General features: G+C 33.5%; 3 protein-coding genes and 1 pseudogene across 4 annotated transcripts in view; 3 read left to right on the top strand and 1 right to left on the bottom strand.

Annotated features, from left to right (window-relative positions):
- The window catches only part of LOC100263953 (putative receptor-like protein kinase At3g47110), a 16,140-nt gene extending 11,454 nt beyond the window's left edge, over positions 1–4,686 (top strand). Inside the window, exons 2-3 of the mRNA XM_010656881.3 lie at positions 2,129–3,991; positions 4,346–4,686. Coding sequence (XP_010655183.3) covers positions 2,129–3,991; positions 4,346–4,686 — 2,204 coding nt within the window. The remainder of the gene's footprint in view (positions 1–2,128; positions 3,992–4,345) is intronic.
- Positions 4,687–22,038: 17,352 nt separating this feature from the next.
- On the top strand, positions 22,039–25,860 carry LOC100241676 (receptor kinase-like protein Xa21; annotated as a pseudogene).
- A 6,992-nt stretch (positions 25,861–32,852) lies between these two features.
- Positions 32,853–42,917, top strand: LOC100262087 (uncharacterized). 2 transcript variants are annotated; one of them, XM_002270574.5, is made up of 7 exons: positions 32,853–33,111; positions 33,546–33,765; positions 37,845–38,084; positions 39,589–39,700; positions 39,843–40,017; positions 40,870–41,110; positions 42,358–42,917. In XM_002270574.5, the coding sequence occupies exons 2-7, from the start codon at positions 33,582–33,584 to the stop codon at positions 42,645–42,647; spliced, it is 1,242 nt and encodes a 413-aa protein (XP_002270610.1). In that variant the 5' UTR covers positions 32,853–33,111; positions 33,546–33,581; the 3' UTR covers positions 42,648–42,917. The 2 variants fall into 2 exon arrangements, with proteins under 2 accessions (XP_002270610.1, XP_010655133.1); XM_010656831.3 differs by having other exon boundaries at positions 33,056–33,282.
- A 1,442-nt stretch (positions 42,918–44,359) lies between these two features.
- On the bottom strand, positions 44,360–65,951 carry LOC100267246 (ubiquitin receptor RAD23b). Its single transcript, XM_010656830.3, has 13 exons — positions 65,773–65,951; positions 64,303–64,464; positions 60,411–60,449; positions 60,157–60,317; positions 60,021–60,062; positions 52,812–52,989; positions 52,566–52,733; positions 52,421–52,486; positions 51,698–51,745; positions 51,503–51,612; positions 47,561–47,639; positions 47,346–47,465; positions 44,360–44,957 (listed from the first exon to the last, which is right to left on the bottom strand). The coding sequence occupies exons 1-12, from the start codon at positions 65,836–65,838 to the stop codon at positions 47,349–47,351; spliced, it is 1,236 nt and encodes a 411-aa protein (XP_010655132.1). The 5' UTR covers positions 65,839–65,951; the 3' UTR covers positions 44,360–44,957; positions 47,346–47,348.
- Between the last annotated feature and the right edge of the window lie 6,138 nt (positions 65,952–72,089).

Genomic DNA, 72,089 nt, shown 5'->3' with positions numbered 1-72,089 from the left:
ATGTGATAACTTTAAGATCTCATCCATAGGTCATATGTACTAGTAACTTTGGCACAAACTCAATATCCTTTCAAGGTTGAGAGACAACATAACATTGTAGCTAAGTGAAGTCATGACTAACGGATAGCCTTATTTCATGAAGTTTTGACACACTAGTGCATTCACTATGGAAAACCTATCCTAATAGCCAAGACCAATCATCTCTTCAATTAGGAGGAAATGCACCACAACCTCTAATGGGTTGCCTAGGACCACGAAATGGTTGTGAACAAGTCATCCACTTGCAAGGAACTCATGACTTAGATCTTGTCTCCAACTTCTAATGCACCTAAGTCATGTACAATGTAAGAGATACAAGTCAGAATGCTTATGAAGTACAATGCATGAAATAAGAATGACTAAAAGCGAAGTTAGAACTTTATTAATAAATAATAAATTCCAAATTTTGTTACATCAAATCATGTAGTTAAGGGCTCTATCCTAGCATTTTTTTCCCATATCAAATGTGGAATATCATAATCATTCCTCATGCAAACATGATGTCCTCGTCATATCCCATAGGATTACAAGGCCAAAGAGACAAAGACTTAGTACGGGACTAAACAAACTCCTACACCAAGGTTGAAGATCGGCTTTGATATAATTTGTAATGACTAGCTCCCCCAATTAGGAGCAAGTGTACTATAACCTCTAATAGGTTGCCTAGGCCCACGAACTGGTTGTGAATAAGTCATCCACTTACAAGGAGCTCAAGACTTCAATCTTCTCTTCAACTCCTAATGTACCCAAGTCATGTACAATGCAAGAGATGCAGATCAGAATGCTCATGAAGTACAATGCATGGAATAAGGATAGATAAAAGTGAGACTAGAACTTTATTAATAAATAATAAATTCCAAATTTTGTTACGTTAAGTCATGCTTTTAAGGGCTCTATCCTAACACTTTTCCCCATACTAGATGTGGAATATCATAATCATACCTCATGAAAACATGATGTCCTCATCATGTTCCATAGGATTACGAGGCCAAAGAGACAGACACCTATTACGGGACTAAACAAACTCCTACACTAAGGTTTGTAATGACAAGTTCTCTCTTTCTCTCTCTCTTGCCCCCCCTCTCTCCTCTCCTCTGGTGTAGATATCGATAGCTTTAAACCTCTCATAGCTTTAAATTGTTTCTACATGGTTAAGAAAAGCATCATGATTTTTTTTCCCTTATCTAATTTGGGATATCATAATCACCCCCATGCGGACATAATGTTTTCATTGTCTCCTATGGGATTGCAAGATCAAATATACAGAAACCCTTTGCAAAGCCAAGCAAACTCCTACATCCCTTCCAAGGCCAAACAAACTCCTACATCAAGGTCAAGGATTCACTCTAATACCATTTGTAATGACTCACTTCCAATCATGTAAATATTATCTGCTTCGAGTCAAATAAACCCTCATGGCTTTAAAATATAATATATATATTACTATGAACTTTTTCCCCTATTTGATATGACATATCTCACAATCTATTATGATTACAGAAGATCTAATGTATGTGTTGTACAATAAGTAAAAATGAAAATAAAAATATTTTTAATATATATATATAGTACTATGAACTTTTTCCCCTATTTGATATGACATATCTCACAATCTATTATGATTAGAGAAGTTCTAATGTGTGTGTTGTACAATAAGTAAAAATGAAAATAAAAATATTTTTAACACTTTTCCTTACTTTAATATAGAGAATAATTGTGTAATGTCCTATACTTTCGATCTTCCAACTTATTCTAACAAATAGATTCTATGGAAAGCTCCAAAGATAGTATACCTTCAAATTTTCGCTCAATGAAAGTTTGAAAGAAATCTCCATGGTTTAGTTAAACCATTTCTTCCATTATGGTTGATTTTGTTACATTCTATATAGTTTAGAACAAAGTAGTTATATGGAAAACTCATGAAATGTTTGTTCAATTATAGCAGGTGAGGTACCATGTGAAATTGGTAGCCTTTGTACTCTGAATGTGTTGAATATTGAGGACAACAGCCTAACCGGCCACATTCCTTTTCAAATCTTCAATATCTCATCAATGGTTTCAGGCTCACTGACAAGGAACAACTTATCAGGAAATCTTCCACCAAACTTTGGCTCGTATCTTCCCAATCTTGAAAACCTTATACTGGAAATTAATTGGCTTAGTGGTATTATTCCCAGCTCCATCGGCAATGCTTCTAAGCTTAGGAGTCTGGATTTTGGCTATAACATGCTCACCGGCTCTATACCTCATGCACTTGGGAGTTTAAGATTCCTTGAGAGACTCAATCTAGGAGTTAATAATTTGAAAGGTGAATCTTATATCCAAGAATTGAGTTTTCTCACTTCATTGACAAACTGCAAGCGGCTGAGAATTTTGTACTTATCATTCAATCCTCTAATTGGCATTCTTCCCATTTCTATTGGGAACCTCTCTACCTCTCTTCAACGTTTTGAAGCTAATACATGCAAACTCAAGGGCAACATTCCTACTGAAATTGGAAATTTAAGTAACCTTTATCTGTTATCCTTGAACAACAATGACTTAACTGGAACTATTCCTCCGTCAATTGGACAATTACAGAAGCTCCAAGGTTTGTATCTTCCTTCCAATAAACTACAAGGTTCTATCCCAAATGATATTTGTCAGCTGAGGAACTTAGGTGAGTTATTTTTGACAAATAATCAGCTCTCTGGATCTATACCAGCATGCTTGGGTGAACTTACTTTTCTAAGACATCTATACTTGGGGTCCAACAAACTGAATTCTACAATACCTTCGACTCTATGGAGCTTAATCCATATCTTGTCTTTGGACATGTCCTCAAATTTTCTAGTTGGCTATCTACCATCAGATATGGGAAATTTAAAGGTTCTGGTAAAAATAGATTTGTCAAGGAATCAATTGTCAGGTGAAATTCCAAGTAACATTGGAGGCCTCCAAGATTTAACTTCTCTCTCATTAGCTCATAATAGATTTGAAGGCCCCATATTGCACTCATTTAGCAATTTGAAGAGCTTGGAGTTCATGGATCTATCCGATAATGCTCTATTTGGAGAAATACCGAAATCGTTAGAGGGATTGGTGTATCTAAAATATCTTGATGTGTCTTTCAATGGATTATATGGAGAGATCCCCCCTGAAGGGCCTTTTGCAAACTTCTCAGCCGAATCTTTTATGATGAACAAGGCATTGTGTGGTTCACCAAGGCTGAAACTCCCACCCTGCAGAACCGGCACTCGTTGGTCTACCACAATTTCTTGGCTCCTACTAAAATACATCTTACCGGCAATTTTATCAACACTACTTTTCTTGGCCCTCATTTTTGTGTGGACGAGATGCAGAAAAAGGAATGCAGTCCTTCCAACTCAGTCAGAATCATTACTTACAGCAACATGGAGGAGAATTTCTTACCAAGAAATTTTCCAAGCTACAAATGGATTTAGTGCAGGCAATCTACTTGGTAGAGGAAGTTTGGGGTCGGTATATAGAGGAACTCTTTCAGATGGGAAGAATGCTGCCATCAAGGTTTTCAATTTGCAGGAAGAAGCAGCATTCAAGAGCTTTGATGCAGAATGTGAAGTAATGCACCATATTCGTCATCGAAATCTAATCAAAATTGTTAGCAGCTGCTCTAACTCTTACATTGATTTCAAAGCATTGGTACTGGAGTATGTACCCAATGGAAGTCTGGAGAGGTGGCTGTATTCTCATAACTATTGCTTGGATATCCTGCAGAGATTAAATATAATGATAGATGTTGCATTAGCTATGGAATATCTTCATCACGGTTGTTCAACACCTGTTGTTCACTGTGATTTGAAGCCAAGCAATATCCTGCTAGATGAAGATTTTGGTGGGCACGTTGGTGATTTTGGTATTGCAAAACTCCTACGCGAAGAAGAGTCCATTAGAGAAACACAGACCCTTGCAACCATAGGGTACATGGCACCAAGTACTTTTCCTAATACTTTATCTGTACTTCATGTTCATTTTTAGGTTATCTTTGGTTCCGAAAAGACTATGTCTGGTTTCACTATGAAAAATATGAAAGGAAAGTTAAGTATAATTAAAATAAGTAAAAATCTATACATTTTTTATTTATTTAATCTTTATATAATTAAAATAATTTATTGACTTTAAATTTATTTTCCCTCATTTATTCTTTTCTTCTACTTTTTCTCTTTATTTTCTTTTCTTCACATTTTCCCTCAAACTTTATGAAAACCAAACATAGCCTTAACACGTCTCTTTTCAAGTCATCGAAATTTTGGAGGATTGTTGATTGATTTAATATAATGTGTTGTAGAGTATGTTTCCAATGGAATAGTTACCACTAGTGGTGATGTCTATAGTTATGGTATCGTGTTAATGGAGACGTTTACAAGGAGAAGGCCTACAGATGAAATTTTTTCTGAAGAAATGAGCATGAAGAATTGGGTATGGGATTGGCTATGTGGTTCAATTACTGAAGTGGTGGACGCCAACTTGTTAAGAGGAGAGGATGAACAGTTCATGGCAAAGAAGCAATGTATATCATTAATCTTGGGATTGGCTATGGATTGTGTAGCAGATTCACCTGAGGAGAGGATCAAGATGAAAGATGTTGTAACTACACTCAAGAAAATTAAAACTCACATATCTAGCTAGCAGATATTGAAAGGACTCGAGGTAACTGAGCTTTCATGTTCAGTAGTACTTATATCCTAGTTTTATTTGAATGAGTTCTTTAAATTTCATATTCTAAGAACCCACTCAGAGATTAATGTTGTATTCTGATATAAGCGTGCCAGGCCCTTCAAATTTGTTAATTGTAGGATCAGACACACAAAACTTTAAAATGTTCGGTGGTTAGCATAATACAGGTCTCTCATGCACCCCTTGAAGCCTTATACAAGGCATATGATTTTAGAATTTTTTTCTAGCTCTCAAGCATGTTGGCTTGGGGCCTACTACCAAATATACTAAGGATGCATTTGATAATAATTGTAGAAAGTATTTTTATTCTTTTTAATATTTGAAAGATAAAAAAATTTCAAGCATTAAAAATATTATAAATACTCCCTAAAATCACTATCAAACACACTCTAAGAATCTATTTAGTAGTGATTCTTGGAAGCCATTTTAACATTTCTAACACTCAAAAACTTTTATCAAAAGAGTTGTTTTCAAGTGTTAAAAAGATTAGAAACATTTTGTATGTATATATATTTGTTATAAGATTGAGATAAACTTGTAAAGATAGATTTGTAAGGAAAAGTAAAAGATACTCGAAGGAGCAAGGTCTCACCATTCAAATTATAGATAAAATAGGTGGGAATATATGTATGAGAGGTTTCAAGGTTCAATAGTTGTATCAATTTTTCCAATTCTACATAATCTTCCCTATGGCATAGTAAAATTATTCTATTTCATTTATAAATGTAGATATAATTGGTCAAACCATATTAAAACCTCTTGTATCTTTGTACATGGATGATTTTATTCTTATACAATTGCACTATTAAGTGACATTTTAACCTTCATTAGTACAACCAATGGCTCCAAAGTTTTTCTAGTATAACAATGGTAAAATTTTCTTAAGGAAAAAAAAAGAAAAAGAAAAAGAAAAAGAAAAAGAAGAAGAATCCTAAAGTAGAGGGAACACATAAGAGTATTAGAAAATGAATTTTGAAAGGTGAAAATATGAATTGGCGAAATAGTTTGAATTTGCAGTGCATGAGGAGATCATGGTGCCTAGAAGGGACTATGGCCACGAGGAGATCATAGCATGTGGATAGTTGTGCATAGGGTAAGGATTCAATAAATCAAACATTGTAGGGATTGGAAATAATAGATGGTCATTTGGTATTCTTTTACTTCAAACTTCAATTTTTGGGAAGAATCTACTTAAATTTCTAGTAAATATATTTTAAATAAGTTTTTACATATAATACATTAGGCGACTATCTTAATTATGACTCATTAAAGGTGTCATATGCATCAAAGAAAGCATATGCTAAAAGGTAACGTATATATAAAAATAAGTTTCTTTGTTGAATTATGAAAGGGTTTAGGAATATTTCCATAAATATTCTAGATTGAGGGAAATTGACTTGGTCTTGTGAAAATTATACATGTGATAGATAGAAATATGAGAAATAGTGAGAGACATTCTATAGAGCGAGGGCTCATTGTGTAAGTTATGGATATAGGAAGCAAGAAAACATATATAGGATATTTCAACGCTCAATAGTTATATATGTTTTCCTTATCCTATGTAATATTATTTATAATATAGCCGAACAATTTGATCTCTTACATGATGCATGGTTGGTGAAATTGGATTCAAAATTTATATACCTTTGAGAGTGTGGATAAATTTATTATTTTTATTGCACTAACAAGTGAATATTTATCATTTGAAGATCGTTGAAGAAAGTAAATAACAAAGGTTTTTCATAACTAACTAAACTTACGATATTTTGGGCAAAATTTTCAAAAACATTTTAAGAATGTACAATTCTTTAAAAAAAAAATTCTCAATTGTTTTTATAAACAAAATTCTGCTTGAGAATTCAAATATGAACATTAATTTTCTCAAACTTACACTTCTTGAAAGTATTGTGCACTTATGTACAATATAAAAATTCCCAAGTATATATTCCTCATATTTTCAATTGTTTCTTAAAATACTCTATAAAAAAAATTTTAAAAAAATACCATCAAAATTGATTCTAAAAAATAAATGGTTTTCACAAAAATTGTCAAAAAATTATTGAGGCAAAATTTGCCAAGCAAGCCTTTATCTTCTGAAGAACAAAAAAACAAAATAAGTTTTCTCTCCTCTAAGAACTCTCCTAATTTTGTAACTTCTTGCCCAGAAATATGAATGCACTATAATTTTTCTTGGGGTCTTCTAATCCTAGGGTTACATCATCATCAAATTATCTAGAAATGGAAAAATCAATAAAAAATCACAATCACCGATCAATCAGCCATCATGGATCCAAATAAGTGATGACCAATTTTATAAATTGCTCAAATGAATTATTAATAGCAAAAGATCCAAATAAGTGATGAATTATTAATTGCCTCAAATAAGTGAGGCAATTAATTATGAACTTTGAGTTTAAGTAAGCTATCAATCACCTGACTTGCAGATAAATCGATTACCTTTAAAAATGTATTTTTAGCTAATTTGAGTTTCTTGATGATGTTTACTACTTAAAACAAAAGTTGGGTTGAGTGGTTTCCAGTGAAAATTATTCATACCACTAAAGGCATAATTACAATATTTGATACCTAAAATTCTTATGTTGATAATGTTACATTTGAGTCTTAGGAAGGCAGGTAGCATGGGAGATGCCCGTAAACACCTAATCAACCAATAGAACAAATGAGTTTTTACATTAGAAATGCCTACAAAATTTCTATGGTTTGGGTAATCCTGCATTTTGAACTTTGATACTAAAAAAGAGATGAGGATTCTAATGGGTTTATCATCCAAGTATATATATACAGAACTTAAGAAGATGATATTAAATTCATATGCAACAAACTCAAGTGACTCATCCCATCTTCAAGAACAGACTGATCAAGTTAAAATTCAAAATAGAAATGCCCCATGCAAAAAGCTTGAAAGACAGGGGAGTGTTTGGTAAACCTAATACTTATTACTTAATAATTTAAATTGACTTTAAGTTAAATTACACTTAAGTTGTTGACTTTAAACTTTAAACTTATAACTTAATTCTTACTTTAAGTATTAAGGTTATTTGATAAAATTAACTTAAAATTTATTTTAAATCATCATTAATATATTTATTCTCATAAATTATAATTAAGGCAAAAGAGGTCGAGTAATAATGGAAGTCATGGAGTAGCAAAAGATTTATGAAAGTAATTAGGATAAATGAAAAGAAAAAGGTAAAATAAAGATATGGACTTAAGAATAAATTTTTTTTTCTTACTTATTACTTAAACTTGTTTTTAACTTTAAGTCATATTATTAAGTTATTTTATCAAACATACTTAATTTACTTAATGAATTAAATTAAGTTATTAAGTCATTTTAAGTTTTTAAGTTGGTTTATCAAACACCTACAAAGTGACTTGAGTTGGCTGTTAATATGACATTAGAGAGAACAGAGATAATCATGTCAACAAATAGAATGGACAGAAAGCAAATAGGGAACCATGAAAGGAAGGATAGTATCCCATCAATTTTTAATATAAAAAAAATTATGATAGAATGGTTATTAAATATTTCATGTATTTTAACATTTACATTATTTTAAAAAGTTTTGTGACTAAACTAAGTGTGAGTTTGACAATGATTCCAGGAAACATTTCTAGTCTTTTTAATATTTAAAAGATAAAAATCTTCAAGTGCTAAAAAGGTTAGAAGCGCTTCCTATAATCACTACCAAACGGACTCTTAGGTTAAAAATGCTTCCTATAATCACTACCAAACAATCAGAATGCGTTTAGCAGTGATTCTAGGAAGTGTTTCTAGCCTTTTTTATGCTTGAAAGATAAAAAAAATAAAAAAAATTAAGTGTTAAAATGAGTAGAATGCATTATTGGCAGTGATTCTAGGAAGCACTTTTGGTCTAAAAAGGTTTTTGAAAAAAAATTAGGTATTTAACAAAATTTAGGAAACACTTTTAAAATTCTGAAAAATCACTTGTAGTATTAAACAATCACTTGCAACGTTTTCTAGAGAAATATTTGATAAGTGATTCTCCTAAAAATACTTTCAGATAAAACACTTTCACTAAGAGTGTGTTTGACAGTGATTCTAGAAAGTGATTTTAGGAAACATTTTTAACATCTTTAATGCTTAAAAAGATAAAAAAATTTATTAGAAATATTTTTTAAAATCATTGTCAAACACAATTTAAGTTATGAGTAACAATGTGGAATAATTTTTTGTAATTTATATTTTTTTATAATATAAACTTTAAAGACATTATAAACAAATTGGATAAGTCACAATTGATAAGAAAATTGTGACATGAAAGAACTACAACCACCATTCATCACTTCATTTTGGACACTATCCCTCCGTTTGATAGCTAAGAAAATGAAAACATAAAAAATAAATAAATAAATAGATAAAAACAATCTTTTTGGTTTTAGCTAAAAGAAAATGAAATCCGAGGGAAAAAAATCAAATATTAATTTTACAAAGAAAAGGGAATAGATCAAGACAAGCAATAGAAGGGAAGTTTTTGTAGCCACATAAATAAAATTTTCATTTTAAAGCTTGAACCAATAACATTATACCAAAATAACAATTTTACAAAAGTATTCAATCCTTGTTACTGCATATGCATGCACACAACAATCAAACACGAAAATCAAATTTAAAGCCACAGGCCATAATGTTCTCAACACTATTGAACAAATGCGATAGAATATGAAAATTACACATGAAGAAGAAGAGGGTACTAATTGAATAAGAGTGTGTTTGAATTGATAATGATTCTTGGAAACGTTTTTAGTCTTTTTAATATTTAAGAAATAAAAATTTTCAAGTGTTCGAAATATTAAAAATGCTTTCTAAAATCACTATAAAATGAACTCTAAATGTTTTTTAGTTTCTGAAAATAATAAATATATAATTTTCATTGATAAAGTGGTAAAATAATCACATGAAAAATATGGTAAAATTATTTCCATTAATTAATTGAAAAGATAGAAAATTAAAATACATTGTTAAAACCGTATTTCAAAATTGTTACCCAAGCCTTTGAAATTACAATTCGAAGGCGAGATTGTTTTCACAAGAGCTCAGAGGTGGTGTCGTTTTTTCTGGAGATGTTTACCTCACGTCCAAATCTTGTATGGTTGTTTTGCGGATCATGTTCTTATCGGTAGTAGAGCATCATTATCTGCAATGCTTCTTCCCGTTGTTGGTGGAGGGTTAGGGCTAGGGGTTTGTCTTTTAAGCTAGAGAACGGTTTTTATATTGTTCACTTTCTTTTGGGCCTGAGAGTGGTTTCAATGTTGTTCACTTTCCTTGAATTTTGTTCATAGGAGATTATTGATTGATTTAAATTTTGTTCACTCTCCTTTTTGTAGGTCTCGTGTATTTTTTAACCAGTTTAGTTTAGGTATCAGAGGGGCGTACTCAAGGGGCACTCTGATTACTCCTTTTTGTAGGTCTTGTGTATCAAGAGAAGTTTTTAACTTATTTTTTATGTTTTAAAAATAAATCATATATATTCCTATAATTATTTTTTAAAATAGTCATAATAAAATAATTGAAAATAACTTAAAATGTTATTTGAAAATAATATATATATATATATATATATATAGAAAATTATTTTATTTTTTTATTATTAAACATGTTTTTCTTTTTTCTTTTTTCGTCTTAGAAAACAATAAACTGTTTTAAAAAATAATTACCAAATAAAACTTTAATTTTTTTTCTTTTTTTCTTACTTTTTTTCACAATTTTCCACTCCTAAATCATTTCTAAATTCTTCTTAAATGTGTTTTCATTTATGTTTAAAACAATTTTTTTTAAAATCAAAATTTGCATAAAAAAAATAAGTCTTAAAACATAGATTCTCTTAAGTTTAGTTCTTTGAGAGTATTAAGAAAAGAAATGAAAAGTTAAATACGAAAGAAAATAAAATATAATTAAGATTGGTTATAAATTCACTTATTTTTAAATTATTGAATCTTTGTATAATTAAAGAGAATAAGTTAAATGTATTTGAAGAAACATATAAAAATAATTTATTTATTTTCAACGTATATTTTTTAATTTCCTTCTATTTTTCCTCATTATTTTATTTTCTTTGCATTTTTTTTTTAATTTTCTAGTAACCAAATATTGCTTGAGGGTTTGTTATTGAGAAGGAAAACTAAATCTGTTGAGTTTCTTACCATGTATTTTCTTTAGATGGAAAGGTTGTTAAGTTGAAGTTTGGGCCATTGAACTACAAAGAAGGTTTTGATGCCAAATGTAGAAACCTTAGCTTCATCTACCAGCAGATGATTCTGAATTTTCCAAAGTTTTCTGGTCATTATTTTAAATGAGCAGACCATGCATGCAATTTAAATTAAAATTGATTATAGAGACAATCATCTCAAAATATGTGAAATTCGACTAAAATAGTAAAAATTGTTCATAAAATATTGCAATATCCATGTCACACTCCCAAGGTATTCTCTTGTATTAAAAAAAGAAATACCTATTTAAAACATGGTTTTAGTCACCAAGGCTCTCTCAATAGAAAATGTTTTACTCCTCTCTTATCTTATTTCAGTGTTTATAGTGCAGTGTATCAGCGGTACGTGCAGCTGATATCTGAGAAATTTCTAGTGATCAATCTTCACTACTTGGCTTGAAAATCTGCCATTCTTAGAGTAACTGGTCAACCAAAACTGCCGGCCATCTAAGAGTTTCTTTTGGAGTGATTTGGAGAATTTGATTAGATTTTTCTAATCCTTAAAAGATTTTTCTTTACAAAGTCTTTTATGCATTTCATTATCAAAAATCACCTAGCAAACAATAATTTTGGGGTTGTTTGGCAACTATTTTCAAAAACAGTTTTCTGTTTTTCATAACAAAAAAATAAGAAAACATGTTTGACAACTAGAAACTATTTTTTGTTTTCTATTCTTAAAAACAAAAAACATGATGTTTTCAAAGAACATTTTTTAATTGTTTTATATTGTTTTCACTTGTTTTATGAGGGTTGTTTTAAAAAATAATTATACAAGTATGTAGAATGATTAAAAATAAAGCACTGATATAAAAAAAATTATTTTTAAAACATATTCAAAAATATTAAAAATATTTTAGGTTCCCAAACAGACTTTTGTTCTACAAAACATCAAAGAACAACTTTTAAAAATTGTTCTCAAAAACTATTTTTTGGAACCGTTTTCAAAAATAGTTACCAAACAGGCTCTTATGCACAGTGTTTCTCACACCCTAGGTTATGAAAATACTTTACACTCAATCACAAGCTTCTGAATTTACTATGGAACTTCTCAAACTTCCTAATAAGACACCTATCATTAGAGTAAACTTTCTTATGAAATTTTTTTTTGTTCTCTAGATTGCTTCATTTCAAGCCCTAGACAGTTGGGGTACATGAAAAACTATCTTAAGCATCTCTAGATCTATACATATAGCAATAAAGACCATTAATAACCATAGATTTAGAGATAAAAACCATGCTTGTGATCTAGATGTTCCCACATTTATTCCAGTTGATGGAGAAGCTGGTGAGGTTCTTAAAAACCAAGGGATCTTTCAACCAATGGCTCTCTTTCTTGGATTTAGGCACTTGAGGATGGTGAAATCCTCTCATAAGGGTGGAAGTCTCTCTGAATCCTCAGAAAATTGAAGAAGAAGACTAAAGCTCTAACCCCTAAGGAGGTTTACATAAGCTTCCTTGTGGGTTTATTATCCTAATCAGAGATAACATTCACAAACTCATGTGCAACCTTGCATTTGTACCACAACATGCACACATGTGAATAAATAACCTAACTAACCCTAAAAAACCATGCCACCTAGGAACATGAGCTAAGGCGAGGTGTTAGGATAAAGTCCTTAAAAGCATGACTTGATGTAACAAAATTTGAAAATTTTTATTTATTAATAAAGTTCCAGTTTCACTTTTATCTATCCTCATTCCATGCATTGTACTTTTGAGCCTTATGGCTTGCATCTCTTATATTGTACATGACTTAGGTGCATTAGGATTTCCATGGAAGATCCAAACCATGAGTTTATTGTAAGTGGGTGACATATTCACAATCAGTTCATGGGCCTAGGCAACTTATTAGAGATTGTAGTGCACTTCCTCCAAATTTGAAGGATGGTTGGTCTTAGCCATCGGAATAGGTTTCCCATGATGAGTGCATTAGTGTCTATAGTTACACATTAGATAGGACTTACGATGAGTCATGAAATAAGGCTAATGGGTAGCGATAGTTGTGACTTCACCAAGATGTTATATTGTGTTGTCTCTCAACCTTGAGAAAATATTAAGTTTGTGCCCAAGTTAGCAATAACTTTTACCTACAGATGAAATCATAAAGTGATCATATATTCCCTATGTATTGGATCATTATTAATGGAAGTCGGTAGCAATAGGTATTCTCAATAAAGCCACTTTGATGTCTTATGGATTGAGACAAAGTGTCTTCTTAGGTGATCTTAAGGAGGTGTGTTCATGTAAATATGGTTATAGAAGTTCTTTAAGTGGAACTTGACATAAGTCTTAGTGAGCTTACATATGTCAGTTGATCACACAATAGGAGGATTTGTAACTCAAGGGTAGTAAGGTAGTCCTAATAGACTGATAGCTTTTACCTCATTAGACTACTAACACTAGGTCACAGACACGAGCACTTTGTGTCTCATTATCATTATATAAGGTACTAGAGTGGAGTCAATTCTCTATACTAGGATATTGAATCAAGTTCATAATTGAATTTTGAGCAAGCCAATGCTATCTTATGGGTCCAAGTGGTCCTCACTTGAGCTCATACACCTTGTTAGCACGATTTATAATGGTTGGATCGACTCTTAGTTCACTAATGTGAATAAGGGCGTTTTGCTAATTATACAAGGTTGCATAGGAGTTAGTGAATTATATCTCTAAATTGGGCTAATTGATTAATTAGATAACCTTATTGAGTTAACTAATCAATCATAACCCATTTTGGCCTAGATTCGGCGACTTTAACCCTTGGTGGGCTCGAGTCACTTAAGCCTAGTAGAGAACCCTATAAATACCCTCTTAGGGGTTAGAGTTTCAAGCTTTGTCTTCTTCCACCATTCAAAGAGAGCCTTAGCCTCCACCCTTTCAAACTTCCCACTAGGAAAGTACACCTCATCCCAACTTACTCAATGCTCACAAAACACTAGCAAACATAAATGTGTTTTTCATTCAATAATAAATCAAGCACACAACAACATTCATCAGTGTGCAATTCTGTCATCAATAACTCAATGCACTCCCCTTTTAATAAAGCATCTTCTCTCCCATCAAGAAGCGCACCCCAAAGCTCATCTCACTACATTGTCTTAATTGCTCCACCTGTACACAAGCTACATCTTCCAAACATCACACCATCGTCAAGCTACACAACAAATAGCACCCTTGAAGCTCCTAAACACTCCATCATTTATCATCATGCTAACAAACTGACAAGACAAGAGGAGCGATTTCTATTTGCTTCACTAAGACATCTCTTAACTGATGTCTATGCTACTACACTATTGACATGGATATGAAGCATAGCTCAAAGGGAATAACTTTAGAGCAATGATGAGGAGAGAGATATTTCACCTATAAATATGAGAACTATAAATAGTAGAGACTCTCATGGAGGGGACTCTCTTAGAGGGGGCACACGACTCTCTTAGAGGGGGCACACTATCTCTTAGAAGAGAGATACACTCTTGTCCTCTCGAGTAGAGATGCTAGGGAAATAATTTAGTTTGTTGTTGTTGATTTTTTTTTCCTTTCTTGTAATTTATTTTTTTCAATAAAGTTTTATGTTTCAATGTTGCATATGTTTTTATCTTTATGTTTGTGTGTTTTCCTTGTTGTCTTTGTGTTTTTGCTTTTTAGTTTTTGAAAGGGGATAAGATCTCTTATCTTAGTTTGATTCACCATGGTTTAGCTATCTATGGTTGAAAAGGCCATACTAAGGTTTGTGGTCACAAAGACCAAAAGGAGTGTCCATATACTGGAGTTAGTGGTTACGAGAACCAAAAGAAGTAATAACAGTCATGAGTGTAATATACTAGAAACGAGTTTTTTGACATGAGAATAAACCCATCTAATTCATCTAATTGTAAGGACCAAAATGAGCAATTAGACTGAATTGAGTTTTTATTGAGGTGGTTAATTATCCTATTAATTGGAACCCTACTATTGGTGTAAACCCCCTATCCGATCCAAAAGCTACAAGCATTGGGTCAAGACCAAGCTTGTGAGTTAAGCTTGAGAAAGGAAATTTCAGTGACTTTCCTCCCTATAAGTTTTTTTTTTTTCCCATCAGTTTCTAAGTTTCCAATTGCACCTTAAAAATTACCAAAAATATGTTTCATCCTCCATAGTTACAACCAAGATTCCTACCTCTAGTGTTATCAATCTTAAGTTTCCTATAGAGACGACATAACCACTATATAGCTTTTATTTCTTTTTACGTCTTTGGTTCAAGAACTAAGAGTCTCAATGACTAAGCTAGTTTAAATTTTGCTTTTTGTTATTTTGTTTTTAGACTAGTGAGGATCTAAGTGACCTAAGAAATTATCGTTGTTGCTAGAGAAACTCCTTAGCATGATAGTGCCAAAAGTATTGTGGTCCCCAAAATGAACCATTCACCAAAAGGAATTGATTTAGGATCATCCAAATCATAGGTTAAGTTTTCTAACGCATTGATCTAGATCCTATTTATGTTAAAAATTGTATTTTTGCTTCTATTGCGTAGGATCTCAATCCCTAAGGAGATTTTATGTACCTAACCTATTCCTAGGAGAGGGAATGGAGTGATCCTAGATTCCCAACAACTAGTATCAAAGCCATAGGTTAGAACAAGTATGTTAGAACCTTTCTAAGGTGTGCTAACCTTTGCTTTGTAGGCTATGTTATTCATGCCATGGCCTCAAGGATGAATGTATGTGCAAGTCAATGTATAATTTTAATATGATGATTATAATTGTGATTATAAGCCAAAAGGCTTCCTTAACTGTTTAAGAAGCTGCAACATATTCGACTTCTATAGTGAAGTCAATAATGCAAGATTGTTTCACACTTCTCCAACTAATAGTCGTACCACGAAATATAAATACAAAACTATAGGTAGACCGATGAGAATCCTTATCATACTAAAAGTAGGAATCTATGTACTATTTAGGTATTAACTCCTCACTCTGGAATACAAGCATATTATCTATCATTCTCCTAAGACACTTGAGTATATGCTTGACAATCGCCCAATGCTCTGGTCCTGTTTTTTATTGATATCTACTCACCATGCCCACTACAAAGTAAATACCTAGTCTAGTACAAAGTACCACATACATAAGGTTACCCACAATAGAGGCATAAGGTACTGCTTGTATGCACTCATTCTCCTTAGGTGTTCTTAGGACACTAATACTGGGAAAGAGGAATTCCATGTTTGAAATGTAAGAAACCCTTCTTGGAATCCTATATCACATACTTGACTAAAACTTGCTAATGTAAGTGGCTTGAGGCAACGTCAATTTCCTATTCATGTAGTCTCTCAAGACCTTAATCCCAAGAATTGACTGCACTTCTCCTAAATCATTCATTTGAAACTAAGTACACAACCATATCTTGACTAATAACAATAACCTTATATCATTACCAATGAGTAGAATGTCATCAATGTACAAGACCATGAAGACCACCAAGCTTCCCTACCTCTTCTTATATACATATGGTTCATCCTCATTTTGATCAAAGTCAAAAGTCTTGACTACCTTATCAAAATGTTTATTCTATAAGTGAGATGTTTGTTTTAATCTATAAATGATTTATGCAACTTGCAGATCATATGCTCTTAGCCATTTGTTATGAAACTGTTTGGTTGCATCATATAGAGGCACTCATTAAGATTACCATTCAAGAATTCAATCTTGATATCCATTTGCCATATCTCATAGTCGAGATGTGTCGCAATGGATAGGAGTATTCTAATGGAGTTGAGCATGGCTACCAGCAAGTAGGTTTTCTCATAATCGAAAGCAAGTTTCCTCATAATCGAAACTAAGTTTCCTCATAATCGAAACTAGCTTTCTAACTATAATCTTTCGCTATAAGTCTAGCCTTAAAGATCTCAACCTTTCCATCTACTCCTCTCTTCCTCTTGTAAGCCCACTTGCATCCTATGGGTTTTATCCCTTTAGGCACTTCTACTAGTTCCTAAACTTGATAAGAATATATAGATTATGACTCTGCCTTCATAGCCTCTTTCCAAAGATGTGTAGTCACATCACTTATTGCTTCATCATAATCTATGGGATCAATCTCATGTTTCTCTTGAATGGCCTTAAAAAACTCTCCCAAATACATGAATCATTTTGGTTGTATAAGAACCCTCCCACTATGATGAGGCACCAGTGCACTAAAAATAGGAATGGTTGGTATTAGATCCATAGTATTCTGTGTTGTTATGGGAGTCTAATCTAGTGCTCTCAAATCAACCTCACTCCTTGTCTTATTACTCATCATATAGTCATCTTCTAGAAATATAGCATTTGTACTCACAAACACCTTTTAGTCAACTTAACTATAGAAGTAATAACCCCTTGTCCCTTTTGGATAGCCTATAAACTAGCAAACTTCTTATCTTGGCTCCAACTTATGTAATTTTGGTTTCAACACGTATGTTGAGCACCCTCATATGCGAACATGGAGTAAACCAAGTTTACGTCTATCCGTATCTCCATAAGAGTCAAAGGTGATTATTTAAATGGAACCATATTAAGAAGGTATCCTATAGTTTCTAAGGCATATCTCTAGAAGGATGTAGGAAGTGTTGAAAAACTCATCATGGATCTTACCATATCTTATAGAGTTCGATTTCTTCTTTCTGATACTCCATTTTGTTGTGGAGTTCCAAGGGCAATCAATTGGGATGTAATCTCATGCTCCTTAAGGAAATAATTAAGCTCACCAGACATGTATTTTCCACCTTGATCAGAAAAAAGTGCTTTGATTTGTTTACCTAACTAGTTCTCCAATTCCGCCTTAAATTCCTTGAACTTATCCAAGGCATCAGATTTCCTATGCATAAGGCAAACATAACCATATCTAGAGTAATTATCTGTGGAAGTGATTAAATACTCATACCCTCCATGTGCTTGGACATTGAAAGCTCCACACACATAAGTATACACAAATTACAAACATTCTTTGGCTCTAACCCCTTTAAAAATAAAGTGTCTCTTGGTGATTTTACCTTCTATACAGGATTTGCAGACCGAAAGGTTTTATGGAACTAATGAATGTAATGTTCCAAACTTAACTAGTCTTTGGATCCTAATTAGATTTATATGACCTAAGCATAGATGTTATAGATATGTTTTACTAGTCATAGGTACCTTCCTCTTACGTAAGACATGATTATTTTCAACAATAGATAATGTAGAAATAGAAGTGGTATGAAATAAATTATCTACCAATGCACCTGAGCAAATAAACGAATCATTCTTTCTAATTAAACCATTTTTATTGAAATAAATTGAGTAATTGGATTTATTTAAATTAGAAACTAAAATCATATTCTTTTTAAACTCAAGTACTAAAGGCAGTCATTGAGTGGTAGATGTTTCTTATTCTCTAGAACTAAGGTAATATCTCCTACTACTTGCACAACTATCCTTGTAGCAGATGCTAGAGTCAGGTGCATCTCTCCCTCATTCAACCTTCTACTTAGTTAAAACCCTTGTAAAGAGTTATAGATATGGTCAATGGCTTTAAAATCTATCCACCATGAATTGATGGAATCCACCACTAAACATGATTCAACTAAAAGTGAATATGACATACCTTCATTTTTCTTCAAGCTATCCTAAGTCATTGATTAACACAACTTTGTGTTCAACCTTTAGTTAGCACATGCAAGTAGAACCACTTTAGGTGATTCTACCACTTCATGTCTCAGTTAAGTGTATAACCAAGATCCTTCATATCAATGTTACCAAGTGAAGAGTTTCATCTTTAAGATTGGTCACTCCTACTACAAATATGTATAGTCTTTGTCCTTTCAGGATGGTTCATATCCCTTGATTCCTTGGATAACCCCATATTTCAGATGTTGATAGGCCCAAAATCAAGATGGGCTTGATCTTATAGGTTGTGGTTTTGCTTATGGTCCCCTCTCACTTGATATCTTGAATAAGAGGCTTTAAGATAATTCTAGTAACCTTCTTAAAATAAATTATTCATCATCAGATTTTCCAAATATTTATTTATCAGTTGAATTGGAGCTTTTGTGCATAGTAAAAATTGCATTTATATTCTTTATCCTTTAACTTTCCTTTCCCAATCATAGTTCTTCTTCTCTTAAGAGGAAAGCTTGAAAAACTTGGTGGTATCCTCTTCTTAGGTGTTGTTCTCCTTCTCTTAAGGTGGGAGAGCCTAGAGAATGTCCCACTTCCAAAAATAGGAAAGTCTTAAAGGGAATTGCAACTCAAAATAGCAACAACTAATTATTTAAATAAATAATATTGGAAAGAATCTTCATGAATATATATTCTTTTAAGAAGATCCGGAGTTACCAATATTTTAAATCATGCAAATATATTTCCTATCACATGAAATATATAAATAAAAGCATAAAAGAAATAAAGGAAATAAGATCCCATGGCCTTTGGAATCCTATTGCTTATATAGTAACCTAAATATTCGTATTTTTAAAATCCAAATATATCAAATGTACCTACAACAAAAATAAGGTTAACATCTTTTACAAAAGACCATAATGCCCTTTAAAACCTTAACTATACCATTAGAGTTGCTAGGAGCACTTGAAACAACTTTTGGTGCTCTTAAAACAACTTTTGGTGTGCTTGAAAAGCATTGAGAACTAGAAGTAGCTTCAAGTGCTTGAAAGAAATGCTTAACCCCTCGAGCGATAATCCAACTGCTCAAGCGCTTCTATAGAAACCCATATTTCGACTACTAGTTTCTACATCTTCAATCATTGTTTTTTCCATGGAAACTCCTTTTTACAATTGGGGACTATGCATGATCACCTCGTGATTGTCCAAATTGCTTCCAAATCCTCCATAGGTTACATAGATTGATAAAATTGCAAACCTTTTACATTAGGAAAAAAAAACCTATATATGCTTCTTTCAAATTAAAGCTTACAACCCAATCTAAACATTTAAATAAAATAAAATAAAATAAAGAATTTTTTACATTGAATAAAAATCTTATACCCCATTTATAAGGTTTACAACCCATCTAGAGAAAAATGAATACCAATCCAACAACAATAATCACAATTATAATCATCATATAAGATTACACATTTACATGCATATATATTCATCCCTAAAACCATAGGATGAATAACATATCCTAAAAACCAAAGGTAAGCACACCTTAGAAAGGTTCTAACATGTTTTTTCCATACCTATGGCCCTGATACTAGTTGCAGGGAATCTCGGAGCCGTTCCCTATCCCAAAACCAAGTTAGGTGCATAAAATCTCCCTAGGGCATCTAAATCTTATGCAATAAGAGCAAAAATACAATTTTTAACATAAAAAATATCTAGATCAATGCGTTAGAAAACATTATCTATGATTTGGATGTTCCCAAATCAATTCCTTTCGATGAAAATCAATCCTACAATCACCAAAAGTCTCATACACCTATGATCTTCCACTCAATGTCTCTCCCTTGTTTTTTAATTAGCACTAAAATGGTGGGATGTTAAGAGGGTAGAGGCTAGGGCTTTCTCTCTCTTAATGGTGGAAGAAAACAAAAGCTTGAAATCCCAACCCTTATGGGGGTATTTATAGGGTTCCATACTAAGCTTAAGTGACTTGAGCCCACCAAGGGCTTAGGTCACTTAATCTAACTCAAAATAAGTCAATTAATTAATTAACCCAATAGGGTTATCTAATGAATCAAATAGCCAATCCAGAGATACAGTTCACTAACCCTTGTACAATCTTACATAATTACCAAAACGCTCATATGCACATAAGTAAACCAATAACTTATCCAACCCTCATAAACATTACTAACAAGGTGTATGAGCTCAAGCGAGGACCACTAGACCCATAGGATAGTACTAGCTCCATCAAAATTCAATTGTACTCTAGTACCCTAAGTAATGATAACAAGACACTACATGCTCGGGTCTGTGATCTCTTGTCCACTATATACAGTTTGCCTATGAACTGATGTTCATACTCTAACGAGGTGAAAGCTATCAACCTCTCAAGACTACCTCTACTATCTGTGAGCTATAAATCCTCCTATTGTGTGATCAATTGACATATCTAAGCTCACCAAAAGCTTATGTCAAGTTTCACTTAAGGAACTAATATAGTCATAGTTTACATGGACACAACTCCTTAGGATTACCCAAAGGGACACTCTGTCTCAATCTTATGAGACATCATGGTGCCTCAATTGAGAATATCAATTGCTACTAGCATCCATTAATAGTGACTCAATTCATAGGGAATATATGATCACTTTAAAATCTCATCCATAGGTCACAGGCACTACTAACTTTGGCACAAACTCAATATCCTTACAAGGTTGAGAGACAACATAACGTAGTAGCTTAGTAAAGTCATGACTAACGGATAGCCTCATTTCATGAAGTCATGACACACAAGTGCACTCACTATGGAAAACCTATCCTAATAGCCAAGACCAATCATCTCTCCAATTAGGAGGAAATGCACTACAACCTCTAATGGGTTGCCTAAGACCACGAAATGGTTGTGAACAAGTCATCCACTTGCAAGGAACTCATGACTTAGATCCTGTCTCCAACTCCTAATGCACCTAAGTCATGTACAATGCAAAAGATAAAAGTCAGAATGCTTATGAAGTACAATGCATGAAATAAGAATGGATAAAAGTGAAGTTAGAACTTTATTAATAAATAATAAATTCCAAATTTTGTCACATCAAGTCATGCTGTTAAGGACTCTATCCTAGCATTTTTTTTCCCACATCAAATGTGGAATATCATAATCATTCCTCATGCAAACATGATGTCCTCGTCATGTCCCATAGGATTACAAGGCCAAAGAGACAAAGACTTAGTACGGGACTAAACAAACTCCTACACCAAGGTTGAAGATCGACTTTGATACAATTTGTAATGACTAGCTCCCCCAATTAGGAGTTAGTGTACTACAACCTCTAATGGGTTGCCTAGGTCCACGAACTGGTTGTGAACAAGTCATCCACTTACAAGGAACTCAAGACTTCGATCTTCTCTTCTACTCCTAATGCACCCAAGTCATGTACAATGCAAGAGATACAGGTCAAAATGCTCATGAAGTGCAATGCATGGAATAAGGATAGATAAAAGTGAAATTGGAACTTTATTAATAAATAATAAATTCCAAATTTTGTTACATCAAGTCATGCTTTTAAGGGCTCTATCCTAACACTTTTTCCCATATTAGACGTGGAATATCATAATCATACCTCATGAAAACATGATGTCCTCATCATGTTCCATAGGATTACAAGGCCAAAGAGACAAACACCTATTACAGGACTAAACAAACTCTTACATTAGAGTTGAATATCAACTCTGATACAATTTGTAATGACAAGTTCTCTCTCTCCCTTTCCCTCCCCTCCCCTCCCTCCTTTGGTGTAGATATCGATAGCATTAAACCTCTCATAGCTTTAAAATGTTTCTACATGGTTTAGAAGAGCATCATGACTTTTTTTTTCCCTTATCTAATTTGGGATATCATAATCACCCCCATGCAGACATAATGTTTTCATTGTGTGCTATGCGATTGCAAGATCAAATATATAGAAACCCTTTGCAAAGCCAAACAAACTCCTACATTAGGGTCAAGGATTCACTCTAATACCATTTGTAATGACTCACTCCCAATCATGTAAATATTATCTATTTTGGGCCAAATAAACCCTCATGGCTTTAAACTCTAATATATATATATATATATAGTACTATGAACTTTTTCCCCTATTTGATATGACATATCTCACAATCTATTATGATTAGAGAAGTTCTAATGTATGTGTTGTACAATAAGTAAAAATGAAAATAAAAATATTCTTAACACTTTTCCTTACTTTAATATAGAAAATAATTGTGTAATGTCCTATACTTTCGATCTTCCAACTTATTCTAACAAATAGATTCTATGGAAAGCTCCAAAGATAGTGCACCTTCAAATTTTCTCTCAATGAAAGTTTGAAAGAAATCTCCATGGTTTAGTTAAACCATTTCTTCCATTATGGTTGATTTTGTTACATTCTATATAGTTTAGAACCAAGTAGTTATATGGAAAACTCATGAAATGTTTGTTCAATTATAGCAGGTGAGGTACCATGTGAAATTGGTAGCCTTCATACTCTGAATGTGTTGAATATTGAGTACAACAGCCTAACCGGCCACATTCCTTTTCAAATCTTCAATATCTCGTCAATGGTTTCAGGCTCACTAGCAGGGAACAACTTATCAGGAAATCTTCCACCAAACTTTGGCTCTTTATCTTCCCAATCTTGAAGACCTTATACTGGCAGTTAATAAGCTTAGTGGTATTATTCCTAGCTCCATTGGAAATGCTTCTAAGCTTAGGACTCTGGCTCTTGGCAATAACATGTTCACCGGCTCTATACCTCATGCACTTGGGAGTTTAAGATTCCTTGAGAGACTCCATCTAGGAGCTAATAATTTGAAAGGTGAATCTTCTATCCAAGAATTGAGTTTTCTCACTTCATTGACAAACTGCAAGCGACTGAGAATTTTGTACTTATCATTCAATCCTCTAATCGGCATCCTTCCCATTTCTATTGGGAACCTCTCTACCTCTCTTCAACTTTTTGGAGCTAGTACATGCAAACTCAAGGGCAACATTCCTACTGAAATTGGAAATTTAAGTAACCTTTATCAGTTATCCTTGAACAACAATGACTTAACTGGAACTATTCCCCCGTCAATTGGACAATTACAGAAGCTCCAAGGTTTGTATCTTCCTGCCAATAAACTACAAGGTTCTATCCCAAATGATATTTGTCAGCTGAGGAACTTAGTTGAGTTATATTTGGCAAATAATCAGCTCTCTGGATCTATACCAGCATGCTTGGGTGAACTTGCTTTTCTAAGACATCTATACTTGGGGTCCAACAAACTGAATTCTACAATACCTTTGACTCTGTGGAGCTTGAACGATATCTTGTCTTTGGACATGTCCTCAAATTTTCTAGTTGGCTATCTACCATCAGATATGGGAAATTTAAAGGTTCTGGTAAAAATAGATTTGTCAAGGAATCAATTGTCAGGTGAAATTCCAAGTAACATTGGAGGCCTCCTAGATTTAACTTCTCTCTCTTTGGCTCATAATAGACTTGAAGGCCCCATATTGCACTCATTTAGCAATTTGAAGAGCTTGGAGTTCATGGATCTATCCGACAATGCTCTATCTGGAGAAATACCAAAATCGTTAGAAGGATTAGTGTATCTAAAATATCTTAATATGTCTTTCAATAGACTATATGGAGAAATCCCCACTGAAGGGCCTTTTGCAAACTTCTCAGCTGAATCTTTTATGATGAACAAGGCACTGTGTGGTTCACCAAGGCTGAAACTCCCACCCTGCAGAACTGTCACTCGTTGGTCTACCACAATTTCTTGGCTCCTACTAAAATACATCTTACCTACAATTGCATCAACACTACTTCTCTTGGCCCTCATTTTTGTGTGGACAAGATGCAGAAAAAGGAATGCAGTGCTTCCAACTCAGGCAGAATCATTACCTCTAGCAACATGGAGGAGAATTTCTTACCAAGAAATTTTCCAAGCTGCAAATGGATTTAGTGGAGGCAATCTACTTGGTAGAGGAAGTTTTGGATCAGTATATAGAGGAACTCTTTCAGATGGGAAGGATGTTGCCATCAAGGTTTTCAATATGCAGGAAGAAGCAGCATTCAAGAGCTTTGATGCAGAATGTGAAGTAATGCGCCATATTCGTCATCGAAATCTAATCAAAATCATTAGCAGCTGCTCTAACTCTTACATTGATTTCAAAGCATTGGTACTGGAGTATGTACCCAATGGAAGTCTTGAGAAGTGGTTGTATTCTCACAACTATTGCTTGGATATCCTGCAGAGATTAAATATAATGATAGATGTCGCATTAGCTATGGAATATCTTCATCACAGTTGTTCAACACCTATTGTTCACTGTGATTTGAAGCCGAGCAATATCCTGCTAGATGAAGATTTTGGTGGGCACGTTGGTGATTTTGGTATTGCAAAACTCCTAGGCGAAGAAGAGTCCATGAGAAAAACACAGACCCTTGCAACCATAGGGTACATGGCACCAGGTACTTTTCCTAATTCTTTATGTCTTTTATGTTTACTTTTAGGTTATGTCTGTTTCAGGAGGAAAGTACTGAGGAAAGAAAAATGCTAAGAAAAATTATTTTCTTATATTTGGTTTTACCATAAAATATATATATATATATGAGAGAGAGTTAAAGAAGAGTTAAATAAATGAAATGACTTTGAAGTAAAATATAGAATTTGTTTATTTACTTTAAATCTATATTTTATTTTCTTCACTCTTTATTTTTTTTTTTCTACTTTTTCTTTCTATTTTCTTTCCTTCATATTTTCCCTCAAACTTTCCAAAAACCAGACATAAGTTTAACCTGTTTCTTTATGTCATCAAAATTTTGGAGGATATATTGTTGACTGATATAGTGTATAAAATATGTGCAATAGAGTATGGTTCCAATGGAATAGTTACCACTCGTGGCGATGTCTATAGTTATGGTATCGTGTTAATGGAGACATTTACAAGGAGAAGGCCTACAGATGAAATTTTTTCTGAAGAAATGAGCATGAAGAACTGGGTGAGGGATTCACTATGTGGTTCAGTTACTGAAGTGGTGGACGCCAACTTGTTAAGAGGAGAGGATGAACAGTTCATGGCAAAGAAGCAATGTATATCATCAGTCTTGGGATTGGCTGTGGATTGTGTAGCAGATTCACATGAGGAAAGGATCAATATGAAAGATGTTGTAACCACACTCAAGAAAATTAATCTCACATATCTAGCTAGCAGCTATTGAAAGGACTTAAGGTAACTAAGCTTTCATGTTCAGTAGTATTTTTCCGGCTGTGTCCAACGTCTTGTTTAATTGTTCCTTTGTGGTTGGTATAATACACGTCTCTCATGCACCCCTTTCGGTCCCATGCAACGCATATGATTTTAAAATTTTTTCTGGCTCTCAAGCAAGTTGCGTACAGTCAATTAAATATACATCCCCACTCATGGACTAATAGGCAACTAGTTTAATTATATGTTATTAATCTGCCTAGTCTTCTTTTATTTAGGTTAAAAAATTTCGGGTCGAAACAGATTTTCACTTAACTAATATGTTAATAAGTCTTCATGGTGCAATTCTAATCAAATAATGGTATGAAGATGTTATTGCTTTTCAACTTATTGATCGAGGTCTTGATCATTATTTCATTTGTAATTCATAACTTGTTGGAAATTGCCTCCGATTCATATTTGATAAGTATTCTTTTTTGTAAAGAATATTGTATAAAATATTTTATATATTGATATAGATATTTTATTATAAAAATATATTTCTTTGATTGCATAAAAAAAAAATGTTAGAAATATTTCTATTAATATTTTAAATCATGGAAAAAAATATAAAGTTAAAAGGTTGAGATAAGCTTGTGAAGATATAGATATGTAAGAAAAAAAAATATAAGTTACCCAATGGAGAAAGGACACACCATTCAAATTATAGATGCAAAGGGTGGAAAAATATGTATTAGATTTTTCAAACTTCAATAGTTGTATCTATTTTTTCAACTCTTTATAACATTGTTTAGGATACAATACAACGATTCTCTCTCATTCATGAATAATAAGTATGGTTGGTCAAATTACATTAAAATCTCTTGTATCTTTATATATGGATGATTCTATTCTTATGTTATTGCACTGTTAAGTGACATTTTAAGCTTCATTAGCACAATAAGAGGTATAAAAGTTTTTTCTAATATAACACTGGTGAAATTTTCTAAAAAAACCCTGAAGTGGAGGAACACAAGAGAGAATTGCAAAAAGAATCTTGAAATGTGGAAATGGTGAAGCGGTTAAACAATTTGAATTTGTGGTGCATGAGGAGATCATGGTGTATGTATATGGAAAGGATTATGGCCAGAAGGAGACCATAACACATGGTGAGTTATGCATCTGGTAAGGATTCAACAAATTAGGCCCTGTGGACCTAGGATTAGAAACAATGGATGGTCATTGGTTTTCTTTTTCTCGAAACTTAAATTTATGATGGATTTATTTCAAATAAGTTTCTGCATGTAAGACATTAGGTGGCTAGATTTTCCCACAATAGAGATACTGATCATGTTTAATGAAATGATTTAAACTTTTTTTATTTCTAAACAATTGTTTTATATTCCTAATGTTACCAAAATAATCAAACGCCTATCAGGTCTAAAATACTACAGTAAGCATCTTCACAACTTTCTGAAGGAAAAACTAGGAGATAGGTGACTATAATAGGAAACAGCAGAAAGCTTGATCTTTGTCATGTTTCTCTTTCTTTATATGTGACACTACTTGTAATGATATAACCAAAAAGTGACAATCACCTACTATCTTTATAAAAAAGATGTTAGCACTACCCCAAATGATCTCCTTCATCACTTCTCCAATTTGTAAATAAAGTTTGAAAACATTTATAATTAAGTAGAAATTTTATAGAAGAAGAAAAAGGTTAAGATATGTTGCAAGAACTTGGCCTTGACCTTTTTTGCAATTTTCAATAAGAATATTAAGATTTATAGGAAACATTATCCAATTCGTAAGTATTCGATGATTTGCAGCTATACCACCTTCAATGAGGTTGAATTTCCTAACTTTCCATGTAGAGTCATTGATTTCAAAATAATGGGATGAAAAATATGTTGGTGCTACTAAGATTCAAATGCATATATCTGAGAGTAAGGCATATAAGTTTAGGGTACTCTTCACCTAAACCTTGAAATTAAATGAAGAACAAGTAATAATCAAATGATGAAGTTGGACTTGATAGCTAAAAAAAAAAAAAAATTATAGGGCACAGGGGTTTTATATCAAAAGTTGGAGGATTACAACATTAGTGAGTGTTTGATGTTATCACATCTCCTATTTTTCCTTCAAAATATTATAGAGATGTTTCCCGTTATAGTTTGAACCTAATAAGGCTTAGATTATCTTTATAACATTAATTAAGAAACACAAAACTATCATTTAGGAAAAAAAAAATCAAAATTATGTTAATAACTATAAAAATCCGAAGTCATTCTATTAAATTTGATTACCTCTATTGATGGAAAATTTTAAGACACTAATTAAGATAGAAATCCTTGATATCTTTTGCAACAAACATAAGGTAGATACTCTCATTAAGTGTAGTTAGCTTGGTAATCACAAGACTACCTATGCTCATCCCAATAATCATATCAAAGTAGGATGCAATTCTTGTGCTCATTGCAAGTTTGGATATTCATGTCTTCTTTCTCTTAACTTGCTCAAACTTTGATCTCTTATACTTTACTACTAAGAGTAGTTCCAAGTCTTATAAAAATCTATAAAATTTCTCTCTCTCTCTCTCTCTCTCTCTCTCTTACTGAACCATCATGTTCAACCTCCAATTTTTGAATAGGAGACATGTGATTACACCACAAACACTCAATAATATTGTAATCTCCACTTTTGATATCAAGCTACTCTACCCTATAATTATTTCTAGTTATCAAGTTCAAAGTCCATTAGTAAATATGGAAGCTAGTATGATATGTTGGACCCAAGCATGTTTGCCATACTCCCATCTCGATTTGATATTATAGTGTAAATAAAAGGATGGATTTCCGATTACCTTCAAAAATGTCTAAGAATTTCAATTTGATTATTTCATTGTCCCAAGTCGTGAATGGAATTATGAATACGAGAATCATTAAAAGTTTCACAACATAGGGGTTTGACCTTCATTTTCACAAAGAAAACCAAAAGAAAAAACTTCAAGAGAGGACCTTAGGGAGAAAATTCCCTTCTTTTTTTTTTTTTTTGTCAAAAAAAGGTAAGTACTTCTCCTTTCCTTTTTCTTTCTTTTTTTTTTTTTTCTTTTTTTTTTTTTGTAGCAATTATTGGGTAGTTGAAAAACTCCAAAAACTACTTCCTTTAAGTTTTTTAAATATCAGGTTGGGTCAACCCACTTGGACATCTAAACCCATGTCCAATATATACTAATATTATACTCTCATAAATTTAGATTGAAAATAAGGGAAAATAATATAGAAAAGTTTGTTTCCACACACTTATTTGAAAAAAAAAAAACCCACATAACAGGAACTCAAATTTATAAAATTCAACTTCATACATATATATAAAAATAATTAGAATCATGTACACCACTTTTTTATCAAAGGTTTCACACACCAGCTTTTTAATAATATAGGCACCAATTTTGATGATCCCATGCATAAAACTTGAATTATTTTTAAATAATTCTTATTTTATGGTTTTTTTTTTATCCGTGTATGAAAACAAACTTTTCTCGGAATAATAATAATAATAACAACAACAACAACAACAACATTAATAATATATTTCTAATGGGTTAGAAAAAATAAATAGAACAATGGAGGAGATATGATGATACGTGCCTCATCCAATAATAATAATAATAATAATAATAATAACAACAACAACAACATTAATAATATATTTCTAATGGGTTAGAAAAAATAAATAGAACAATGGAGGAGATATGATGATACGTGCCTCATCCTGGTTTTGTAGAAGCTGCGAAAACACACGACTCAGGAGATGATTGAATGGGGGTTGAGATAAGTAGGCTGCAGAGACAACCTAGGAAGCGCCAGGTACTGTTGATTTGTAGTAGTATGTAGCTCGGTAGCGATGATAATTTTGGTGTAAGTCTCTCCTTATAAACAAGAATGTTTGGAAGCTTTTTAATGGGGAATGGAAGAATCGGGATGCTATTAACATCCTAGAAATGCACTAGAATCTAGATTTTGACAAAAATATTGTTCTCGAAATTATTTTCAAATTTCTAACAATTGAAGCAATCTAATTGAAAATTCTTTTAAAAAACAATTTTTATTAAAAAAAATTCAAAATTATTTCCAAATTTATAACTATAAGAGAAATCTAATTAACTTCAATTGAATTTTAAAGTTTTTTTTAAGACAATTTTAATATCAATATTTATATTAAAGTTGTTTTTGTCTAAAAAAAAATAGCATTGATTTGAAAATGATTTTATAACTATTATATTTTTAAAAAGAATTTAAAGTATTGTATTTTTTTTTTCAAAATCCATGAGTGCACCAAACCATTCTTACAAAATTAATCGATGAAGAGCATATATACAAGTCAATTTCCCCATACCAACAATGTTCATTTTCATTACTATTCGGGACTCAAAACAAAATTAGAGGTCTACACTAATGTATAGAAAAAATTATATTTTTTTTTACTTATTACAAGTTATTTGTTGGAATTGGGTTTCAATCTCTAAGTGGGGTTGACTCGACCCAATCCAACAAAACGAGAGTTAAGGGAAACAGTTTTTGGAAGTTGAAACCACCTTACATAATAATAATAATAATAATAATAATAGGAAAAAAAAAAACTTACTCTCTTTATGTGAAAAAAAAAATCTAAAAAGAACGCTTTGCAAAAAAGTTCTTTCTTGAATTTCATCCACTTTTTTCTCCATAAAAAGAAGGTTAAAGGCATTTGTGTTGTAAAGCAAAGTGGTTTTTAAAACTTTGTAGTTTCATTCACTCCTTTTAAGGTAGAAAAATCATCGATGAAATAACTAATCTGAGCATTTTCAAAAGGTATTTCGAAGCCTTTTTTTTCGACAATATTATTTAGGTAAATATTCTTAATAAGCTTAAAATTTTAGATTAAGTCTTAAGTTTCTATGAACCTTAATAAATAAATTTATAATTATGTGGCTAATTTTCCTTAAAAAGTATATGATTTAAAAGAAAGTTTAATATAAAAAAAATGATGGGACTTTTGCGAACCTTTGCTAAAGTAGTTCTTAAAAATAGACTTTAAGATCAGTTTTTAAAAACAATTCTTAATTGTTATCAAAAACAAAATTCGGTTTGAAAACTCAAATGTGAAAAATAATTTTTTTTTTTTTGTCCATTTTTTATGAAAATACTATATTTATAGAAAATATATTATTACTTTTTTGATATTTTCAATTGTTACTCTAGTTGTGTACATTTATATATAATGCAATAATCTATTAAAAAAAATTTGTAATTTAGAAAATTGTTTAATAGTTTCCAAACATTGTTGGTACACGACCAACAATGTCTTATCTGATTAGTTTTCTCCAAGTGAATGGCGAGCGTTTTTGTAATAATGTGTATCCAAATAGTTTTTTCAAGTACGCCCCTCCGAAGCTTGAGCCAATCTTTAGGAAGAGACAAACTATAACCTTTTAGAAAACTTTTGTCATACCTGAATTTCAATGTTTGATGACTTTTTATTCTGATATAATTATAACGTTTCACGTGAATCTTTACTGCTTTAAATGTTAATAATTAGTTTTGTGAATAACGGTTTCTAGGTTTAAAGTCAAGCATACGTAATGGTTCGAATCATTTGTTACTTGCACAATGAATATAGACACAACTTGGATAACACTTTACCTGTCTAAGACTTGGACGGGAAAGGGGCTTATGCCTACGTGGATGCACATCCCGCAAACATGATAGATATTTGTGTTTAAAGGTTGTTTTTATTTTGTAAAATTTTTATAATATCAATAAGGGTTTAATACACTTTACCTCCTCAACATATCCCATGTTTTGCACATTGCCCTTTTAGGTTTAAAATCGAACACATTGCACCCCAAACTTCTTAAATTGCAATACTCTACCTTTTTCAATGGATGGTGTTAGTTTAGGTTGACGAAAATTTCACGTGTTGTGCACGTGACTGACTAATGAAGGGTAGATTTGTAAAGTTCCAAACCCAAAAATCTCCAAACAGCTCTCCTTCCCTTAGTCTTCATTTGCAACACATTGTACCCTTAGCCCTGTTTGGGGTGCAATTTTCAGCATTTTCCCCATCTTACAAGTGGTTAGTAGTTTTAGTATTTTGTCTTTGTCTTCTTACTATCTTCTCCTCATTCTTATTCCAATCTTCAAACCCTAATCATACATTGTTTTCTCTTCCTTAGTCTTTGTCTTCATCTTCGTCTGCAACACATTGTACCCCTAACCCTAGATGGAGTGCAATTTTCAGCATTTTCCCCCTCTTACAGATGGTTAGCAATTTCAGTATTTTGTTTTTGTCTTCTTACTATCTTCTCATCATTCTTATTCCAATCTTCAAACCTTAATCATACATTGTTTTCTTAGGCATTGTAGATTTTCCACCTTTGAAGATGGAGCTAAGGGAGCTTGGAGTTTTGAATTTTGAGGTCTATAGAGGGTATTTTATGGTATCAAAATGACTTTTTTTTTTTTTTTTTGATTGGAGGGGTTTAGTTTTTGGGTTGATTTTGAAGGGTACCCATTTGGGTGAAATTGTTTTTGTATGTGCAATGCTAAGTGAATGTGGGATTTTTGTGGTCTGACTTTACATGTTCTTGTTGTTTGATTGTTGAGAAGGTGGCAGAAAAGAGGGGAGATTTGAATATGAGTTTTCTCTAACCTAATTTCTAGAAGAAAATTAAAATCTATACTCAACTATGTTAACCAGTTATAGTAAGGTCGATGGATATTATAATTTAAAAACTTTGATTTGTTTTGTTTTTACATTTTTCTTAGAAGCTAAATAGGGTTAAGGTTATAATGTGTTACAGACTAAAAAGAAGATGAAGATTGAAGAAGGGAGAGTTGCTTTTTGGGTTTAGAAATTTACAAATCTACTATTTATTAGGTAGTCACATATACACATGAGATTTTTATCCACTTAAATTAACACTGTCCAATAAAAAAGAAAAAGACGGAGTGATACAATTTAAGAAGCTTAGGATGTTATATATTCAATTTTAAATCTAAAAAGTTAATGTGCAAAACACGAGATAGATCGGGGATAAAGTGCATTCTATCATATCAATAATAATAATAATAATAATAATAATAATAATAAATTAGAATAAATTCAATATTGGAGTCCGAATGTGCAAGCGATTCTGAATTCTCTATTATTATTATTATTATTATTATTATAAATGATAGCTATTGTACGAGCAGGCCATCGGTAGCTTCCTCTCCGTCTCGTTCTCAATTCCAACAAGGTACATCGCTTGGTTCCTGAGAAAACCTAAGAAAATTCAACATTTAGTCTTACATCTCATCTTGACATCTTCTTTACCCGAATTGAGCCAAATATTTGGGGTTTTTCTCTGTTACTAACAAAATCACCTAAAAGGGTTTGGCTTTCTGACCTTTCTCTCACCAACGAAACGGTGCGTTGATAGCGTCAGATGATCAGGGCTTTGGTTTTTTAGATTCCTTAATTAGGTTTTTCACGGTTTGTGCTTGTGCGATTTATTAGGGTTATCATCATCATCATCATCATCATGTTCTCTCGAGCTGTACAATTAATTAGGGTTTTCTTCGGTTTTTACTTGAATCCGAAGAGGAATCCAGCTATTTGTAGGAAATTTCTTTTGCTGCGATCAAGTTAATGATGGTAATGAGGTCTTAAATTTTATTGTTTTTTATTTAGGTTTGAAGTAAAGATTTTGATTGTTAAAGAGGGAGGATGTGGGCGGCTTCGTGCCTTGCTTCGTGCTGTGCGGCTTGCGCATGCGACGCTTGCCGTACTGTGGTGTCGGGGATTAGCCGACGATCTGCTCGGATCGCATATTGTGGTCTCTTCGCGCTGTCACTGATCGTTTCATGGATTCTAAGGGAGGTTGCTGCACCTCTTATGGAGAAGCTTCCTTGTAAGTTTTTCAATTTTCCCTTTATTGCACGTTTTGTATGGGTCCTTACTATTTCAATTTTAATATATAATTGTGATCATTTGAAGATTTTGGGTATAGTTTTATTTTCCTGAGAAATCTGCTACGTTTTCTACTGTCCCTTTTGGGGCTGAAACTATCTTTGAAGGTAGTTAAGTTGCCTGTGATACTAATTCAAGAAGTATAAGCTGTACATATTTTTTGTGGTTTTCTTAATCTGTAAAATTCATGATACTTGTCTATGGGCTTCTAGCTCAAAAACATGGAATTGCAAATTTTCATGGCTTCACAGAGAGCCCATGGGTTCGGTAGGACAGATTTCCTCCTCCATGAACAATTTTTTGTTGGGCCATACTGGCAAGTTTTGCATTGTACTCTGATCTGGCCAAAAAATAAATTCCTTGATTTATCTCACCCTAACTTGATCCTATCATTTTGGATGTGGGAAACCTGTTATGACTGATTTTCTATTTGTATACATCGTATGCAGGTTTGGTCTTGATGTCATGACATTTCATCCTTTTTACTATCTTTTAGATGGTAGTTATAATGCTTTCTCATGTGGGCTATGATAGGATGGTATCAATTTGCCAAACTTAGAATTACTTTTGAAAAATGTGTAAGAAACCAGTCAAAGCTTTGCAAGAAGTTCTGAGAAAGTGAATGCTGTTGGGGAAAATTATGCAACAAGCGCAAAATACAAAGGCCAATATTCTATGAAGGAGGTGAATGCATGTAGCATGATACCATGGAGTACAATAAAGGCATTCAATCACACGAATAAATACCTCTAGATACATTTTGTGAGATTTTTATGTAATTTTTTCAAGGTGAAAGGATTTTTATTTTTTTGTTTTTCTTTTTGTTGAAATAGTGTGTAATTAAAAAAAAAAAATGGATAAGTATGAAATCTCAATACATGCATTCATCATAATATGAAATATGAGTTTGAGGTTGACCCTTATCTCATATATATCTATAATATGAAAAGCTGTCTTATCTTTTGTTGTTGTCATGAATTCAAACCATTGTTAAATTAGTTTAACAAAATCTTAAATTCTAACTACTTGGCTCTGTTTAGATAATCATTTTTCACCATATAAGCTTTATCTTGGGTTGTATCCTTTATCAAGACCTCTGCAATAATTTATTTTTTCATGGCCTTGACCTATGTTATTTTCCAGCCTCCCTCTTGTTTCTATGACAACTTTAACTCTGATCCAGTCACTTCTTATTGGTGTGTTCCTTCCTCTGCTTTGTGCTTGGCTCTAAGACAACTTTTCCTTGTATTGCACTTAACCTATAACTTCTAACAAATGCATTTATTTTATTATTCTATGTTACTTGTGTTACCTCTCATCCACCTTAGCACCCAACCTTGGTTACACTTGTTTGTTTAGTGCCTAAGATTCTGCTTCATAAACATATGCATGTTAGATCCATTTCAGAAGACTTGTGATATGATAGGTATTTTACAATTATACAACATTGCAGGTGCTTTTATTTGTTTGGGAAAAAAAATGGAAAATCAGTTCTTTGAGACCATGATATTGAGTTTATTCAATATCATCGTGTCCAATGAAAATTCCATGTGCATTTCTTTGCTTCATCAATCATACTCTGACTATTCTTCAATCTCCTTCGTAATGAATATTATATTCAAAATAATGAAAAAATGACCACTTCGGTTCTCTCTTAGTAAAAAGGGTGATTTGAGACCATGATTCTGAAACTAGTGTGAACAAATTGCAGTTGCACTGCTAAAATCTTTCTTAATTAATATTTTGAAGATACTACAAATGTCATTGAAGGAAACAATTCGTATCTAAAATATCATCTTTGGAGTATATGCACTTTTCTGGAAAATATGTATCTAAGAGACAATGTCATATTTATCAAGCTAAGAAAACTATTTTAAGTTTTAAAACAATTAAGAACTACTTTAAAAAAAAAAAAAAAACCACTCTAAAACACTGTTTTTGAGAACCATTTTTGAAAACATTGCCAAATAGTCCTTGTATATCTATCTGATTGATATCTTGTTGGTGCTAAAGCATTTAGAGCCCTAGACTATGAGCTTATAATGTGGTTTCATGTCTCTTCTTTCTCAGTGTTATATCTAAAGGATCTCCTGTCCTGTGAGTTTGTATCTCTACTTGAGAAGCCTTTGATGTCTTGTTAATAGCTATCAAAGTGATAAAAATCTATTGTAATACTAAACAACAAATTGTTATGTTAGAACTCTTGCTATAGATTCCTCCATAAGATTTTGTTAAGAGATCCCAATCTTTTTATAAGGCTAAAGGCAATTTTGAAACATTTTGCTCAATTGAGAGAAAGCATAAGCCTTCAGGGGGGATAAAGTGCAAACCTTAAAACTCACACAAAAGGGAAGATTATTCTCAAAAAAATCAGAAAATACTATTGAAATTGCATAAAAGTAAAATAATAAGAAAATCACAAATTTGATAATAAGAAAATGAATTGTTTTTCATTTTCAGTGGTTTCTTTCTCTCTTCCAAAATCTAATGATCTCTCTTGGCTCCATCAAATAATATTGAGCACCTCTATCATTATTACTACTAGGATCCTTCTATTGCTTTCTTTCAATCTCGTTATTTTCTTTCTTTCTTTCTTTCTTTCTTCCTTTTGTTTTTTCTAATTAAAAAGCAAAGGCTTTAGCCCTGACCTATGACTGATGGAATGTATAAGACAAACCCACAGAAGTTCAAAATCCATTCACAGCCGTTTGAGTATTGAGGCTTCAACCTTTTATAGAATATCCATACCAAAGCCCACAAAGGTCCAAAACCCATCAAATGTATTAGGCTTAAGCCTTAACAAATTTCAAGGATATAACCTCAATAGGATGAGGCTTGAGCCTTAATTACCCTAAATGGGGCCATGGCTCAAGGCTAATTCATTCTGCACTTTAAGCCTCAATGGCCTTTTTTAAAGATGAAAGAGCATCCAACTAGGATTTAAACTGAATTCTCTCCATTGTAGATGAGTTAAAGTTTCTATATCTTTTTTCCTTCTTTCTTATACTATTGTGCTGATCTCATGTTCGGAAGGATTTCTCTTGCTTCTTCCTTTTGTACATGTTTTTCTTTTGCATTGGGGTGAAAACATAGTTTTATAATGAAGGCGCAAAAATCTTCCAAGGCTTAGGCACAAGGCACAATACAAGCTCCATGCTTGAACAATGTAAAACATAACTTCGATTGTATATCAATTTTATAAAATATGATCCAAAATCCAATCCAAGCGACAAAAAAAATTAAGATTCCAAACATCTAAAAGAAGCATTCAAAACAAGAATAATGAAATTATCTAAATTTCAACAATTAAAAGATTCAAGAATTAAACTCTTGAAAGTAAAAGTAAAGCAGTGGCACCTCTTAAACAAGGTGCATGCCTTGGCAAGCAAGGCCCTATAATTAAGTAGTGGTTATGCCTTGGGCCTAGGTGCACTCTAAGGGCTCCTTTAACAACTATGGGCACAAGTATTGTTTCTTATCAATAAATAAATAATAAACACTATAATTTGTTATATTGCTCTTGCTAGTAGAGTTGCTTTAATGTGGTGCATCATGAGTATACCTTCTATTATGTTGTGTTGATATAGGGCACCATTACATTTGTGAATGCAATATTTTGTGTGCATGTGTGTATTCAGTTAGGAAATTTCAATACTGTACATACACCATGTTCTAAGAATGGATACAAATAACTACGATGAGAATAACAAAAATAATCCTAGATAAAACCCACCAGGGTAGCCCAGTTGGTCAGGGCAAACACTAGGAAGTGTGGTCCCAGTTAGTGGCACATGACCCTGAGTTCGAATCTTGCCACTGATGATACCCCAAATTTACCTAATGCTGGTTGTTACCGGGCAGTCAGCACCCCAAGGTTTGGGTCCCCATGGAAGGTTTCTCGTCATCAAAAAAAAAAAAATTCAAGATAAAATTGGCTATAGTACTTGCCTATTTAAAAAAAAAAGAAAAAAAAGCTCTAGTTCTTAGATGGCATTTACTGATATTTGATTATCTATGCAGGGATCAATCATTTTCACAAAACACCTAACAGAGAGTGGTTCGAAACAGATGCAGTGCTGCGAGTTAGCTTTGGAAACTTTCTATTTTTCACTATCCTAGCTATTCTAATGATTGGTGTGAAAAATCAGAAAGATCCTCGTGATGGCATGCACCATGGTGGATGGATGATGAAAATTATTTGCTGGTGCATTTTGGTGATCTTTACGTTCTTCCTTCCAAATGAGCTAATCAGCTTCTATGGTAAGCTGTTTCTATTATGGGTTTATGATGCTTCAAATGCAAATCTTTTAGTTGACTAATTTGATTTATTAATATTGCTTAGCTCTTTCCTAATTTCTATGTTCTATTTTAAAAGTTCAAGCATTTGTAATATGGGGGGTACTAGACTCTTGGTAGGGATTTGCAAAATTATGTATGACGATCATGGCAATTTAGGTCTTTTGTGATCTGGATTTCATGAAATAATATAATCAGATAGCATAATCCAAGATGGGTTTATTATATATAGGATTGGCAACATAAATCTTGTTCTATCATTAAGTCTAAAAAGAAGATAAGCATATCGATTTCGACCAAATAATCTCTGGTATCAACATGCTTTAATATAATTTACTCCTCAACTTGTTCAGTCTGTTGCAATGTCATAATTTTCAATTAAATTCTACATATCAAGTCAAATCTTGGCACAAGGGATCCTTTGGAATGATTCCTATTTGATAAGAACCATTTCTGAATTTTTTGATGGTTTGATTGGTGTTAAAAAGAGAGGAGAAAAGAAGGGGAATAAGAAAAGAAAATATGCTTTATTAGAAGTTATCATGACTCCTTGCAATAGCTCAATAGAACTTATTGTGACACAGTCCTTAGTGTGTAGACTCTCTCTCTCTCTCTTTCACACACACACACACACACACACACACACACACACTCACACACTCACTCACAGTAGAAGTCATCTGACACACTTCTAAGGTAGCTCAATATAACTTATCATGACACATTCTATCTCAGTAGAAGTGATCATGACACACTCTTTGGTGTAGACACACCATCTCTGACACACTCCTAAGTTAGCTCAATTTAACTTATTGTGGCAAACTCAGTGTTGACACTCTCTCTCTCTCTCTCTCTCTCTCTCAAGAAAATACAAAATTTCATTAATGAAGGAGAGATATACAAGGAAGGGATATATATTCTTCAAACTTCAATGAGGATTCCCCTACAAGCTCCTCCAGCATGGCCGCTTTCTGATTAAGCAAATAAACTACTTCCTGGTTAGCCTTCTGGGAATTTCAAGTGAAGGAATAACTCATGGATTTGGGTGATCTGGATCAGGTTTACTTGGGTTGGATGTGGGTGGTTATGTAAATACAGCCTAAAGCCCCAAAAACATAAATTTGAAACTCAAGAAAATAAAAATTGTTTATATCAGTGTGGACCACTGTCTGTGGTATCGTGCCAAGTGTCAGTGCATCACATGTAATTTAACAGAATTATAAATGGACTGTCTGATATTAACCCAATTTGCCCCTTTCTTCTTAAAGTTCTTTGTGTCATATACTCGTAAAAAAATAAGAATAGAACAAAATTTTGATTGGATCCTTGAAGAAAGTTGTCTTTTTAGGAAATCTGTTCCTCTTAATGGCACTAAGGTCTCCTTTAGATTGTGTTTTTCATTGCTTTGTTTCTTTGAAAATTTTTCTCCACGATTCACTAAGCTGAGGGGTAAGTTTTATGGATGCAGAGACAACATCAAAGTTCGGCTCAGGACTGTTTCTTCTTGTTCAAGTTGTGCTTTTATTGGATTTTGTTCATAGATGGAATGACACATGGGTTGGATATGGAGAGCAATTTTGGTTAGTTTTGGTTATTATCATATTCTTGCTGTATCTCTTCTTTGTTATCATCTAAAAACCTCTGATTGTTTTATCTCGATTTCATTTTTGTATTTTTTTTAATCAATTTTTATGCCTGTATTTTACTTTTTGAACATTACAGGTATATTGCTCTATTTGTTGTTTCACTTGTTTGCTATGTGGCAACATTTTCCTTCTCGGGACTTCTCTTCCATTTCTTTACTCCATCTGGACATGATTGTGGGCTCAACACCTTCTTTATTGTTATGACCCTGATTCTTGCTTTTGTTTTTGCAATAGTGGCTCTGCATCCAGCAGTAAGTTTCTAATCTGTCAACTTGTAATTATAGCCAAATATTTTCAATTTGACTAGTTTGCTCATCTTCCAAGACCATGCATATTATGATAGTAAATTTGTGCACAAAATACTTGATGGAAGTAATGGACGTAAATAGAATGGATTCAGAATGGTTCTATGTAGCCATCCCATAACAGTCAGAATAAGGATCATATGATGATTAAAAAATGACTTATTAAGTTTGCCATACTCATTGATGGTGTAGGCTTTCCTTGCACGATTAGCTCCTAATTTCTATTTGAAAACTTTTGTTTTATATGTAAGAGTTCTCAAACAGAATTTTGTTCCTGAAAAGAATTGAGAACTGTTTTTGAAAATGTTCTCAAACAGGCCCATATACACCTAAATTGTCATCTTGTTTAACTTAATAGTTTTATAGTTTGTTTACTAATGGAGATTGGCTCAGGTGGCAGGGAGTTAGGGTCAATCTAGGATTTCTAGGTTTAATTCCAAATAATCAAATCCAATAAAAAGCAGAGTTCAAAGTCAAAAATGAACGAACCTGTTGGAGACAAATGATTGCTAGAGCATGTTTTGTTGGTATTTGACCATGTGTACTGCCTTTTCCTTTTCCATTGAATTATAATCTGGGTATTTGGAGCTGGTAACCTATGAAGGAGCCTACCTATTCTTGAATAAAGAATAAAAAGAACAAAGAAGCGATCTAAATTCTACAGTAGTAAGGCAACTTGGGTTGAATTGAGCACATTTCATGGTTATTCTTCTAAGTGCATATTGATTTTCTAGTTCACTTCAAAAATTGAGATTTCATCATCCTTGATATCTCACGGTTTTGATGGATGCAAATTAGGTTGGTGGCAGCATTTTGCCAGCTTCAGTTGTATCTTTGTATTGCATGTACCTCTGCTACAGTGGGCTTTCCAGTGAGCCCAGGGATTATGAATGCAATGGCCTTCACAAGCACTCTAAAGCTGTTTCCACTGGCACCCTTACCTTGGGACTGCTGACCACTATTCTGTCGGTTATCTACTCTGCTGTTCGTGCTGGTTCTTCAACAACTCTTCTCTCCCCACCAAGTTCACCACGTGCAGGTTAGAATTCATACAAAAATATAAATCCTCTTATGAATGTTGACTTTGCACACTATTCTATGGAATGTGGATGCAGAGACTCCTTTTAGTTGATGTGCTGATGGTGATCCAAGAAGTAAATGAATGTTAACCTTCCATAAAATGTTTGGGAACCCATAAAATTTGCTTTTAGATTCATAAAGAACCTAAATGTTTCATCATCCATTTGGGCATGACACATTGCCAATGAGCATGTGCAGCATGCATGGAGCACTCTATGACACCTACTTTGTGAGCTAGGTGTCGTATATTGCTGATACCATGGTTGTGCAAAGATTGGAGCAGCCTGTGACAAGACCAGTGTCACTTTTGAGTCTCTTGGTTTGTTGTAGACTTTGGCAATTAAGAGTGCAAGCCTGCAAGGCTCTATGGTACTTCTAAAAAGGATTATTTATTGTAGAAGATACATAACCAGAGTGAGAATTATAACATAGGAAGGCAATAGAATTGGAATATAGCATATTGATAACACTGTTTATTAGGTAATTATAAAGAGGCTTGAGAGATGAATATTTATGTTAATACAGAAGGTGCTGCACTTAAATGGCGTGTAAATGCATGTGTGTGTATGTGCAATACATGAGAGAGATAGAAAGCCCAGTGGGTGAACAAAAGAAAAACAACCCATCCAGACCAATCTGAGCACAAAAGATCTCTAATATGCACAAAACAACCCATGGGCATCTTTTTGTTACTTGCAGTATTTTCTCTCTATTGATAACCTTTTTCTCAGGAAAGTTAAAAAATACTGAAAATATCTCCTGAATATTCATACTTCATTTCAAACCTTGTAGAATCTCTCTCAAAATTTTCATGGTCTCTCTTCATGAGCTACTGATTTGCGTTGCGTTTTTCTTCTGTGCTTTGTAAATCATTAGTTTCAAATTACAGTAGTGATTTTGATCTTTCACTTCAGAAGGTTTCAGAGGGGGATATTTTGTTTATGTATCTACAAATGTTTTATCTTTTGTCTCTGAATCTTTGTTTACTTCAAGATAAGAAAATTAAAGATCTCTTGCAGCTTTTGACTCCTATAGTTTTAGTGAAAAAAAAGACATCTATTCTCTGGGACAATTGATCAGGAAAAAAAAAATCATTATTTCACATTTAGGTTATACAAAGTTGTAAGGGACTCACCCATTTTTAGGCTTTTTTTTTTTTTTTTTGTCTGCTCTTTCAGAACTAACACTCTCCTTTTACTCATAAAGGTGCTGGAAAGCCTTTGCTTCCACTGGAAAAGACGGATGTGCCTGAAGAAAAACACGAGGCTAAGCCAGTCACATACTCATATACCTTCTTCCACATCATCTTCTCTCTTGCAAGCATGTATTCAGCTATGCTCCTGACAGGGTGGTCGACCTCAGTTGGTGAGAGTGGGAGATTGGTGGATGTTGGGTGGCCATCTGTGTGGGTCAGGATCGTGACTGGATGGGCAACCGCAGCTCTGTACATCTGGTCCCTGGCTGCTCCTATCCTCTTCCCAGAAAGGGAGTTCTGAGTTTGTCAAGTCTGACTTCAATTTCATCATATATGTAGATAAAGCTTTATGACACTCTGTAAGCGTGCAACTCACTGATGCAAAGCCTATTACGTTTAGATACATGGATTACGCATATGCTTTCACCAGCTGAGATTTATCCATGTCCTTGTCCTTTAACAAGCGGGGCTTGATTGGATTGACGATGCTGTGTTGATGTGCATAGAACTGCTGTTCTGTGTTGTGTGGTTTGGTATCTAAATAAAAGGACAAACTGCTCCTTGTCGATCAGATACGAGCAATTTGATTTTCTTGTTAAGAAGTTCTACCTAGGTTTTGAAATGAAGAAAGGTTTTAACACACCTCTGATTTACATTTTAAGAAGCAAATTCAGGTATAACATGAACAAGCATCCACAAAAGTTAACATGGTATTTGAATCCATTTCCCCAAGGATCAGAATGTATCAAATGTAAGGGCGCTTATGATTAGTACTAGAAATGGGCGATTATGACCGTTTCTCATTTGGCAAGCAGAAGGGTAATGTGTTCATTAATTGGGAAAGGAACGTTACAGTTTGATAAAACTTTCTTAACCATTGAAGGGCTAGATGACCAAGCTTCTTATGCCAAAGATCAAAGACCAGTCACATTAAACTTGGACTTACTCTTACAAGAAGACACTAGACTCTTACAGTAGGATGTCTGGGTTGGATCGAGGAACTAAGGTGGACTTTGAACAGAGTGATCTTACACAGTCCTTGTAACCTCCCTTGGAATAGCTTGCTTCCTTTTGCTTGGTACTTCATAATGCAAACATTTGGGTCAAATCCAAAAGATACATTATATTATCCTTTGCAAATTGACTAACAATATTAGGTTTCTTGTGAATTTTGGAACATGTCGAATTTCTCAGCTTATTAACAGAAGAAAAACCGATATGGGGCCCCTCTTCCATTGCCTATCAGAATTTTGTTGTGACCACTGTTCAAATCCAATGCTCAAATCATTGAGGTCATGAGGCACAAGGTTGTTTGCTCCTGAATCCGGGTAACAATTGTTGCCAGCGAGCAAGTTTGGAGTAGCCTCCATTGTAGTCATCTGATTAGTGTTGTTTGCAGTTGGGTTATCCCGGAATGAAGGAGCAAAGTTCTTGCCGAATATGGCCAAACCTACAATAGCAGTTCTGTACAGTATGGCCATATTTCCCACAGAGCTGGCAATATGGTCTCACCCTCCCCTCCCCAAGATCTTCCACCATTACGACCTCCTCTTCCCCTTTCCACAATTCCCTTTGACAAATTAATGAAATTAATTCGACACCACCATAGGTTATAGATTTTAAATGAAAATTCAATTCAATCCCCGCTCCTTTAACCAAATCCTAACACTCTCAAATCTTCAAAATCTGTCAAGATGTTACTTGAATTAAAAAACCATTCATCATTGATTCCATAATGTACAAAAATGCTTTCCTCTTATCTCTTAAATCATTGAAGAAGCAAAAAACTTTTCCTCGTGCAAATCACTTTAGCCTAGAATACAATAGCACTTCATTGAGAACTAATCCACAAAAGAAAGCAGCAAAGTTGGTCACAAACTACTTGAAAGAACAAATGTTCATAAAATTCAAGCAAACCTCAATCTACTGGTTAATATAAGAAAATGTTCCACACCAACCAAAAATGATAAAACTGAATCAAAAAACCCTATAAAGAAAAACCCTACAAATAGGTTAAAATAAAAAAGACAAGCTTATAACATTGAAGGAAACAACGGTGTTTCGCCAAATCCTCAAACCATACTGTCCAATATAAACTGCCAGACAATGTCAGTTTGGCCTATGGCAGTCATCAATGGTCCTTGCAATACATTAGAAATTTTATGCAGTTAAACGGCTATTCCTGCCATCTACATGAGATATGGTTTACTGACATATCACTTAGATCATGAATCCAATGTGTAAAAAAACATCTCAAAAACAAAAACAAAAACAAAAGGTAGAAGCATATAGCTGAAAGTTCAGTTAATTTATATATATCCTTGCACCATTCCGTATGCCTGAATTGAGGGGGGGGAAAAAGCAAAGAATCATCACCAATCAAATGCATTGCAGAGTCCGCAAGCAGCATTTAACCAATACTTTCTTGGAGAATTTGAACACTCGCGCTCATGGGCAAACAATGGGAACCTACTGAAACACCACCCGATCAACAAGGGTGAAAACCACATACTAGAAGATGAACAAACAGTTCCTTTGAATTTCCAACAGTGAGGTGTAACTTTCGGGATAACTCACAAAGAACGTCAATGATGATATCAATCAAGGATACCTGAAATCAAGCAAGAAAACAACGTGTATACTACAAAATTATAATGTGAAAAAAGGAGAAGAGAAATGGGAAAGAAAAAGCAGACTACTCTAGTTGATGGAAAACAAAAACATCAAAACCTTAGATGTCTCAGTAAATAAGATTTATCCCTGCTTTCAAACGGAAAAATATTGGCACCAAAATGCTATATGCATGCCTTGCAATTAAAAGTGAAAGACAAAAAAATTGACCCCACATACCAAAAACAAGCATGATTTTTTTTTTTTTAATTATTATTATTATTATATTAAAACAGCCAAAAGAAAAAATAAAAAAGAAAAGAAAATTCTGGGATTTTAGTACCTTTAGGCCATCTGGTAATTAACAAAAATACCAGTCAGGAAATGGGACAAACACTGGCAAAACAATTCTATAATGATGACTGATGAAAACACTTGTACCAAACAGGGTTCCCTATAGAGAGGATGACGATATATTTAACCAATGTTGTTTTAACTCAGGAGTGGGTGTTGAATGTGGGTATATATCTAGGAGTCAAGATTCTTTTTAACTCCAAAATTGAGGATAACAGAATCCATAATTTGGATATGGGTATGGGGATATGGCATAATAAAAGGGGAAAAAACTAAACAGCAATCAATTGAAAGTAAAGATATCTTTGATAAGAAGATCCTATTTCTTTTCTCTTGTCTTATATCTTTTCTTTCTTATCCCTAAATATTCTTAGTAATTGTTGACTTCTTGCCAATTGATTCTGAGTAGCTGTGTAAAGATCAGAAGTGAATTGTGCAAAGGCTTCTAATTCTTGCCCTTCTTCAACCTTCCTGCCCAGCCTAAGAGCGGTCAACTAATGCATTCCACTTATTGAACAGGCTTCTATGGTCAGTCCATGACCCCCAGATGCCAAAGGTGTCCTTTAAGTGATCTTGAAGAGCGACATGTACTAAATGTCCGGTCTATGACAAGACATACTCGTGTTTCGCCCTGCATTGAATGTCGGGCCATTCGGTGAAGATAAAAGTACATCAAACCCATATGAAATTTTACCATGAGTAGATTGTATCCATTGAGTAAATATAGGCTCAATCAAGATTTGTTTCTCTAGAGTACCAAAAGAAAGCATGACATTGTTACGAACATATAGTCCAGGAAGATACAGAATCGATATGCTTAACATCTCCCCTCAAACTGGCCCACCTGAAATTCCTTCTAGAGCCTACTGAAATTTTTTTATAGATTCCGTTTAACAATTCAAACTAAACAATGAGATAACGAATCTCCTTTTTCCATTGGATTGTGACCCCCAGGTGGTTTAGTTATGGGCAAACGACGAGAATTGAACCCGTGCATGGGAAACAAGAGATCCAAGAATCAGGATCCTAATGCATATAAATACAAATGGTCCAATGGGAGCATCGAATCACGCTCTATGGGACTTGAACCTACGAAATTGGTTTTGGAGACCCACATTTTACTAAACTAAACAAGCTTACCTCCGATTGCAAATCCCAAATTTATCTATGAAGAGCGAAGTTTGAAGATAAGTTTTGTATTCTATAAATATTTCGACCAATTCCCGAAATACCTTTATGGATATTCCTCAATGTCCCTGCTATTCATGTATTCTATCATTTTTCAATGTAATAAATATGCAAAGGAAGTTGAAAGGAAAAAAAGAACAAACAAACAAACAGCCATATCTGAAGCAAAGTACCAATATCTGACATGAATCCAGCATCCAGACCATGTCATGTTGTGTCAATATGGGTACACTAGGCGAAGTCGGGAGTTTACATAATCATAGGATTTACCACAAGTTTTTAGGAAGCATACTTTATGCATAACAAAGAGTAACAGGTAGCAGACACTTCTCATGTTTTTTTTTTCAAATGGGGGCAATTGAGTGTTTTCTTCCTTGAACTACAAAAAGAATTTTTTTCAGTAGATGGAAAAAATAATTTAACCATAGCTTTCTCTCAACATTTTACAATCTGCTACATTGGGACAAATTCTGAGGTTCAGACTGAACCAAGTAGCAATTCAATAAGTACACTTCTGAACTCATAGCCACTGGCTAATATATTCGAATTTTCAATATCGGCTCCAAGGATCATTTATTCAACCTTCAAATATGTATACACTGATTAGCAGTCTCTGTATGATACACTAACAAGGCACTATGGTTATTTGCACTCATCAATATGTGTACATTGTGAATAGATGGCTTTACCAATTAGCATTTTAATGAGAAACACCATTGGATGGCAATGGGTCAAACTAAAGGAAATAAATTCTGTTTTTCAACAGAAACAAGATACTTGAAGGACAAATTCAACCATGAAACCATGAACCAAAACAAACTAAAACGAATGTAGAGGTGAAGCATACCATTCAGTCCTCATAATCACCAGCATTCTCCAACAGATAGTTGACTGCCAATTCTTCATTTCGATCACAAGCTAAGAATGCCTCAATGACAAGAGCTCTGTCAAATCCCATTGCCTCAAGCTGGGGAGGGGAATTGATTATGATTAGGAAAATTTATAAAATGAACTTAAAAGCAAAAAAGAGAGGGACAGTATCAAGGAGGAAGGAGTCTACACCCGCTCAATAGCCTCCTGCTCTGCTGGAGTAACATTGATAGCATGGGGCAACTCTTGCTCAGGCTGATCAAATATATCCCTGGAAGTAGATCACAATCAGAAGGCAGAACTGCACTTTATACATTTATGATGAGGGTTCTGTGCAGATCTTAACCCTCCAATGAAGATAGAACCTTAGCTAACTCAGATGTGAAAGCAATGTAGCGTTAAACATCTTGTGAAAGGAAATAGGAACTTCATCACATGCCAGAAAATATCTAGTAAGTTAACCCACACAATTGATCAGCAGCACAAATGAAGCACACAAAACAAGGAAAAACATATCCAAATCCTCTTGTTCAATCACCACGCTGTAAGGAGCATTCCTCGAGGGAACGGTATTCTGCTTTTAAAATGAAAAATGGCATAATCCAAACTAAAAATTAATAATAAAAACTCCTTAACACATGATGAGGGGACAGCAAGAGGATATGTTGAGACCATCTGGTGAGAAATATAGCTTCATAATACAATCTTTTTCTTTCAGCAAGCAACCACATAAATAATGAAAATAAAATATGAAGAAGAAAATTGGATGAGGAGTCCTCCAAGGAAAACCCAATGATGAAAACTAGTAAAAAGAGAGCAAGACTTAAAGAAACAAAATTCTGCTGATAACCAAATGCCATAAGCACCCAAGCTATCCAAGGTTCAAAATCTCGGCCAAGTCAGATAACCAAGTCAAAAACAACAGAGAAAATAAAAAACCATGAAAATGAAGAAATTTGGAAGGAAAGTTTGGAGTCTCAATCTCGGTCTGCATCTTCATTGTTCAGAGCTAAGCTTTTGTAGGGTATGGCTAATTTATCTCTAGTTTAATGCCTTCAAACCTCTGAGACAATGTGAGAAGTTGTTGTTAAGAGGTGAAATGGGTATTTTCCAAAGAAATGGGTAAGTTGCAAAGAAATGGGTATCATGGAAAGATGACGTGAGAAGTTGTTGACTGCAAGGTGAAACGGGTATTGTGCAGAGAAGATGAAAGGTTATTTGCAGAGAAATGGGTCTATTGCATAGAAATGGGATTTTGGGTGGGGGGGGGGGGGGGGGGGGGAGGAGAGAGAGAGAGAGAGATTTGACCGAAAGGGGTATTTTACAAAGAAATGAGTATGTTGCATAGAAATGGGAGAGTGACGTTTTTGACCAAAATGAGAGGTTTTTCACTAGGTATTTGGGATTATATGAAATAGATAGGATATAAATATTAATATCAAATGTTAACTATTGATTTGACGAATAATATTTTTTCTATATATATATATATTTTTTTTTTTTTGTCTATGTGATTGTATTTATTTTTGTGATAATTTTAACAATTCTTTTAAAAAATTTGGAGTTCTTAAATTAACATATGTTTACATATTTACATATCAATGCTGAGACCATTGAACCTCAGGACCCTCCAATTCAATGATCGATAACACGACTTTGAATCATGAACTGTTGGGGTGCCCAATTGATTAGGGCAAATGACAGGATATGTGGTAGAGGTGCATAGTCTTGGGCTTGATTCCTGCCACTAGTTGAATGCCCTGAATCCTAAGGTTTAGGTCCCCATAGAGAATTCAAAAGGCTCATTTATGGAAGGTTCCTCAGTTATTAAAAAAAATAAATAAATAAATAAATAAAAAAGAACCCAAGTCTATCTTGGAAATCTCAAATGCTCTCTCTTTCCAAATGATAACAACTCTTTTAGAATTACACATAAAACCCCAAAGGTGAATTATATGATTTCTTGGTCATCGAGATTCCTATTAAAGTTAAACATCCAAGACGAGACCCCAAAAAGGGATCATAAAGTTGACAACATGAGTCCTTCAGATATAGCTTGAGTTTGCAGTATGTTTGGTTCACAAAGGGGAGAAGAGAAAAGGAAGAGACAACTTTAAGATCACTCCCTTTCTTTTGTTTGGTCTATCCATAGAGGGAGGGAGAGAGAGAGAGAGGAAAATCTGTAGAGAAACTCTCCAAATCCACCAAAACTAATATCTTTTGGAGAGAAAACTTAAAAGAGTGGATTGGGTACAACACTTCCGCAAAGAGCAAGAGTGCTTCCTAAAAGGCCATGATAGGACCATCATTTCTCATCTTCCATTCTCTCCACTTCTTCTCATAACCAAAATTAATTAAAGGCCTATCTTGCTCTCCTCCATTTTCTCTTCTATAGAACTTAATGAAAGGAACTTTTAATAAAATGATGACACAAGTAATACAAATGTTGATCTCCAATGACTAATCTTGCAAGCTGAATAAGTATTAGTACCTCAAGAAATAGCTTACCAGGGCATTGATAATTTTGTTTTTACCAGAGGGGAAAAAAAAATGAGTTTTGAGACATTATAGTTTCTCATAATGATTTGATAAAACCTTCAATCGAAGCCCAAAGGATTCCCTAAGTAGAACCATTCTATCCTCACCTTTTTTTTTTCTTATTCAATGAAAAATATAAATGTAATGACTAAAATTATCTTTTAAATCATCCACACTAACAATCCATCCTTCTCCTCTAAAGGGAGATGTTAGTAAATAACCAAATATAATATTTAGGCTAAGGGTCAGGTTGGTAATTTTTCTTATATCTCCCCCTCAAGAAGCCCAAATGCAATATACACCCCAAAATAAAGAGCCTTGAATTAATACTAGGAGGGGGGGAGGATTGAACCAAGGTCTTGTACATCACCCTTCCAAGCAATAGTAAAAAAAAAAAGAAAAAATGCATCATATGTATAACATATAATTAATTTTTTTTGATAGGAAGTATAACATATAATTAATTAACTTTTGTGCATATCAAAATCCTAGAAATAACTCAATTGTGTGATGGAGCAATTTAATTTATAGGGCGAAATAATATATATTTTTTCTTCTTTTTTTTTAATAAGATAATATGTATTCTTAATAAGAGAGTACTAACACAAGCTTTGCTCTCTTGGAAAACTCCACAACCATTTACCCAGCCAGAAGGGCTCTAAGGAACATATTGTGTTCTCCCACTCCATATGCATGCCTCGTGAGATCAATAATTTTCCAGTTCTTGGATCCCTTTCAAAACTACAAGCTATACTAACCAGGAAACTAAAGATAGGTAGGGACATGAGGTGATTTTGGCAAGGTAAAATCAGAAAAGGGCAATTCTATCACCCTAAGACAATAAGTCTTTTTCCTCAATCACCTTGAGACAAGAAGGCTTTTTCCCTAATCATCTGGATGTTAAGACACCTTATCCAACCAAAACTTCAGGGGTAAACACACACCCCCCACAACAACACAACCCTACTCCACACAGATACAATAACTTATGCTGCCATCAGCAAGGTTATGAACAACATGGAAAAGGCAGAAATCAATTAAAGATTAAAATATGTCTATATCCCAAAACAATAAAAACAGTTGTTAATTTGTATTATTTTTTTGTATCCATCCCAATGGACAAAGAAGTTTAAGGCCCTGTCTGGCACACCATTTTTAAGGTTAAAAAGCTTTTTGACAGCAAAAGTTATTTTATCCCTTGTTCTATCATATTGAAAAAGTCCTTTTAGGTTAAAGACATTACAACTTAAAAGTACTTTTAATAAAAGTTACAACACAACAGCTTTTAAGTTAAAACCTGAAGAGCTGTGGAAAGTAGTACTTGCTTTTATGTTCATTTTTTATATAGACATCTATAACCTTTAAAAAATATTTAAAAATGACAGTTATCTATTTATTTTTGCTCTTCAAATTATCTGCATTAAAAGTCCGTTTAAAAATTTAGTAACTGAATATTCATAAATCTTGATTAAATAAAATTTTTCTCTACGCAGATCTTTTTAAAAGAATTTAATGAAAAGCCACAACTGTGCCAAACAGGACCTAAATAAGCTTCAAACTTCTAAGTACTAACCAATATGCTTATAAAGCACTCACCCTTCAGAACCTTCAAGAGGTTCATTGATCAACTGAAGAAACTCTGCATGGTGCTCCTGAATTAATCTTAAAAGATGAGGGTTCTGCTTGCCAAGCTCCTGAAGCATGGGCTGTAACAGTAACAGAAGAAGCAGCTTAACACTTGGAAACATTAAAAGAGGCATTGGAAGTCATCCACTGAGAAAATAAACAGACCTGTAAAATTTGCGGGTTTGCTTGTACCATCGCACGCAGTGCTTGAAACTAGAAAGCAACCAAAAAAACAGAAACAAATATATCATACCATTATAAAATCTGATATGCATACAAGAAAATCCAGGTAAGACTAGATAAAATGACACTTTTCTTTTTATTTTTCCCAATGTTTTTTTAATTCATATGCAAAGATTCACTGTATTAACAATGCTAACAAAAGGGTGAACAAAAGCAAACACAGGATATACAAAGGCACCATGAGGCAAAACAAATCGGCCAGATACAATGACATTCGTCTGTAAAATCATTTGTTGGACAATACAGAAAATTCAACAACTACACTGAACTTATAGCTTGCGTGACAAAAAGAAATACAAGCCTATACTATTTTATTTACCATGTATATAAAATTTAAGAGCCTACATGATTTTATCAAAGTTTCCACACTTATTTCCTTTCTTATGATGCACCATCCACCAACATGCATTTATATTCTTACTTTCAACTATGCCAGTAACATTTTACAGGAATGACACAGTCAAGAAAATCTAATCTTATATGCATCATTCTTAGCAGGTTCAGCAGTTCAGATGCAAAGCTTTAACATCATAATCCCTTGAAAATAACTAAAAAAGGTTCTTACTTCAAGGACTGAATGTCATACAAGAATGTAACCAAACTCTGTCTATCAAAAAAATAATAATAATGTAACCAAACTCACACCTGATGGTTGTTTCTGAGAAATTCAAGAGATCCTAGTCCACCACCAGCAGCACCAGAAAGCGTTTCCTGCAGACATAGTGGTTCAAAGAAAAGTAAGAGACACTTCAAGGGAGAGAGGAAGAACACACAAAACCACGAGCTTGACCTGAGGAAACATATTAAGGGGAGAAGAATTAGGAACTCCAGAGGCAGGTGCAGCAGGTGCTGCACCTGACCCTGCAACCGCTGCAGTTGATGAATTAATACCACCAGTTTCTTGATCTGCAGGGAAATGAGCCACTGGAACAGCAACTTCTGCTGCTTCTGGAATCCCCTGAATTTAGAAGGAATGTCATCAATAACCAAATGACAACAAAAATTGGAGTGGAACATTAGAGGAGTTTGAAAGTACTGAATATAAATAATCCACAGCTCGCTCTGGATTGTTGTAAGCTGCACGAAGTGCACGGGTAACAGTTTCCTTGTCCCAGGTTCCACCGCCTATATCCATTATTTGTTGAATAGTTTGCTCAAGATGATTAGCAGAAACTATATTTGAAGCAGCTTGACCATAGGTATCAGCAAGCACACTGCAATAAAGATACAAAACCAAATTTGAATTTTATTTTAAACTAAAAACAAAGAAAAATATCAAACAATTTCTATAAAGCCTCACATTGTTAGTGCACATAAAATTGAACAAGTAATCATATAGTAACAAAACTGATGCTGGCCCCCAGAAGGTGGACATAGATTCCAATATCAGCAATAGCTAAATTTTTTTCTTTTTTTGATAGGTGAAAAAGAATGCATCAAAAAGCACCAAAAAGAGTGCATCAAAGTACACAAGACGTATACAACGGCCACCAAAAGATGGCCAAAAAAAGTGGAAACGAAAACAAAAAGCAACTCCGTCAGTGAGGACCCAACCAATCAATAAAGTCATACAAGGACATTGGGCCTTCAACTATGTACAACTTAGGCTCCAAGAAAACAAGTTAAAAGGAACAAGCTTTTTAGACTTTGGATAGAGCGCTACTCATTTTTGAACAAACTTCTATTTCTCTCCTTCCAAATTGTCCTAAAAAGACGCAAAGGAGCTGCTCCTCACACTTTTTTCCGTTTCCTTCCAACAAAGGACCCATGTCAACCTAGCAGGGTCTCTCATACCAAAGAAGATATCACCCAAGATACTCCAAAGAGAGAGAACAAAAGCTGCCACAACCACCTTGTCATACCACAATGTAGTAGAATATGGTTGATTTAACTCCTCCTAAACATGACAAAGGAAGCATTGTTAACCAAGGGCCACCCTCTCTTTTGAAATTGATCTAAAGTTTGAGCTTTACCCCATGAAGCCCCCCAAGCAAAGAAACTCACCTTAGGAGGAACCCAAATGTTCTAGACAATAGCTTCTAAGAAAAGGGTTGAACTCCCAAGCTCTGAGCAAGTATTAAGGGACTTCACAAACAAAGAAACACTTAGTCTCCAACCATATCACCTTATCTTCACCTCCACCATTCACCCCCCTATCTTGAAGCCTTAAAAGAAAAGGCCCCACACTCTCAATCTCCCAATCGTTTATACACCTAGAGAAACTAGGAGTCCAACAACCACAAACATTAAATTGATTCCATAGATCCACGACCCACTCCTCCTCTGAACTAGCCAAGGCAAATAAGGAGGGGAAAGAAACACACAATGGCTCATTACCACACCCCACTTATCCTTCCAAAACTTTACCCTCCTACCACTGCCCATAGAAAAAGAGACTCTACCGTTAACAATCACCCACTATTTCCTAATGATTTTCCAAAACCCAACCCCATACCTATCACTAACTTCCTTAGAACAGCACTCTCCTTCAACTTCCCTATATTTTCCCCTCATAACTTGTTTCCAAAATGTCTCCCTTTCTATTCAATTTCACTAAATAAGGCTTTCTCTCTAAATTCCCTTCACCTTAAAGGAAGACCCTTTGAATCTTTCCCAACCTCACCCTCACTTTTCTTGGCATCTAGAATAATGACATTCAATAGATAAACAATCTAGATAAAGTGCTTTGAAATGGTGTGAACCTCCCCCTTTGGAAATATATTGTCTTTTCATTATTGTCAATCTTTGGCAAAACCTCTCTTCCACCCCATCCCAAACTACCAAAGAATTGGAAGGGGCACACCAAGAGTAACCCAAATAAGTGGTCAAAAGATCCCCCACCTCACACCCTAGAACAAAAGCCAGACCTTCCAACTTTTCCACCCTCCCAATTGGTAGGACCTCACTCTAGCTTAGGTTAATTTTCAAGTTCAAAACGACCTCAAACCACATAACTAACCAACTTAAATAGGTCATTCGAGCTTGGGTGGCCCCACAAAAAATCAAAGTATCATCAGCAAACAAAAAATGAAAAACCTTCATTCTCTCACCATCTTTGCCATTTACCTTGAAGCCAAATAGATAACCACCCTCCCTAACCCTCCTAAGGAGGCAACTAAATGCTTCTATGGCTAACAGAAACAAATATAGCAATAGTCGGTCCCCATGCCTCAGATCTCTAAAGCTTTAAAAAAATATAAAGGGAGTGTCATTCACCAAAACTAAGAAACTTGTTGAAATGCACCATCTAATCCAATTGATCCACTTCTACCCAAACTCCATTTTGTCCAAAACCAAAAGCAATTTCTAATTTGCATGATCATAACCCTTCTTGATTTCCAGCTTACACAACACCCCCAATTGTTGCTTCTCAACATTGAATCAATAGCTTCATTGGCTATAAGCACATCTAGAATTTGTCTTTCCTCTACAAAAGCATTTTGGCTCTTGGAAACCACTTTGCATTATAATGTTAAAAAAATCTTTACATTTAAATAACTTTAAATTACCCAAATGAAAATGAAAACAAAAAAGAAAAAGAAAAAGAAATATGCACTTGTAGTATAAAAAATAGTTATAAATTTAATTTATCATTAATTACTTAAAATTGTTATTATTCATAAATGATGTTTATTTTTCAAAATATTATCAAACACAATTTTAATCAAAAAAAATTACAATTTATAATATCATAAATATTATTTTTATTTTTTTATAGGTAAATAAGAAGAATATATTAAAAGCGCTTGCAAAATAGTGCATCAAAGTACACACAAAGTATACAAAAAGGCCACAAGGCAAGCAAGACAAAAAAGTGAGGCAAAAACCTACCACCCTTTACAAGAAGCCTAGGCCCCCTTGAATCCATCCCCCACCCAAAACCCTCTAACAATACAAAAAACAAAACAACCACCTCACAAGATGGGTGTTGAGTTCCCAGTGCTCCTTGCCTTTCCCCTGATAGTACACGAAGTACTATCGTAATTAACCGAACATTCAAGTTTGTAATTCCCCCTCAAAACAAGATGCTAAGAGGTGCTTCCTTCTTCCACTTGAGACCTTAACCCCGCACCCTTTTCTTGCCTCCAATTTCTTCATAAGGCAGTTGATCTCCTTCTCAAACTCCACAACTGGCATCCCCACATAGTTGCTAAAATTTACCAACTTACTAGGAAGGTTAACAAGATCCTCTCCCTCCAAAACACAAGCAAGCTCCAGTGCCTTAGTGATTTCCAGCTCCCCAGTCCTAATTACCAACTCCTTACGCAAAGGATCCTTCAAATCACTTCCCGAAATCTCCAATAGACTACCATCCTAAAGCAACATCCTAAACAGCCCACTCCCATACTCCATAAGCCCCAAGTTAGAGAGAGGAGAAAACATATTAGCCTCTGTTATGAGGGCTTTGTCAGTGAGCGCCACACGAGACCACTCCGACCCTAATACCGACAACAGAGTTTGCCCCTCCATCGCATCTCTGGCACAACTCCTCTACGCCGTCTCAAGGAAATCAATAGAAGAACCACCCCCATCGAAAAGCTCTAGTGAACCCTTTGTTCCCTTAACCATGTCTAGAGAAACACAACCCCCCTTAAGGCCTCCACCCCTACCATTCCTCTTCCTAGGTCTAGCCCACTTTTAACATTCCCCCCACTTTAAAACCTATAGCCTTATGGGCCGCCAAAGTAAAAGGCCCATTAAGGCCATTGAATTGAGAAGCCATGAGACCTTTTAGCTCCTCATTAGCTTTCAGTTTTATATATATTATATCAAATAAATTAAATAAATTTATTAGCAGAATTATAGATTTATAATATTTTTCCTTTTGATAAGCAAGCAAAAAAATATATCAACATCTATCAAGAAAAGTGCATTAAAGTACATAGCCGTGAACAAGGGTACCAAGGCAAGAACAAAAAGAATACAAGAAAAGTAAGAACAGTAGCCCCTCCCTTAAAATAACTTCAAGCCAATTGACTAAGTCCACCATAGAGATTAAGAAGAACATGTTGATCACTAATGAGGCAATAGATTCCATTTTGAAAAGTAATAGAGGGGCAATACTTTGCAAATTAGACATTGAGAAAGCCTATGATCATGTGGATTGAGCGTTTCTATTAGCGATGTTGGGGAAAATGGGATTTGGAGGAAGGTGGTGTAGTTGGATAAAGTGGTGTTTATCCACTGTTGGATTTTCAGTCTTGGTAAATGGCAACCCAATGGGTTCTAGAGCTCAAGGGGTTTAAGGCAAGGAGACCCCCTCTCGCCTTATTTATTCGTAGTAGTGACAGAGGCCTTTAGCTGTTTGATGAAAAGAGCAATTGCTGGAGGTTTTTTGACGCCTTGTATGGTTCAAGGAAGAAGGGGTGAAGGGGTCCAGATTTCACACTTATTGTTTGCTGATAACACGTTGAATTTCTGTGAGGCTAAAGAGGATCAATTGACACATTTGTGCTGGCTGTTAATGTGGTTTGAGGCTTTTTCAGGGTTAAAGGCGAATTTGGAAAAAAGTGAACTAATCCCAGTTGGTAGAGTTGAAAATATGGAAGAATTGGCTGATGATTTCGGCTATAAAGTGGGAAATTTGCCCTCCACCTATCTAGGAATGCCTTTGGGTGCTCCTTTTAAATCTGTTGGTGTATGGGATGGTATAGAGGAAAGATTCCGAAAGAGATTGGCTATGTGGAAGCGGCAATACATCTCAAAAGGGGGGAAGATTACCTTAATTCGGAGTACTCTGTCCAACCAACCAATCTATTTCATGTCCATCTTCCAGTTACCTAAGGCAATTAGGATGAGATTGAAAAAGATATAAAGGGATTTTTTGTGGGGAGGTGGGGCTCTTGAGCGAAAACCTCACTTAGTAAGTTGGTCGATTGTGTGTGAAGACAAAAGTAAAGGCGGTTTGGGGGTTAAGAACCTTGGTTTGTTCAATAAGGCTCTCCTTGGCAAGTGGGCATGGCGCTTTGCAAACGAAAAAAAGGCCCTTTGGAATCAAGTGATTAGAAGGAAGTACGGGGAGGAAAGAGGGTGGAGATCTGGTGAGACTAGGGAGGCCTATGGAGTTGGTTTGTGGAAAGCTATAAATAAGGTGGGACAGCTTGTGACCCCTTTTTTTAGCTTTGAGGTGGGGGATGGCAAGAATGTGAGTTTTTGGAAAGATAAGTGGTGTGGAATTAGCCCTTTATGCGAGGCTTTCCCTTCATTATTTACTATTGCAATGTCTAAAGAGGCTTGAGTAAATGAAGTTTGGACAGCCGAGGGGGAAAGGAGGGGAAGTTAGACCCCTACTTTTAATAGGTCGTTTAATGATTGGGAGATGGAAGAAGTGGGAAGGTTACTTTGTTGCTTGGATGGGAAGAAGGTGAGGGCAGATGAGGAGGATAGGGTGAGATGGGTGGAATCAAAGGATGGGGTATTTTCAGTAAAATCCTTGTATAGGGCATTGCAGCCGGTGTCTTCAGCTTCTTTCCCTTCAAAGAGTATTTGGATGTCCTATGCTCAGCCCAAGATAAGCTTCTTCGCATGGGAGGCTTCGTGGGGTAGAGTTTTAACCTTGAACCATTTGCAAACGAGGGGTTGGGCTTTGGCAAATAGGTGTTTTCTATGCCAAAAGTGTGGGGAGTCGATTGACCACCTCCTCCTTCATTGTGAAAGAACGAGGGAGGTGTTGCTCCTCTCTTTTTTTGGAGTTTCTTGGGTTTTTCCGCTTTTGGTTAAGGAAACTCTCATAAGTTGGAGAGGCTCTTTTGTGGGCAAGAAGAGGAAGGTGGCGTGGCTAATGGGACCGTTATGCTTATTTTGGGTTATTTGGAAGGCTAGGAATTCTATTGCTTTTGAGGACGGTGTGCTGTCCATCCAAAAGCTGAAAATTTCTTTTGTGTATTTACTTTGATCGGAAACCAAATTGTGGATAAAAGATGGCCCTTCGACCTTAATAGATTTTATAGAATGGGTGTATATGCGTTAAGGGATAGGGTTTTTTGTGCTTTCCTAGTGTCTTAGGTCCTTTTGTAAGGGGGTGAGTTATTTTATACTGTAAATCTTTGAGTCGCTTCTTTAGCACCTCTTTGCTATACATATTATACTTGTTGATCAAAAAAAAAAGAAGAAATATGTTCTTGAAGTATAAAAAATAGTTATATATTTAATTTATCATTACTTAAAATCATTTTTATTCATAGATGATGTTTATTTTTCAAAATATTATTAAAAACAATTTTAATAAATATTAGTTTTCATTTTTATATATATTATATTAAATTAAATACATTTATTAACATAATTACATATTTATAATATTTTTCCTTTTGACAAGCAAGCAAAAAATATATCAACAGTGCCTATCAAGAAAAGTGCATCAAAGTACATGGTCGTGTACAAAGGCACCAAGGCAAGAACAAAAAGAATACGAGAAAAGCAAGAGCAATAACCCCTCTCTTAAAATAACTCCAAGCCATTTGACTAAGTCTATGATAGAGATTGTTCCATAATTTAAGCCCGCCCTCACCCACTCCAAAAGTAAGTAAAAGGAGGAGGATTTTAACACTTAATCCATATTTACAATATAAAATTTTATATGCTTAGAATTTTATATTTGTTACTTCCCTAAGTGAATTTCGAACCTCTTATATATATAATCTTCTCATATACGTATCATGCAATTAATCTCAAAATTACTATATTTTAAAATATATCATGTATTTAAGGGATCATAAATCAATCATAATTTACACAAAATGAAATATATTAAAGTTTATTAAATAGCATGTAACATGCCCTGCTCATAGACATACCTAGTATTAAAGAAAAGGAGGCACTCTAGTCCAAAAAGCATCAAACAAATCATCTCCAACATAGCAGTCTTTCTCACCCCCAAATTTTGGAGGTCAAAGAATGAATATGTCCATTGAAAATCCATATTCCGGTATTCTATGGTTTCACTGAGAAGGAACTGCACTTTTGAGCAACCACACAAGGGTGAAAAGACAAAGGAGAATCAACCAAGCCAAATATTTGGTTTTCTTGGGATGCACATCCACAAAAAAATTTATTGGAATTCTTCAAATTAATAAAAGGTCATCTTCTAGTCTCAATTATCTTCTTAGTTACCAATCACAGGTTAGCTTCCATATATTAGATATATTATAAATCCTTGATTCATCGGTTCATTGTGCATATGCACTCATAAGAAACAATGCTGAGAAAAATAAACACAATGAAAGTTTAAAAATAGAAGCCATACCTATCTGTTGCCACCTCAGATGTAGAAATGCTCCTTGGGGCCCTGCAAGAATAGAGCCCACAAGAAGTAAATTGGAATTATTCAACTTACCCAAATCAATTACATGAACACCTGAAATTCACTAATATTAACTCACTGTGCATTTACAGGAGCTTCAGCTGCAGCAGTAGGATTAGGAGCTGGAGCAGGAGTGGCAATAGGAGCTGGAGCAGGAGTGGCAATAGGAGCTGGAGCAGGAGTGGGAATAGGAGCTGGGGCAGGAGTGGGAATAGCAGCTGGTGCAGGAGTGGATGCAGACTGCACAAAACAAGTACAATAAATGTTATGATTTAAAAGAACAAAAATTAGGCAAAATACTCATTTAAGAGTAATGTAATGCAAGAAGAGTACCTGGGCAGATGAGGTCCCTGTTGCTCCTATGGATTTACTCTGTCAAGACAGAAAGAACCGAAAATTATGATAAAGAAAAAATAGCATGTCAAAGTGGTATTTTATAGAAGCTTCAAGCAGACAATCAAAAAAGATAGAAACAGGGAAAGTCAACCAATCCTTCCAATCCTGGCCAGTGTCAAGTAAAGATATTATTCTTGAAAATAGCCCTTAAGGCCCAGCTCAAATGGCAAGGCGCTGGAGTGGGGATGTGAAAGGTTGCAGGTTCAAGTCCCAATAGGGATCCAAAAAAGAAAATGATACCTAAAAGGAAGATATTATTCTTGAAAATATCAGCCATGTTCACATTAAAAAAATGTGCTAACTTCCATAACTACCATAAGCATGTTGCAGAGAAAGGCCTCAAATCAGTGGCACTTGTACTGAAAAACAGCACCAATCATGAGCATCAACATAATTTCACATCTGCAGCATAAATGGAAATTTGAGCAAGATTTTGAGTTTCCAATCTCATGTAATTTTCAAACTTTGTGAAACCCCCTTCTCAATTTTTTTCTTGGTTGCACAATTTTTGGACAAGGCTTTTGATTCTTCAAAACTAAAATCTTGTAATTTGGCATGTATCTGATAGTCAAACTACACCATATGAATATGAAGTTGATCGAAAAAAATTATGCTTGTGGATTGTAACAAGTAACTAGGTACATTACCAACATCCCCATTTTATCATGAAACAAGTAATTCTTATTTCTATTTTTGGGGGCATTCATGTCATATAGATCCTAAGTTTGGAGTGTCAAAAAGAAACACATTGAGAAGCAACAAACCTGTCTGCAGTGCCCAGTTAATTTGTTGGTTTCCTTTTCTATATTTACAGAGTAATGAAATGAACCTCACTCCTTTCCTTTGAGCTTTTAATACTGTATTTAAATATGTGTTGAGCTTTGAGTGAAAATGGGATTCTGACCAGATAGTTTTCAGTTTCAACCCTGATTTGAGTACTGAGAGCCCCTCAAATCTCAGCTCATTTTCTGCGTCTTGAATCAGGTCTTGCAAACTGATCTTCTGTTCTGCTTCCTTCGATTGCCAAGAAATGTAGCAGAACCATAACTGCCATTGTTGGAGTGCGTGAATAAGAGAGAGGAGGGAGGACAAGGCCACAAGTCTTCCTCTTTTTGTGAATAGTTAAAATTAGGATAATCATGTCCAAGATGGCAAGGACCTGATGCTGCCAATATACTGAAAGAGTGGAGACATTAGGATTGTGTGTATGAGGCACATGCACCCAGAGCCAATGCAAGATCTTTCAAAATCCTGCACTTTTTAATTCTATTGAAATGTTTAGTGTGATTTATAAATTGCTAAAGGAGAGTTTAAGTATAGAATTAGGACTTTTCATATGAATTGAGGGTTTAATATTTGGCTTTTACCTAGAGTACAGCCTAGACCTTTCCAATGGGGACCAGAAAACCTGAAAGGGAACTCCAGCTTACACCTTTTTATGGAGTCTTGTCTTGGGTCAATCAACTCTACTAGGTTTTGTCTTATATTTTCTTGATTGAAACAAAACCTTTCATTAATTTGGCAGCAAACTGTTCTCGATGTAGCACATGGTTCATAGCCAGAGCATGTATTCTCAGGCTGCCAAATAGACCTGAAGGCATCATGTCTTTTCTTATAGTGCAAGTGATTCTTTTCCAACCCTTGTACTTATCATGGTTAGCAAACATCCTGGAAAGCCAAGGTAATGGTCAACTACTAGCTCAAGCACTAGTTATGAGGCTGGGTGGTTCTAAGTTAAATGCGACAATATACATAAATTAAATCTGTTGGAATATTACCACACAAGAAGTTACTAACCACACACCATAAGAATTTTGTCTTCTATATCAATTTTTTTTTTTTTTTTGATAGGAAACAACAAAGAGATATATTGTAACAATTACAATGTGAATTCAATAATAAAAGTCCATTTGCGGAAAAAAAAAAAAAAAAAAACTATTTTTTTAGGAAACATACATATAACCAGTGTCCGAAATGGTGGAAAATATCGGCGAAATTTCACCGATATTTTGTCTATTGGTGGGACCCGACAGGAAATTTGGGACCGAAAGTCGGTCTTGCGATATTTCTCCTTTTTTTCGGGATAATCGCTGAAGTATCGGCTCCTATCAAGATTTTTCCCAATTTTACAGAGAATTTCCCGATTTTATCAGGCTGCTCTCAGTCAAACTGAGCCCTTTTAAATAATTTTCGCTGCTCCGAGGTATTGAACCGAGCCCAAAAGGCTTGGGATGAAGAATAGCAACCACCTGGCTGATTCACCCTTGTTAGATATACACAAGTTATCTTAAAAACCATTATTAAAAAAATATTTTAATAAATAAATTAATTACACATTTTATTTAATTGATTACTAAAAGTATAAAACCATCATTTATATGATAATTAAATATTAAAAATATAAAAAATATAAAAAATCATATAATTTTGAATGTTTTTATTTTAAAAAATTAAAAATATAAATTTATTCAAAATGTGCTAAAATATAAAAAAAATAATAATAATGAAGTTCTAATATTTTATATATAAATTAAAATTAATTTGTTAAGATAAACTATTAATATAATTTTTAATTATTTAAATAAATTAATGTTAATAGAAAAAATTGTCACCATAGATTTGTAATAAAAATTTCGAAATTAAATTTTAAATAAAATATTTCATATAAATTAATTTAATTTTTTTCATTTAAAATGTAATAAAAACATGTTTTAATAAAAGTATTTTTAAATTTTTAAAATAAATAAATATAAATATATTAAAGGAATTTAAGCTAATTTTTTTATTAAAAAAAATTGATAAATATTATCTTTAATCATACTTGTATCAATTACACTTAGAAAATAACTTTAATATATGTATTCTTACTTAATTTATCATTTTTTTAAAGTTTTCTAAGCATTTTCATGAATTTTGAATCATTTATGTTCAATTGATATTTTTGTCAAAATCTCCACTGATACTTCCGATATATCCGTAAAATCCAAGTATAAAATCATCTTGCCAATAAACACACAAGGAGTAAGAAAATGAAAATAATTAAGCAGCCATTGAAGGCTAGGAAGACCCTCCAAAAGATAGTTGTGCTGCAATGACAAGTCACAAATGAAAGGAAAGGACAAAACACAAATCTAAAGTGGCCAAAACTTTATCAGCTTGTGCAGAGAGAGAACATCTTTAGAATGAGACTGGCAACTGCAGTGGCAGTGGCAGAGCCAGGAAAGCAGTCAAGGTAGGTGGGGGGCACAAAGTTAAGATATTTATGTTGGGGGGCAAAACATGGTAAAATTGTGATGTTTAGACAAATGGAGAGCTTGTTTACCATTATACTTGCAGTCAAGGGATCAAGCCCTCCCTTTTGATTTTATTTTATCAGAGAGAGGGGGAGAGGGGGGGCATGCGTCTCTCCCAAACCCAAGCTAGCTTCGCGCCTACTGACAAGGTTTCAAACATCTCTTTTTCTAACTCAATTCCCCAATGAAATTTAATTAATTCATGAAAATGTATCATTAATTATGGAATTGTAAAGCTAGAGCATCTTTCAAGTCATAACAGGGTTTGAAAGTTCAAATTTTGTAAACATTTCCCAAAAGTAATGAGAATGAGCGCAATTTACACAAGTTTTCAGAAGTTTAAAACCAGAAATTCTGGTAAAAGCCATTAGTGAAACAAGGACATGCAAACAATTAATAACAAAAGCAATATGCTATGCATTACCAAAGTTAGCATATGATACCTAAACATTAAATTTATTATACAACTATGCAAGTGCAGCACCAACAGTTGTTAAAAAGCCCAAAGATAGAAAGAAAAAAAAAAAAAAACCTACCTTGCTAAGCATGACCACTAGAAAACCATCTTCTGTAACTTTGTTCTCCACCAGTGTAGTTTCATCTTTCAAGACCTTTCCATTATGAATCAATAATTGTTGCCCACACGGATAGTTGTCTTTTCCTTGTACATCTTCAATGTTTTTCTTTACCGCCATAACCTTCAATTAAACAAGCAATTACCAAGGTTTTCATTAAGTCATGTGGTGTTTGCAACACACTCAGGCAAATATATTTCATGGGAACACAGATGAACAGAGTAAATAGAATTGGAATGAAATATGGAATACAAATACAACGTCATACTCAATTCCAGCTCCTATAATTATTAGCTAGAAACCACTTACAAGAAAAAGAAAAGGAAAAAAAACCCAAGCCCATTCAAAAAAATTGTTAGCAAGTTGCAGTTGGTAAGTTTTTGCTCTGGCAAAGTTAAATTACAAGTCAATCAAGAAAATCAAGTTGGATTAGCCCAATTAATTCTTTTTTGTCCTGGATTCCGCTTTGGTGTTAAATTTATTGATCACAATCAAACAGAAGCATGGTAATAAGAGCTTGAAGCTTGAACAGAGGGAATAGGACAAAATTTAAGTACAGCCCAGACGGTAAATCTCCTTAAAAACTAAAAACTCTCAGAGCATTTATAAATGATCTTCTAGACTTTGTTAAAAAAACACTCTCAAAACAATTGTTTATTTTCCAATCAAAATTGAACAATAAGACCATGTCAAGCCAATTTTCTTCATGAGAACATGGATTTTTGTATTGGGAAACCTAGCAATGGTTTCAAGTGGAGCTGGAGCTCGTCAGATATCTTAACAAGAAACTTCCTCTCGAAATTAGGTTCAGTCTTCAGTTCTCAAAAGAGAGTTTTCATCCCCAAAAGAAGGCTACTTCTTCAAACTAGCAACAATGGTCAACAATATAGTCTTTCCAAACAAATAAATAGGCAAAACCAGACCATTTCTTGACAAGTTCTGAAGAAACAAGTGACGGAAATGCCACAAACATTTTCATTGCTTTTCATTTATTTCAACCACTCTTCGGCTACAAGGGAAAACTCAGGAAAATTCAAACCCCAAAATCCGGGGAGAAAACTCAAGAAAATTGGAAACCCAAAAACCAGACCATTTATTGATAAAAGTATAAGGGTGCAAAAAAAAAAACATTCTTGCCACCATTTTCATTTCTTTTCTTTGGAGACCGAGAAAACTCAGGAAAATTCAATACTCAAAAAACCGAACCATTTCTTGACATGTCCCAATAAAAGAAAATTTAAAAAAAAAAACAAAAAAACAAAAAAAAAAAAACAGTTCCTACGTGAACCCATTCGCTCCACCATTCTCATTCCTCTTATGTCCTTCCAAACAACACGCCCCATGACATCCAAAGCCCAACCAGCATCCGTTTGGATGCTGAGAAAAACCAGAAAAATGTATTTAAAAAAAAAGGGGGGAGAAGAGAGTGACCGTATCGGAGGGCTGAACCCTAATCTCAAAATGGCTTCCCTTCAAGGTCTTGACAGTGAGCTTCATGGCAGGAGCTGAGGAGCAGAAGGAAAAACTGGGAAAATGAAAACCCTAGAAAAGCTTCCACACAGATCCAGAGAGAAATCAAACCCAAATAAAGTTTATGTTGCTCTTGCAGAGGGGAGGGGTTCAATTGTTTATATTTAGCTTCATACACGTGCATGGCACGTGACCCACAAAATCAATTAATAAATGAAAATCCAGAAATGTAATTTTGTTTTTCTTTTTCTTTTTCTTTTTTTAATTTTAGGACCGTTTGGGAGGTTATTGTTTTTCAAAATAAAAAATAATTCGTTTTTTTCAATTAGTTTTTAAGAACTATTTTAAAAAATAATTATACAAAAAATATTACTAGTAAAAATTATTTTTAAAATATATTTAAACATATAAAAAGCATATTAAAAACATTTCAGATTTTCAAATAATCATTTAACAAAAAAAAATTATTTTTATTTTCCTTTAAAGAAATAATTAAAATAATTTAAAAGAAAAGGGAATTTAATCAAAGGCGAGTGCTTGGTAGTCAATCATTAACAATAATTTAATTACCTATTAATATTGTACCAAAACAAATAAATATAAAGTGAGAAGTAAAAGAAATTTAAAATATTAATAGGAATGACAATTTCGCGGGTTTTTCGGATCACCCGCCCCGATCCGCCCCGGTTAGGGTGGGTATCAGAGTACAGTAATCGGGGATGGGACGGGTTTGGGCTTAATTTTTAAACCCCGAATCAGGTTTAGGGCGGGTTCGAGTTCCTCTACTTCCTCTCTCCTCCTTACTATTACTCTTCTTCAACACGAAAATCTCTCTTCTCACCGTTCTCAGACGCCTAGCTTTCGGATTGATTTTCCCTACTCAAAAATTTTCCATCTCAGCTTTTGAACCGTTAGGGAAGAGAGGAGATAGGGCTCACAGCTTGTGGAGAAGACAACCCCTCTAGCTTCATTTTCTGCCTTCTTGAAACACGAAGAAAACGAAGTCGAAGCTTACCAAGAGTACCAAAATCCGAGGTCTAAAGGCTTTGGTTTTGTTTGGATTTCTTGTTTGCAGGTAAAAACAACCCTAAATTTCTAGGTTTTATTTGCTCGAATTTCCTCTTTCTTGTTCTTGCCTGAAATCTCTATGTAATTGGTTATTGTCAAAGCCAAACCGATTTGATTTAGTGGTTTCACATGGAATGATTTTATGATTTTTATCAACTCATTAATTGTAAAAAAAAAAAAATTCTTTTCTTTAACCCTAGTTTGAAATCTGTAATCATTTTTCTGATAATTTTTATTTTCGTATTTATTTTCAAATTTTTCATTTCACATAGATTTTGTTTATGTGCTATTTAGAATTTAACAACTCCATAATCCATAATCAGTTTTTTTTTTCATTTTTTCTCTATGTTCTATTGATTGCTGAGAAAGTGTAGGAAAAGACATACACGGGTCGGGACTGGTCAAGGATGAAATTTTAATAGTTATTTGAAAACGGGAATGAGACCACGAACCTTGCCCCCGCCCCAGGTTTGGGATGGGGATGGAAAATAATTATATATTTTGGGACGGGAATGGGATAGGGGGAGCCCATCCCAAACCCACCCCGTTGTCATCCCTAAGTATTAACATGAATTTTAGTTGATTCATATTTTCTATTTCTTTCCATTTTTAGATAGGTGTTTGGTAAATCAACTTAATAACTTAAAGTGACTTAATAACTTAATTTAAATCATTAAGTAAATTAAGTATGTTTGGTGAAATAAATTAATGATATAACTTAAAGTCAAAAACAATTTTAAGTAATAAGTAAAGATAATTAACTTATTATTAAATTTACATCTTTATTTTACTTTTTTACTATCATTAATTCTAGATACCTTCATAATTTTTTTTGCAACATGATGACCTTCATTGTTATTCAACCTCCTTTACCTTAATTATAATTTATGGGAATAAATTCATTAATTCGATAATTTAAAATAAAATTTAAATTAATTTTATCAAACAACTTTAATACTTAAAGGAAGAATTAAGTAAGAAGTTTTAAGTCAACATTTTAAGTATAATTTAACTTAAAGTTAACTTAAGTCATTAAGTAATAAGTATTAAGTTTTATCAAATACTTAAACTTCTTTTTGGTTATTTGTATTACAAATTTTTTATATTTCAATTAATATATTCAATTTTCTTTTAGGGGGTGTTTGGTACATGGGAATGGGGAGTGGGAATAGACATCTCATTCATTTTCTCCCTTATTCCTATGTTTGGATAAATGTTAAGAAGACAGAAATGAAATAAAAAATTATTCAAACAGAAATCAAATCCAACTTATAAGTCGGATTTGAATTCATCAAAAGTAGGTGGTATTCTGATTCATTAAACCCATTTGATAATATAAAATAACCTAAATTTACTATTTTACTCTTTTATCTCATTCTTCAAGTCTGGTGTTTATCTTCTTTGCATAGCTAGAGACCCATTCATCATCCACTTCTATGCAACAAGTGATTATCCCAAACTGAATCAATCAAATCTTTCACGACATTTAGAAAAAAAATTTTAAGACCATGATTTTTTTTTATTAAAAAAAACGAATATTTAAAATTTTTTAAGGTTATGGATTTTATCGGATATGATACTTGTTGAAAATTAAAATGAAATTTGAATTTTTTTATTTCCTCTTTTGGAAATAGGAAAAACATTTGCTAGCTTTGAGAATTTAAATATTATAATAACTATATTTTTTTTCTTTTTTCTTTTTTGTTAAAATATAATTTTATAACTACTTAAGCATGACAAATTATTCAATTTTTTAATAAAAATAATAATTGAATATTTGTATATTAAGGTTATATGATTTTTTATGGTTAATTTTTTATTTAATGAGTATATGTTTTTTTTTAGTCTTATTATTTAATAACAAAAAAACCTCTCAAAATTTATTTTTTTTAAAATAAAAAAAATATTTTAAATTATATGAAAGGATATTATTGTAAATTTATTTCTTTTTCATTTCTATTTCTATTATTATCAAACATTAGAATGGAAACAAATAATTATTCCAATCTTGCATTCCTAAGTTCATCCAAATGCTATAAATGAAATCATCAAATTCATTTCTATCCACTAAGAAATAGGAATGAAAATAAAATATTCATTTCATTCCCTATTCCAACGCACCAAACACCCCCTTAAAGTAAATCAATTTCCTTTCTTCCAACAAATAAACTTGCATAATCAAAACCTTGATTTTCGTATTTATTTCTTGCACATATCAAAACACTAAATTAAAAACAAATTAAACCTTGTTATTGAGTGGAGATTAAAGTTCTAGAACAACTTCAATTAAAAATATAATATAATTAAAATTTAGTGTGAAAATTTAAATTTCCATCCGTCTAAACTTTTTATACATTCACTTGAATTATAAACTTTTTAGCAAAAAAAATAAAATAAAATCAAAAAGACCAAAATACCCTTACACATCAATATACATCTATATTTTTGTTCTTCTTTCTCCATTTCTTCTCTTCCACTCTCCATAACCTTAATAATTTTAAAACATTTAATGAATTAAAAATATAAAAAAAAAAATTGGATTTAAAAAAAACAAATTTCAACTTTTAAATTAAAATTTTCATTGAGAAATTCACAAAAAATATGTGTATATATTTTTATATCAACCAAGATAAAGAAATTAAAAAATAAAAATAAGAACCAAAAGTGGTAGAAGAACACAGGTGCAGCATTGAGGGGTTGGACACCTCCTCAACCTCTAGAATATGCCCTTGGTATCCGAGCTCAAGGCCAAACATACCCATGAGACCTTTTCATTTTTCATTTTTCATTTTTTTTTTTCATTTTTTCAAATGTTTTTGACCTTGAAATTATTTCTAAATGTTTTAAAATTATTTTTACAAAAAATGACATAAATAATAAATCCTAAATATATTCATGTGGAACAAACTTATTGTTATGTGAATTTTTATGATAGAATTAGTTTTCTCAAGATAGGTTTTTGATCCGTTCTCAATATTTCTTTGTCAAATTTGTGGACTTATTTCATTTGGGTTTTTTTTTATATAACTTTTGGTTTATTGGGTTGTTTGATTATTGTGATTTTTATTTGTTGTTTATATGTATTTTTTTAATGGGTCATTTGAATGAGTTTTCTTTTTTTTTTAGGGGGGGATTTGATATTAGAAAGTTTTTAGGTTATGTTTGTTTTGAAGGAAAACAATTCTTTAATTTTTTTATTTTTATTTTATGGATTTGTTTTTTTTTTCTCCATAAAACCCTAGATGTTTGATGACATGCATGCAGTACAGAGATCCTAGGAGGTGAGTTGGTGGTACTCCATCAATCGGTGAAGGCATTGGTTTTCCCTAGTTCATTTGCTAATTTGGATTTCTCAACTAAGCAGTGCCTCCAATTAGGGATGGCAATGGGACGGGTTCGGGACGTGTCGCCCTCATCCCAACCCCGTCCCGTTTATTTAAAACAATTCCCATCTCTGTCCCATTTAAAAAATTAAACGGGGTGGGCTGAGGCGGACGAGTATGAGAATTGAATTTTATTTTTTTTAAATTACTTTAAATTTTTTTAATTATATTAAAATAAATATATTTTATAAATAATTAAATTATTATATTTTTTTATAACTTATTTTATTAAAAATATTTTATTATTATCTATATATTAAAAATAATAAAATAAAAATGAAATTAAATTAATTTTAAATTATAAATTTAATTTAATTTAATTTAAAATTTAATTTTATATATAATCGGGGCGAGACAGGGTGGGGTGGGGCAATACCCGAACCCGCGTTGGGTTTTAAAAAAAATTCTCAAACTCGTCTCAAACCTGTTTATTAAAATTAAACCCCGTCCCATTAGTGGCAAGGCGGGGCGAGTACTCGAAAAGACCCGCCCCATTGCCATCCCTACCTCCAATTGAAGCCTCACCTTTCTTACATAAAACACAAAATTGATTTTATTGATTTCAATTCTCTTGTAAGTGAAGCTATTTTCTATTTCCCAATCATCTTTGCTCTTTGACTTCTCCAAGTTGCAATGAAGTATATTAGTCAATGTGGATAGTTTGGCAAGATTTCTTGTAACCTAAAAATAAAAGAAATAGAGAAGAACAAGTTCAATAACACTCAAGTTGAGGTCTTTAATCTATAGGACACACTGAAACTAACTTAATATTATTGTAGATTTCAAATCAATAGCTTCAAACTAATAGATTAAAACAAAATGTTTCTAACCCAAATCCAACACTACTCTATAATTACAAGCAAACTTCTAACTAAAAAAGAAATCCCATTTCTCCTTACGTTTGGAATGGAGAAGAAGTTTCAAGTACCCTTTTTTTTTAATACATAATCGAGTTAGAGATTTGGATTTTACCTAAAGGGCATTCTCCAAATTGCTAGTTAACTATGAGAGAGAATGAGAAATAGAGTCAAACCCTCTAAGCAAAAGCAAAGAGCCTTCCTTCAATCGTTTATCCATGATTTAATTTTCTAACACTCTACAAAAAAAAATCCCATAAACACCATAAACTTAATCTCAGTGAGAATTTATAGAATTTTAGTGAAGCTAATTTCCATAGACTTCCTACTGCAAAACTTCATAATAACTTATAGGCTAATAGGGAATATAGCCCACTAAAATCAAGTGAGCCCCCTAGTGCAAAACCAAACATTTAGAATAAATTCATCAATATGAACTACAAGTAAGGAGATGTTCTTTCATACATGGTTTACAAAACATGTTTCCATAAGGATACAATGATAAGGAGTTTGTTATAAGTTGTTGGGATTATTAGATGATATTAGCTTAGCTAAGATGTTCACTAAAGTGATAGTTAACTCTAAAATCCATTTAAGACATGGATTGGTGTGATGTCTTAATGGCAATAAGGCTGACAGTTGTTTCTTATTTTCATAATTTGATGTGGGATGCTATTAGTAATGTTTTTTAAAATCTTTATGTTCATTTTCTTGGATAGGAAACTGACTGATTGTCAGGTTGTCTTGAATTAATCTAGAGTTTTATAGAGTTTATTCATTCACAAATTTAAGTGAACAAGACTAAAGAGTCTCATGCATGAATGGGAAACGCAACCAATCTTTCAAGTCTTTTTTTTTATATATATATCAGGTAAACTTTTATTCCTTTTTGTAAGTTTTACTAAGTGAAGCATTTGCAATCATTGTTTAAGTGTTAACATATTGTATCTAGTGTTTTTGTCATACAATT

Source organism: Vitis vinifera, chromosome 9 (assembly GCF_030704535.1).
Source record: "Vitis vinifera cultivar Pinot Noir 40024 chromosome 9, ASM3070453v1".
Classification (NCBI taxonomy): Eukaryota; Viridiplantae; Streptophyta; class Magnoliopsida; order Vitales; family Vitaceae; genus Vitis; species Vitis vinifera.
Note: the sequence above shows the minus strand (reverse complement) of the source record. Positions and strands in the feature narration are given on the sequence as shown.

What these genes read in the sequence shown, in the direction of transcription:
- LOC100262087 (XM_002270574.5), top strand. Translation starts at nt 33,582, where the DNA reads ATGTGGGCGGCTTCGTGCCTTGCTTCGTGCTGTGCGGCTTGCGCATGC. An exon ending in TCTTATGGAGAAGCTTCCTT is followed by an intron (nt 33,766 to 37,844) that starts GTAAGTTTTTCA and finishes TTATCTATGCAG; the next exon opens with GGATCAATCATTTTCACAAA. An exon ending in TGAGCTAATCAGCTTCTATG is followed by an intron (nt 38,085 to 39,588) that starts GTAAGCTGTTTC and finishes TTATGGATGCAG; the next exon opens with AGACAACATCAAAGTTCGGC.
- LOC100267246 (XM_010656830.3), bottom strand. Translation starts at nt 65,838, where the DNA reads ATGAAGCTCACTGTCAAGACCTTGAAGGGAAGCCATTTTGAGATTAGG. An exon ending in CAGGGACCTCATCTGCCCAG is followed by an intron (nt 60,318 to 60,410) that starts GTACTCTTCTTG and finishes TGTTTTGTGCAG; the next exon opens with TCTGCATCCACTCCTGCACC. An exon ending in GAAGCTCCTGTAAATGCACA is followed by an intron (nt 60,063 to 60,156) that starts GTGAGTTAATAT and finishes CTATTCTTGCAG; the next exon opens with GGCCCCAAGGAGCATTTCTA.